General features: G+C 37.5%; 6 protein-coding genes and 2 pseudogenes across 9 annotated transcripts; 5 read left to right on the top strand and 3 right to left on the bottom strand.

Moving 5' to 3' along the window:
- The first annotated feature begins 7,279 nt into the window (after positions 1-7,279).
- On the top strand, positions 7,280-15,108 carry LOC137722415 (AMP deaminase). 2 transcript variants are annotated; one of them, XR_011066761.2, is made up of 20 exons: positions 7,280-7,933; positions 8,894-9,051; positions 9,259-9,466; positions 10,282-10,460; positions 10,550-10,601; positions 10,724-10,851; positions 10,985-11,164; positions 11,384-11,451; positions 11,580-11,722; positions 11,903-11,964; positions 12,332-12,445; positions 12,584-12,724; positions 12,889-13,041; positions 13,387-13,440; positions 13,517-13,627; positions 13,711-13,884; positions 13,964-14,044; positions 14,266-14,364; positions 14,510-14,634; positions 14,710-15,108. XR_011066761.2 is itself a non-coding variant. In XM_068461410.2 (20 exons), the coding sequence occupies exons 1-19, from the start codon at positions 7,567-7,569 to the stop codon at positions 14,576-14,578; spliced, it is 2,541 nt and encodes an 846-aa protein (XP_068317511.1). In that variant the 5' UTR covers positions 7,313-7,566; the 3' UTR covers positions 14,579-14,587; positions 14,710-15,108. The 2 variants fall into 2 exon arrangements, 1 of the variants encoding a protein (XP_068317511.1); XM_068461410.2 differs by having other exon boundaries at positions 7,313-7,933; positions 14,510-14,587.
- A 582-nt stretch (positions 15,109-15,690) lies between these two features.
- Positions 15,691-18,331, bottom strand: LOC137723620 (cytochrome c oxidase assembly factor HCC1). Its single transcript, XM_068462818.2, has 7 exons — positions 18,039-18,331; positions 17,656-17,850; positions 17,471-17,561; positions 16,563-16,775; positions 16,317-16,406; positions 16,086-16,218; positions 15,691-15,998 (listed from the first exon to the last, which is right to left on the bottom strand). The coding sequence occupies exons 1-7, from the start codon at positions 18,171-18,173 to the stop codon at positions 15,890-15,892; spliced, it is 966 nt and encodes a 321-aa protein (XP_068318919.1). The 5' UTR covers positions 18,174-18,331; the 3' UTR covers positions 15,691-15,889.
- A 603-nt stretch (positions 18,332-18,934) lies between these two features.
- On the bottom strand, positions 18,935-30,086 carry LOC137723671 (uncharacterized). Of its 2 annotated transcripts, XM_068462870.2 has the most exons (5): positions 29,961-30,086; positions 29,657-29,755; positions 19,556-19,617; positions 19,394-19,455; positions 18,935-19,294 (listed from the first exon to the last, which is right to left on the bottom strand). In XM_068462870.2, exons 2-5 carry the CDS (start codon positions 29,734-29,736, stop codon positions 19,277-19,279), a joined length of 222 nt encoding a protein of 73 aa, XP_068318971.1. In that variant the 5' UTR covers positions 29,737-29,755; positions 29,961-30,086; the 3' UTR covers positions 18,935-19,276. The 2 variants fall into 2 exon arrangements, with proteins under 2 accessions (XP_068318971.1, XP_088548873.1); XM_088692747.1 differs by lacking the exon at positions 29,961-30,086 and having other exon boundaries at positions 19,117-19,294; positions 29,657-29,878.
- Positions 30,087-32,674: 2,588 nt separating this feature from the next.
- LOC148697583 (uncharacterized) lies at positions 32,675-35,891 on the top strand. Its single transcript, XM_088691957.1, has 2 exons — positions 32,675-33,719; positions 35,863-35,891. Exons 1-2 carry the CDS (start codon positions 32,675-32,677, stop codon positions 35,889-35,891), a joined length of 1,074 nt encoding a protein of 357 aa, XP_088548083.1.
- Positions 35,892-39,190: 3,299 nt separating this feature from the next.
- LOC137721813 (protein trichome birefringence-like 3) lies at positions 39,191-41,687 on the bottom strand. The gene is made up of 6 exons (XM_068460822.2): positions 41,391-41,687; positions 41,016-41,289; positions 40,592-40,763; positions 40,307-40,506; positions 39,874-40,032; positions 39,191-39,771 (listed from the first exon to the last, which is right to left on the bottom strand). Exons 1-6 carry the CDS (start codon positions 41,578-41,580, stop codon positions 39,438-39,440), a joined length of 1,329 nt encoding a protein of 442 aa, XP_068316923.1. The 5' UTR covers positions 41,581-41,687; the 3' UTR covers positions 39,191-39,437.
- A 4,432-nt stretch (positions 41,688-46,119) lies between these two features.
- LOC137721795 (bifunctional monothiol glutaredoxin-S16, chloroplastic-like) lies at positions 46,120-51,216 on the top strand (annotated as a pseudogene). The gene is made up of 8 exons (XR_015961752.1): positions 46,120-46,478; positions 46,911-47,972; positions 48,326-48,367; positions 48,965-49,067; positions 49,155-49,328; positions 50,304-50,368; positions 50,924-51,046; positions 51,160-51,216. The product of XR_015961752.1 is annotated as a bifunctional monothiol glutaredoxin-S16, chloroplastic-like (transcript).
- Positions 51,217-57,995: 6,779 nt separating this feature from the next.
- Positions 57,996-61,769, top strand: LOC137723204 (receptor-like protein 6). Its single transcript, XM_068462376.2, has 2 exons — positions 57,996-61,082; positions 61,383-61,769. Exon 1 carries the CDS (start codon positions 58,116-58,118, stop codon positions 61,035-61,037), a length of 2,922 nt encoding a protein of 973 aa, XP_068318477.1. The 5' UTR covers positions 57,996-58,115; the 3' UTR covers positions 61,038-61,082; positions 61,383-61,769.
- On the top strand, positions 61,039-63,131 carry LOC148697582 (uncharacterized; annotated as a pseudogene).
- The last annotated feature ends 4,459 nt before the right edge of the window (positions 63,132-67,590 follow it).

The raw sequence follows: 67,590 nt of genomic DNA, 5'->3' as shown, positions 1-67,590 counted from the left end.
TAATTTTAATTTATGAGAAATATGTTATGTTAAAAGCTATTATTGATATTTCAAAAAAGTGATTACACAGTTCTCCTAGTACGAAGCAGCTTCCTTTATTTTGTGAAAAATATCAATAATCATTTAGCAATGTAAACTTAGTGAAATTATTATGCCTTTGAATTTGTGGTCTTAATTAATTAGTAAATGTTGGTGTCAAAACTCGGATAGAGTTTGACTTGGGTTCAACACGTGATTTGCTTCGGGGGTGGCTTTCTATCCCAATGCCACAAGATGGCTCGAGAGAAAGAGAGAGTATGTGCCTACTATTGGAGGCTACCAACGGACAATGTTTGTGTAAAGTTATATAATATAAGACAATAATGAAAGCAAGAAACTGGAATGTAATCATTTCATGATGAAATCAAGATTACTAACGTTGAAAAAAAAGATTCATGGGCTGATAAGCCGATTTACCTAACTGAAAAGTAAATTAATAGACCTCAAATATAAAGAAAGCAGTAAACTCTAGCAAGATTCAAGCCTTGGATGGCACGATAATGCTAGACGAGTCCATCGATATTGTTGGTATTGAGCTAGACTCGAGAGTAAACATTGCCGCAAGGAGGTGATCTAGGTTGGTTGGAATGTTTGTCAACCGAATCATACTACATGGTAGCAGAGTAGTAAGAGTTTCAGATCTCAAGGATCGTAGGTTGGATTTGCTTTGAAGAAAGTTTGAGATTGTAGTTGAAGAGTTGAGAGATTTTACTAAATAACAACTTGGGTTGTGCTGAAAAACAGATGAGTTATTGAGTCTTTAATCGCAGAGATTGAATTTGACGAAGGTCCTTAGCTTGAAGGCTTCTTGTTCTATTTATAGGCATATGAGATGAGCCTCCTTGATCGAATGGTTGAGTTTTCTGGTTCTATTTTAGCTTGAAGTCTTCTAGTTCTATTTACTGACAATAAGTGCAATTCGTGGTTGGTGGTCTTCTTCTTAAACTCACAGTACTCACATGCTACTGGGGTGACGTCAGCTTGTCTGGTGACACGTTCTTCGTCTTTTAAGTTGATGAGATATTCCCGAGCCTAGTCGTCTACGTGGCAGATGTGCTTCGAGGAAGGGCGTGCCTGAGACCTTGAGAAGTTGTGGAGTGCTGGGAAGTGGTTATCCCGAGCCCTAGGAGGTTTCCTCAAGTTGGACTTCAAAGTTGGTGAGCCAGCATCGCACGCCTTAGTGAGCACCTTAAAGAGATATTTGATTACAAGACATGTTTGTTACTAAATCCTAAGAAACTTGTAACGAGCAATCTTTGAGCCAATTTGCCTACGTGTGAGTAAGTAACTCGTAAACTCATGTGAAGCTTAGTGCATGATGTACCAAGTACCCAAAGTCATATATTTTCTACTTTACCCAGTGACATGTCAATCAGCTGGGTGATCGACCGACTCGGATTGTCATTCCTTCGAATGATCTTGGAACAAAAATGAAAAACAGGTATGTACTCAGTCATTTGTTTAGCACCAAATTCTACCGCGGTCCATGTTACCATGTACTGCATCGTGATCGGATGCATTAGTAGTTTTATAGTAGTAGTGTATGTCAATGGATGACTCAATAGAGTTCTCCGTTCCGTTATACATGTAATTGTATGTGTAATGCATTAACAATTGTGAAACGTCAACAATTGATGTTGTTATTTTTTGTAGTTAAACATACCCTTTAGCTATCCACGTGCATAAACAAGTTGGAAACTAATCATTGACGTTATCGTGATTTGTGCTACAACGGATCTTAGCAATCATTAATTGACATATTTAAAGTTAGATGTGAATCTATCAGGTTAATACATGGTCAGTTAACTCGACAAAATTGTTTACGAGTACAAATATCTTGTTGCTTAAGTAATTAAGAGTACAATATATGTACATAAGAGGTCAGGTTGCAAGAAAGCATGATCAACTTCAATCAACATATGATTTGCTTCCTTTATTCTGGTCGAATATGAATTTGCTTCCTGAATAATTCTTTTTTTCTTTTTGTTTGCCGATCGAATTTAATTAGATGTTAACAATATTTGAGAAAATGACTGGAAATAGCGGTAATCGCCTAATACGATCACATCAATGAATCGATTATCCAAGATGGGCTATTGTCTATGTGAGATTATGTCTAAGCTTAAGGGATACTACTGTATTAATAACACTTTTTTTTAGAGCAAGCAGGATATTCATTGATAGATCAAAATAATACGTACATATTGGATGACAGAGTACATTTAAATGAGTATCGATAAAAATCTTGTCAGGATTTCAACCCGATCAAAGAAAAAAATAACATTCCGCACCAACAAATTACAAAGTTGTATTATCCTCAAGATAAAATCTATATTGCATCAGAAGTTTCGTAAAAGCAAATCAATAGATGCTCCTCAAACTAAATCAGTTTATGAAAAACTTATAACTTCACAAAATCAGTTTATAGTACTATAATTTGATGGTATTTCTTTTTGCTTAGAAGTGAGAGGTTTTAGATTCGAATCTCGTGGATGACAAATTCGATACTAAATTGGGCTGCCTATTGTGTGGTTAGCTGAACTCTCCGTCTTCTAGTGTAAAAATATCGATGTACTAAAAAAACAAAAAAAACAAAAAAAAAAACATTATAGATCCAATCATCCAAATCATTACTTTAATTAAAAGAGCTTTATTTTGGGATACAAAATCTCTTATTTTTTTGGGTAAATTACACTTTCATACCTCAGGTTTGGTGTTTATTTTAATTCCTTACAACATCTTCAAAACATTTCACTTTCATACCTTAAGTACTATTTTATTTCAAAATAATGTGACATCCCACATCGCCCAGGGGAGTGATCCTTAAATGTATATTCTCATCTCTACCTAGCACAAGGCCTTTTGGGAGCTCACTGGCTTCGGGTTCTGTAGGAACTCCGAAGTTAAGTGAGAAGGGGGCTAGAGCAATCCCATGATGGGTGACCCACTTGGAAGTTGCTCGTGAGTTCCTAAAAACAAAACCGTGAGGGCGTAGTGGGCCCAAAGCGGACAATATCGTGCTACAGTGGTGGAGCGGGCCCGAGAAGTGATCCACCCCGGGTCGGGATGTGACAATTTGGTATCAGAGCCTAACCCTGGCCGCGGGTGTGCCGACGAGGACGTCGGGCCCCTAAGGGGGGTGGATTGTGACATCCCACATCCCCCAGGGAGTGATTCTTAAATGTATATTCCCATCCCTACCTAGCACCAGACCTTTTGGGAGCTCACTGGCTTCGGGTTCCGTAGGAACTCCGAAGTTAAGCGAGAAGGGGGTTAGAGCAATCCCATGATGGGTGACCCACTGGGAAGTTGCTCGTGAGTTCCCAAAAACAAAACCGTGAGGGCGTAGTGGGCCCAAAGCGGACAATATCGTGCTACGGTGGTGGAGCGGGGCCGGGAAGTGATCCACCCCGGGTCGGGATGTGACAAATAATGCCTCCGTTACATTTTTCATCTATTAATCCTTTAAATGCTGACGTGGCTGCCACATGACTGCCACATGACTGCCAAATGTATTACACGTGGCAAAAAAAAAATTAAAATTTTTTTTTTAAACCTTAATCTTCAAAAAAAAAAAAAAAAAAAAAAAAATCAAAAGCTGCAACACATCCCTGCAACCCACCCCGCCCATTATTCCTTCTGCCCCTGCCCCGGCACACAAACGACCCACTTAAACCCACCTTCCTCCATGACCCACCTTACCCAAAAACCCGCATTCTGCACCCACCCTCTTCTTCACATTCCACTTCTTAAATCCACACCTATTGGGAGGATCTGTGTTGCAGGGAAAGGAGATGGGTTTTTTTTTTCCTTTTCTTTTCTGGGTTGCAGGTACTGGGTGCGGAGGAGGAGGTGGAGGATGGGTGCACAATGGGTTTGGGGAAGACGGGAGGGAAAGAAAGGGGTGGTTTATTTTTTTATTTTTTATTTTTTTGTTCTTCTTTTGGGTTGCGGGTTGGGGGGGATGGGAATATGGGTGCGGATGAGGATGTGGAGGATGAGTGGGAATGGTTTTGGATTTGGGTTGCAGGGAGGGACAACGAATGGATCGATGAAGATGATGGTGTTTTGGCGGCGCCCGGGGGGGGGATTAATGGGTTTTGGTTTTGGGGGGGAATGAATAATGGGCGGGGTGGGTTGTAGGGATGTGTGTGCAGCTTTTGATTTTTTTTTTTTTTTTTTGCCACGTGGCAGCAACGTGGCAACCATGTTAGGCCATCTCTAACCGAAGAGTCTAAAGGGCCGAAAATAGCCCGAAAACCGTCTCCAACCGAGGGCTAGGCCAGAGGGTTGTGAAATCTGAGAAGGGCCCCACGGAATTGGAGAAGGCTACAGGGCTGGCCAGAAAAACTGGAAATCCTATCGGTTATTGTCACATCTCGGCTTGGCGCGGGACCACTTCCCGGGCCCGACTCCACCGTAGCACGATATTGTCCGCTTTGGGCCCCCATCACACCTTCACGGTTTTGTTTCTGGGAACTCACACAAGAACTTCCCAGTGGGCCACCCATCATGAGAGTGCTCTCGCGCGCTACTCGCTTAACTTCGGAGTTCCAACAAAACCCGAAGCCAGTGAGCTCCCAAAATGCCTCGTGCTAGGTAGAGATGTGAATATGCATATAAGGATCACTCCCCTGGACGATGTGGGATGTCACAGTTATAACCAACAGGAATACGTTCCTATTATGACAATAATACATTTATACTAAATAATAGCAATGTATTCCTATCGATTATAACCGACATGAATGCTTTGATTAATTTTTTTTTTTACCATTTTATTATTATTTTTTATTTACAAAATTTTTCCTATAACTTCTATTTTTCATATTTTTTTAAAATACTATTTTTTTCCTATAACTTTTATTTTACAAAATTTGTTTCATATGTTTTTTTTTAAATTCTATTTTTCCTATAACTTCTATTTCACAAAATTTGTTTCATTTTATTTTAAATTCTATTTTTTCCCTATAACTTCTATTTCACAAAATTTGTTTCATATTTTTTTTAATTCTATTTTTTTCCTATAACTTCCTAAGCCATTATACAACATTAAATTAAATTAAGTAACATGAAAACAAAATTAAACAATATGAAACAACATTAAATTACATTAACCAACATAAAAATTATACTACATAAAAAAACATTTAACAACATTTAAGTTGTAGTTTTTAAATAATAAATTATGTTTGGCCCTATGGCCCTCGATTGGAGACGGAAGCAAATATGACCTTGTACTATTCATTAAAATATTAATATCTTGGAGAATCTTGGAGGGCCAGATGGCTAAAACGAGCCCTCTGGCCAGCCATCGGTTAAAGATGACCTTAGCACTTAACGGATTAATGGATGGAAAATGTAACGGAGTTATTATTTTGAAATAAAACAATACTTAAGGTATGAAAGTGAAATGTTTTGAAGATGTTGTAAAGAATTGAAATAGATCCCAAAAATAAGGTATGAAAGTGTAATTTACCCTTTTTTTATATTTATTTTCCATTTTCCTTCTTCACAGTTCAAAGCTAGAAACCAAAAAAGGGGATCATGAGTCTCTACATTTAAGTTTCATGCATTTATCCGCAATTTGCTATATTCTCATAATCTAACGACCAAAGACATGGCACATTAAATTTAATAGCTAACTCCAATTTATTTTGTTAAATAACCATAGGCTTTACAACAAATTAAGTTCTGCCGTTTTCATCATATATTTGCCCTAAATGAGTTCCATCCTTTTCATCCCTGCTTAACTTGCCCTTTTTATTTTTATTTTTTATTTTTACAGAAAGGGCTAATAATCTAAACATCATAATGACATAAGTACCTAACAGTATCATCATCTGACGGTCAATACACTCCTTGAATGTTATTACAATATATTTGACCGTTAGATGATTATAATACTATGTATTTGTGTATTGTAGCCAAATCCTAAAAAAAAAAAAAGAATTGAAAATTATAATGATACTAACTCACGAGTTATAATATAAATAAATTAACAGAAATATATAACGATGTGACGTTACACTAAAAAATTAATAAACTAATAATGTGTAGCGACGTGACAATCACATTAAAACGTTACTCGAAAATACTAGGAAAAAAAAAGAATTTTAACAAAGCACTCAAAGTACTGTTTACTTTTAACGAAAGATTATGTTTTTACCTTTTACTACACATTTATTTATTAAAACAAAATTTTTTTTTTCAAACTTTTCATTAATTTTCTTAAAAAAAAAACAGGTGTTAAGCGGGTTTCTCAGAGCATAATTCACTTACTTAAAACGGAACACAAACGAATGAACTTTTGTTTCCTCTTTTAACATGTGGCCAGAAAATCCCCCAACGAGCGTATGTGGCATCTCATAATATTCATATGGATAATGAAAGTGACTCAACAATCCACTCTCCCTTGTACACGAAATGCTGCTCTGCTCTGTCTTCCTATCAAAACCCACATTGGTTGGACCCCGGCCCCACCCCACTCTCAATTAATAAATTCAAAATTACGCATACAAACAAAACAAATAATCAACACCAACCGCTTAACCCTATTTTTAATTTATCATTGTTTTTCTGTATTAAGGTTTATTGGTATTTTTATTTATTTGTAAGAGATAGATTTTATGTATGATTCTCGTCAAAGACGAATTCGAACCACATTATTCTTAACCTATTATAAGACTAAGCCTACCCTATCCCCACACTAATGATAATACATTTATCTAAATTACGAGAAAAGAAGGTATAGAAGATGGATCGCTCTGTTTTAATCAATTTTCCTACACTCAAGTCAAAGCAGAGATCTTAGATTTATGGCCACATTGCAATAATATTTTTCTTCGCATTGATCATTCTTAGTTTAACAAGCGATTTCAATATCAAATTATTCTAAGCAAACTATTTTATAATTAACCTAAATCGACATCATTTTCTGTAAATACATCGTTTAATTAAAAAAAAAAAACTTTAATGAAAAACTTCCGGTACTGTTCACTTTAACGAAAAATCACATTTTTACACTAAGAAGTCAATTCTGGTACTATTTAATTTACCCTTTATTTTGTTCTTATCGTTAAAACTTAAAAATTTCAAATTATTTTTATTAATTTTCCTTTAAAAAAACTCAGATCTGAACCTTTTGCAACAAGCAAATAGACAAAAACCAAATAATAACTATTTAAAATTATTCTGCAAAAGCGGCGATAAAAAGCAGCAAAGCACTCAACATTTTCCTAATTATTTAAATAAACTTTCTACTAACACTGTCACCGCCGATTAATTAAAAACAACTGAGGGAATATGTCCTCTTCTCCTCTCGCCTTCTCTCATAAATACTGACGCAAGTCTCGCTTGTCCCGAATACAAACGGAGTGCACTATCCCTGTTCTCTCTCTCTGCTCGCCTCAGCTCTTTCAGTAGGGTTTTGTTTTCTCTCTCTAGAACTCGCACAATCCAATCGGACCGACATTTTCTCTCTCCTGATTCCCTGTCCTCGGCAGGGCGGAACCGTGAGCGAGAGATATGGAGTCGTACGCGCTACATTTGGCCATGGCTGCTCTGGTTGGAGCTTCGGTGGTGGCTGTGTCGGCCTACTACATGCACCGCAAAACCCTAACTCAGCTTTTGGAGTTTGCCAAGACGGTGGAGAAGGAGAGGGAGGGCGACTCCGACGGCGGCTGTGGCGGTGGCGACTCGCCGCAGAATATGAAGAAGCGTAGGAGTCACGCGCGGCGCAAGGGCAACGGGTACTACCGGCGGAACGCGGCGTCTTTACCGGACGTGACGGCGATTTCTGGAGGGATTGACGGTGATGATCATAGGCGCAACGGATTTCTACCCGTCGACGGTATTCCGGCCGGGTTGCCGAGGCTGCACACTCTCCCGGAAGGTATGCTCAGCTGAACTTGACACCAGAGTGATCAATTTCGCTTTAATTTCTGACTTTCAATTTGATACGTATAGCAGTAACGGTACGACGTCGTGTTTGGACTGGCTTCATCACTTAGACTTGTGATATAGTTTTTCATTAGATTATCAATGCCTTAATTACTCCTTCTAAATTACTGTGTGTTGGTATTTGGTAATATAATTTTTGTACTAATTGAAATGCTAATAGGTTTTCCCATAAATGGTGTATCTTTGTGTGGAGAAGCATAGGAAGGACACTCATTTACTTTCTTTTCTTGAGCCTAAGCAATGAATAAAACAAAAAAAACTAAAACTTCGTGTCCCTTGGTCTGAGAACTTCGTTGTTGAAAGCCACTGCCAAATTACTTGAATAAGCCATGAAGAAAGAAACAAAGAAAAGGAATTGATGGTATGTTGTGATTGTGCAAATCTTTAACTGTCGAATGACGACAAGGAAAATACTACAATATGCACGACACAGATCGGTGCGACAAATTTACTATATACAACACAAATCCGATGAGACAAATTAGCTATACACAAAGCAAATGCGATGAGACAAATTTTTCAAGCATATGTTATCCATGTGCAGACCGGCAAATGGATTTTAAATTTCATCTTTGCACACCTTAAGGTGGCACTATTGGCTGGGACATGATGGCAAAGAACTTAGTATGAAATTCATGCAAGTAGTAAGGAGATATTTTCTTTTACGATGTAAATTTGTTTATGCTTGATATTGTTACCAGGACGGGGTATAATATGAAGTGTTTAAAGCCTAGTGTTTCATGAGTTTTCATTTAACCTCTGATTTGATTTCTTGCCTTCGAGTAAGATCTCAAGGTTACTTTCTGTCATCCTCAAATTGTTGTTATGAACAAACCAATGAGATAGGTGCCAGTTTTCTATTCTGTTTAAGTACATAGTTCTTCTTTTTCAGGGAAATCTACTGAGCTTGCGAATTCAGTTAAGAGAACCGGTAGTCTTATCCGACCAACTTCTCCCAAGTCTCCAGCTGCAAGTGCAAGTGCCTTTGAGAGTGTAGAAGGATCAGATGATGAAGACAACATGACTGACAATTCTAAACTTGGCACTGTGGTGAGTTTATTCAGCCTCTGTGCATTGTGTCTGTCAGATATGGTGCAAGCGTCCATAATCTTACTTGCTCTAAATTGACATGGGGCCACACATCATTATCACACAATCCAGCGAAAGTTTATTTTTCAGGCGAAATATTTATGTTGATTTCTGTTATTCTCTAAATTTTCTTACGAATCTTTTGGACTATTTTGACATCGCTTGCAGGGGCCCGATGGTAAGATAATATATGAAAATTTACCGAACCATGTTAATACCAATGGAGAGCAAATACCTATAGCTCCTACAAGTATGATTAGGTCCCATAGTGTATCTGGTGACCTGCATGGTGTCCAGCCTGATCCAATTGCAGCTGATATCCTAAGGAAAGAGCCAGAACAAGAGACTTTTGCACGACTTAACATTACTCCAACGGGTATGAACTCTCTCGTCCCTAGACGTACACATTTTTGGTTGATTTGTTTGTTTATTTATTTCGTGCATATATTTACAAAGATGTGTACCTGTGAAGTGTTTTGGATAGACCTGCTGTATATGATTGAACATGACTTTTTGCTGCTCATTAAATAGATACTAATGCAAATAATCATATATATATATATATATATATAGTGTTAGGATCCGGGGACACATGCTTTTGACACACGTTTTTGTGGGGCCCACTATATAATGTATTTCAACGATCCAACCTCCTACCTTTTATGTCTTACCTCAAAGATCATGTCTACTCAAAATCGCCAAATTCGAAACCATATGACTGTTGGATTAAATTAGTGTTTCTTTGTTGAACCATATTTGTCCATTTTCTTCACTACAAATGAATGTCTTAATGGTTTTTTATTTCTGTATATTTTGCAAGGATGATCTATGAATAATGTACTAAAGTATAGGCGGTTTGGATCATTGAAATATATTATGAAGTGTGCCCTACAAAATGGGTGTCAAAACATTCATATATTAATGCTAGTAATATATTAATTCTGTTAAATTTAATATCAGTTTGAAGAAGCACACATATTCTGGTTGTACAAATACTCGTGGTCAAAATCTGAACAATGTTCTTTCAACTTCCCATGTTCACCATATTTGTGCTTCCTATTTGTTGGTTTTAATGAGTTACTGATTGCGTTTTTTAACTAGTTTTAAAAAGCTGATTGCAAATTGTAATATTGAAACTGGGGAGTTAGGATCTCATCTTCATGGTTCTATCTTTGTCTATAATTTTTTCAGAAGTGCCATCTAGCGATGAAGCGGAGGTCTACGTGGTTCTTCAAGAATGCCTTGAATTGCGAACAAGATATTTATTCACCGAGACAGTTGCTCCGTGGGAGAAGGAAATTATATCAGACCCAAGTACCCCAAAACCTAACCCAGCTCCATTTTCTTATACTTCTGAGGGGAAGTCTGATGTGAGTTTTTACTTGTTAATTCTACAAGCTATAACTCAGGAAACCTGTGTTCTTCTGTTGTCCAATTAACATTCTTCTTTATTCGGCAGCATTATTTCGAAATGCAAGACGGGGTTGTTCATGTGTATCCAAATAAAGATTGTAAGTGGCTGTTTTTGTGTATTGTCTTTTGTTTGTCATAACTGAGGCATTTTTATTCATTTGCAGTGTTCTTTTTGATGAATTTCCGATGTAGAGATCTTGATACCCTCCCTCTTTTGCAGCAAAAGAAGAACTTTTTCCTGTTGCTGATGCAACAACGTTTTTCACTGACCTACATCACATACTCCGAGTTACAGCAGCAGGGAATATCAGAACTTTATGCCATCATCGGCTGAATCTTCTGGAACAAGTAAGCAGACTTGTGTTGATAAGACTTGTGTTGATAATTAATACTTATTAGTCATTAAGACTCCTTCCAATGATCTTTCTATGCTGGAGTAGTAATAGTTGTTCAACAATGTTCTTATTTGTCTGTCATTCAGAAATTCAATCTTCACTTAATGCTTAATGCGGATAGGGAGTTTCTGGCTCAGAAGAGTGCTCCTCATCGTGACTTTTATAATGTAAGAAAAGTAGATACACATGTTCATCACTCAGCATGCATGAACCAGAAACATCTTTTGAGGTTTATAAAATCAAAGTTGAGGAAGGAGCCTGATGAGGTAATTTGAAATCGTTATGCAGATATGTTGTCGAGTGATTTTCTATTTTTTTCTTCCATTTATTTCTGTCAACTGTGGATAATCATTCCAAACTATCAAGTTTGTAAGGTGCTATGCATATGGTCACTCAACTGTTGGTTTCAATGAGATTTATTATAATGTTGGTTATGGTTATTGCATGATTTTCACTAATACCTCAAGTTCTGTGCTTCTTGTCAGGTTGTAATATTTAGAGATGGAACCTATTTGACCTTGAAAGAGGTTTTTGAGAGTTTGGATTTGACTGGGTATCCTTTTGCCTATTTTAATTAATAAAAAGATGCATTTCGAGTCTTACTATCAATCCTTGTTCATGTATTTCTATTGTATATTTTAAGCTATGGGATGTAATATCTGTTCACATTTGTTTCAACAGGCACGACCTAAATGTTGACCTTTTGGATGTTCATGCTGACAAGAGTACATTTCATCGTTTTGATAAGTTTAATCTTAAGTACAACCCCTGTGGTCAAAGTAGGCTCCGGGAGATTTTCCTTAAGCAGGATAATCTTATTCAAGGTATAGTTTTTTGTTTTCTCAACTATTATAAGGTTACTGGGTGATAGTAAAGAATTAGATTCTTAAGCCATGGGCTTGAATAGTTGTTTCTATCCACTTCAGTCAATTTTGATGAAGCTTAGTTTTTTAGTCGTTGATCAATGTATGAAGTGTCAGATTTGATAATCTCTTCTTGAATAGGACGTTTCCTTGCTGAGCTGACAAAACAAGTGTTTTCTGATCTTGCTGCCAGTAAATATCAGGTGCTTCCTTGATCCAGTTTGCAGATAGTTTTTACTTGTTCTAGTTTCTATCTTCTCTTTGTAATTGTTTGTTTTGCAAGTATGCTTGTTAAGATGAGATTAATACTCTACATTCTAGTGGCGTTTTTAATTGTGTGATTTCTTGATTCCCCAATGAGTTATATATAAATTCATTTAACCATAGGCATATGTCAATAAGTTTTAGGTTTCTGAGTTATCATTCCGTTGCCATGCCTGAAGTTCAATGTCATTGATATGGAACCAATGCCACTTCCTCTACATTCTCTCTCATTATCGTGTGTCTATGTTATCTTTCTGCATGTTTGGATAGATCAACCTCGCCTGATGTTCCATATTTCTTGTGCAGATGGCTGAGTACAGGATATCGATATATGGTAGGAAGCAGAGTGAGTGGGACCAAATGGCTAGTTGGATAGTGAACAATGAATTGTACAGTGAGAATGTTGTTTGGTTGATTCAGGTAAACACAAAATTCGCAGTTCGCTGTGACATTTATAAGAATCTTGGGATTGTATGGTACTGTTCCACTTAAGCACTTTTTTAAAAGTCTTGAATGCTACTCATACTTATGGTTCTTGTATTTTCCTTATTCTTTCAGCTGCCCCGGCTGTACAATATATACAAGGAAATGGGAATAGTAACATCATTTCAGAACATTCTTGACAATATCTTTATTCCACTGTTTGAGGTTACTGTAGATCCAGATTCCCATCCACAGTTGCACGTTTTCCTGAAACAGGTTTGCATCTTGTCAAATTGTACAATTTTTCCCCTGAAACATCTCTCGCTCTCTCTCTCTCTCTCTCTCTCTCTCTCTGTGTATCGTGTGTGCGTTTCATGTTTTTGAAGCATTTATCTAATTCCAAAATAAATGCTTTGAGTTAAACATGTTTGATCTTCCAGGTTGTGGGGTTAGATTTGGTGGACGACGAAAGCAAACCTGAAAGACGCCCCACGAAACACATGCCAACACCAGCACAATGGACCAATGTATTCAATCCCGCATTTTCATACTACTTGTACTACTGTTATGCTAATCTCTACACATTAAACAAGGTACATGTTCTGCAGTCCAAAGATTTTTATGCCATACTATGTGTTCTATTACCTAAATTCTATTCCCCATACAAGTTTGAGCAGCTTTGTGACTAGAGTAGCATAGCTTCTTGGGAATCCTTCTTTGCTTTTCTTTTTCCAATGTTGTCAGTCTCGTTTGCTTTGGTTGCAACACCAGGGCTTATATTCCACGAACTTTGGTTGTTATTTACTCACATATTTTGAGGTATCTTTACAATGTTTAGCGGTTGCTTAACTTGTTTTTTTAGTCCTTGTAATTGTGACACCATGTAAGTTTGTCATGAATTGGCATTAAGTGCTGAGCCGTTGGATTTTTGTTTTCAGCTTCGTGAATCTAAGGGCATGAGGACAATCAATCTCCGTCCACATTCTGGGGAGGTATTTTTTAAAAGATATATTTTCTATTTGATCACAAGCATACATAATGCGAAGTCATTTATTCAATATTTTTCAGGCTGGTGACATTGACCACCTTGCTGCAACCTTTCTTACCGCAACTAATATTGCACATGGAATCAATTTGAGAAAATCTCCTGTACTTCAATATCTATATTATTTATCCCAGGTAAGGAAAATTTTCTTATTTTATATAAATGACTTATCTTTTGCAATTTTTTATTGGCTGCCATGTGTTGTTTGTCTCATCAGATTGGTCTGGCTATGTCACCCCTGAGCAACAATTCATTGTTTTTGGACTACCATCGGAACCCTTTTCCTGTGTTTTTCTTACGGGGTCTTAATGTTTCTCTTTCCACCGATGATCCTCTCCAAATCCACTTAACAAAAGAACCTTTGGTGGAAGAATATAGTATAGCTGCTTCTGTAAGCTCTCTCTCTCTCTCTCTCTCTCTCTCTAATGGTAATAAAGACCCAATTATTTATAAGTCCTTCCTTTACACAGGTATGGAAATTGAGCTCATGTGATTTATGTGAAATTGCCCGTAATTCAGTCTACCAATCAGGTTTTTCACATGCACTGAAGGTAAGTTACTGCGTTACTGAATTACATAACCTATAGTTCCCCCATCTAGCTAGATACTAGAATCAAGTGTGCAGTTGATTTCTTTAAAATATGAACCACGTTTATATTAGTTTCCCCAATCTGCACTCGGTTTTTGGTAAGGCTTTATTTCTATGATTTCTCTGATATGTCCGATTTGTTCCTCTAATGTCGAACTTAAGTCATCAAATTTTGTGGTGCAGTCGCACTGGATAGGCAGAGAGTACTACAAGAGAGGACCAGATGGAAATGATATCCACAGAACAAATGTGCCTCATATCCGGGTGGAATTTCGTGACACGGTGTGGAACTTTCTCTGAGATTTCCAGTCATGCTTGTTCTATGCTTCATCTCTCTCTCTCTCTCACACGCACACACATGCCCGCACACACAAGCCTTGGGGAAGACTGAAAGAACTAAGAGATATACCTATCACTGTGCTTGCAGATCTGGAGAGACGAGATGCAACAGGTCTATCTCGGCAAGGCCATTATCCCAAAAGAAGTCGACAGGTGAATCCCAAAGGCATGTGCAACTTTAACCCCTTCTTGAAGAGTAATCTGATACCGGAGGTAGGACTGGATAGCGATTCTTGTTCAAATAATAGGTATTTTGGTAGGAAATCTTACAGAAACACATTTTTTCAGGTGAGGAAGTTGCATCTATGCCCCGTAGCTGTGTGGAAGTATGGTAATCATGGAAACTGAGATGACAGGCACCGGAGAAGACGTGCAAACACAAGGCAAACTGGGTCGAGAAATGAGGTGGACATGTATATGCTCAATCAAAAAGTACAAACAGCGAGAAAACGCGACTATAATAGCCTTAGTTAAATAAGAAGTGGTTTTTGTACCCAAGTAATTAGGGTTAGTTTAATAATTAGCTTCAATGTTACCTAAATACTCTACTGTCGCAGTTAGTTTTATGTAAAACCATGTAAGATGTCGCCGTACAAAGGGTTATCCATGGCAAGAAGGAAAATCTCGCTTTGTTTCGAGTTATGACTCGGTTTTGCTAATATACCGCATCACATGCTTACAAACTCAGCCTTGCGCTCTTGTAACTTCACAGTACAGCGCAAGCTGTCGATATGCTTCATTGTTCTACAGCACTCATCGTATCATGGTCGGATTTGATTGACTGGTGATGGAATAGGGACATGACTCATGAGGGCATCATTCAGCACCATGAACAATCCGCCCTCAATGGCTTCATGATTGATCCGTTATTAAGTATTTAATTCGTTGTTAAGTATTTGATTACAAATTTCAACGGGAAAATTGCACTTTCTAATTCCATATATGTTACTAAACACATGAGTGTTAAAAAGTGAATTTTCATACTCATGTTATAGTGAAAGCGGGCTTAGCCTCACAATGAACTAGCAATAATGTGGTTTCAATTCGTCTTTGGCGAGAATCAAACCTAAGACCAGTCACTTAAAAATAAAGAAATACCACTAAACCGTAATACTAAGTGACAGTAACAACAACCATTAGTAACTGACCAATACTAGCTATACAAGTGAACAAATCAAATAATGCCACTGGCAAAATCCTACCACAGCAGCCAGAGCAATGCAAACATAACACAAGTAAAATCTGAAATTCGGATAACTTCAATGAAAATTGTCACTCCATGAAATGTCTTGGATTGAAAAATGAAAGTCAGTTTTTCAAATATAATCGCCCCGTTACATTCTCTCAATTTAGATAACGGCAACTATCAAAAAAAGGAAAACAAGGAACGAGCTTTCGCCTCATAAGGTAACTTTGAAAAGTAACCATACAAATGTTATTCACTTGCAATGAAAGGAAAACTAATTCACTACTTTTTGTGCTGCTTTATCTCTTTTGTTATACCTTCAGCAAGTGAATCGACATCATTGTTCTTCCCGAAAAATTTCACGAATTCCATCTCGGGGCTCATCAAGTACCTGCACAAAATAATCATTGATTTCAATATCGGAAGGACACAAACAACTAATTTTTCAACTTCCACTCGAGAAAATGTTGATACATACATGACTATGGAATGATCCACAAGATAATCTGAATCTTCTTCTGTTGTCTTCATATAGTACACACGATATGCACGAGCAACACTCCGTATCTCATCCGGTTTACCAGTTAAGCCAATCAGCTTTGGATGAAACTCTGAGACAGTTGAGAAAACATCAGGTAAGAACTTACATTATGTTATGTATGGTCATTCTTACTAGCTCTATGGTGCACACTAAAATCTTGAGATGTACCTTTCACATATTCACGGACTTGCTCAACGGTATCTCTTTCAGGATCAACGGATATGAACAGGGGTACTATCTCAATCCCTGCATCTTTCTCTGAACTCATGCAACAGACCATAAAAAATTTCAGGCATCACATGCTTGAGAATACAGAGAATAAAAGCTAGAGATCAAGCCTATTGAGATTTTATGATTTGCACTATCTGCGAGAAGAAAAAAAAGGGTAGACCCTTGTAAAAACGCAAGACTTACGTAATTTATCAACTGCAGCAGCTAGCTTTACTAACTCATCTGGGCAGATATCAGGGCAGTGAGTGAAACCAAAGTACATCAATGTCCATTTCCCCAAAAAATCCTTTTCAGTTACTCGCTTCCCATCATGGTTGATAAGATTGAATGGACCCCCAATGGCAGCTTTTCCCACAGATGGTCCCTGCTTTACTTCCTTTGACGCTTTAAATATTTCTGCAGAAAAACAAATGTCAATTAATAGAACAAAAGTCATTTTAAAAGAAGTAAAGAAGAGAAAAAACAAGCATTGAGCTTTGATACCTTATGAGAAAAAGAGAGAAGCAATGAGTTGATACAACATTAATTACATTTTACTCTACACTGAATTTAACCGGACATAAATATTTGAAATGAACAAGAATGCAAAGTGAAGTACTCAGTCAAAAAGACGTATTTAATAGGTGACATGGGTGTGCTTAGTCATGTATTGTGTGCCTAATATAGCCGTATGAGTATTTATCCCTGACTTAAATCAACATTAAGCACCTTAATCTACAAGTTAACTGACCAAGCTGGCGGGAATGTATTATACTTATTGAAGGCTGGAAGTGCATAAACATATTTAAAGCTTTTAACATACACAACCATCGTCTTCTGAGTCCAAGCTGAAAGCATTCTGAGAGAGAACAGAACAAAATGCTACTTTAACCTCATATCAGCATTGGCAGTAGATTGATAACACAACTACAAAGATTCTTTTGGAAAGGAAAATCCATTTGGCATAGCATAAAAACTTGATGACAGGTATTCGTTATGCATCAAAAACAACACGGGCAACATTAAAGTTCACCGTTGACAAAGTTGCAGACTCGTGAATACAAACCCAACATGCAAAACTCACATACATCCAACTCACCATAGTAGTCTACCTTCAATATGTTGTCTCTTTTCCTTGTCGTAATAGAGTATAATTCCGGCTCCAGTCGCCACCAGCAGCAGAAAACTCAACCACGAAACAGGCTGCAAAACCACGACAAAATCAAACGAAATGTCAATCACATCTTCACATTCAAATAACTAAGAAAAATCGTTCTATGGCCATTGTAAAGATTACCCCTCCGCGAATAGATTTCCCAGCATTACTACTTTCACTTGATTCCCCAGATTTGCTCCCTTCACCAGATTCACCAGATTTACCAGAATTACCAGAATTTTCATTTTCCGTGGTTTTGGGTTCTGGGTTTCTTTGATTTTCCGTCGTAGTATTGGGTGTCGTCGAAAAAAGACATCTTTGATAAATCGTCAACGACTGCGGTCCAATCGAACACCAAAAAAAAAAAAAAAATCAAAAACAAAATACAGAAAATGAAATAAGCTCGAGCTGTTTGGATGCAGAGAAACAAAAGGGAAATAAATAACGCGAAATCTTGAATCTTTACTTGCTTTTTCTCTAGAGTCAAACGGAGTATTAGCAGAAGAGAGTTGAAGTAGACGAACCTGTCCGAGGAGTGGAAGATGCCGATTTTGGAGACAGTCGGCGAGCGGTGGCCGTGGAATCCGCAATCCGGATCGGATCACTGAGCGGTTGACGTGGCGGAGATGGTTTACGGTTCTGCAAATGATGGACGCCATGGATCGTGGAGGAGAGGAGAGAATGCTAAACCCTTTTCGGTTTTCTGGGGAAGAAAGCTAAAACCCCTTCCAGATGTCGTTTATTCTCTTTTATCGGATTTGTAATTTGCCAAAAAATTTTTTATGGGCTTTACGTCTTTGATAGACAATTGAGTACCGGTTTGGAAATGCTTGCTTAGAATCGCTTTTGTTAGAAGTCCTTATCACAAACATGCTCAAATAATTGTGCATTTTGAATTAAAAAAAACTTGGATGGAGAAGCACCTAGAAGAAAAGTGTTAATGGGATCGAAAAGTAGTTTCAAAGTTTTTGTCAAACATTTGCCTGTTTAGAAACGCTTCTTTGAAAAGCACTTTTGCAAGCGTTTCCTATAAAAGCTCATCTATTAGCACGTCAATGTCAAAGTGCTTCTTGAAAAGGCACGTAATGTATTTCTTGAAGATGCAGTTAGCAGGCGCATTTTTCCAAATACTATTACAAGTGCTTTTAGTAATATTGTCAAAAGTTCTTTGAATGAGATATCGTCAAAAGTGCTTTTAGAGATATAAAAGTGCTTTTAATTATATTATAAACACGGCCGAACAAGGGTTGGCTAAAAGCATTGAAGCAATTACTAACACTTGATTGAGGTCGCATTTCTTCAAGATTAGAAGTTGTGCTCCATGAACCCAAATATTCTAAGAGCTTCTCTAATAAGAGATGCAAAAACCAATCCATTAGACAAGATGGAAAATGCTTATCTTTGCCAGAACAAATGTAAATAAAAAATAAATTTACACCTACCTAAAATTCAAAAATATTATGTGAGTCGTACATGCAGTTTTACATCTTAATTTTTCACGTCATGTCTTGCAAAACATCACCGATTAAGAATTGGAACGACATTATTTTTTTGTCAAGTGTGTAAGTTATGTAACTAACATGCTAATTACATTTGAAAGCAAATCTTAAACACTCAAAATTTATTTCCCCTCTTAAAGGAAGGAAATAGGATTCCATGTAACGATATACACATGTTTGTAACACGAGGCCTACGACCGCTCAAGCATCGCCCATCATTGACCGAGTATCACCGGACTTTGAAAGACTCATCGACCAAAGTATCACCGGTCTTTGAATGACTGCAGCCAGGAAGAACAAAAGCAGATGCCATCAGACGCAAAATATGTTATGTTTTCAAAGATTCTGAATGAACAAAATTTCAAAGAAAGGAAACTCACATCCTCCATGTTCTTTGAAAAATCCTTCATCTGCTCAGCAAGTTGTTCCTTCTTCTTTGCAGCTGTACAAGCAAAAACCATTTTATAACACCATCAGCATGATATATACTCAAAGGCGCAGTACAGCAAACAAAACAGCGTTAAGCACAAAGTAACCATTACCGATATTTTGAATATCTTCAATCCTCTTTGATGTCTTCACAGCAAACCTTTGGAATGCACGGCTGAAAAACCAGAAAAACTTTTATGTAAGGTATAAACAATGGTCATAGGGAAAAACTAGTCTGCGACTAGTCTAAACAGCATGCAGAAAATTTGTGTTATCTAAGGACATGGAAATTAGCAATGATCCCAATGATAGATAGTCGTCGCTCAGTAATGTAAATGCGAAGAAGCTCGTGTAAAAAAGTTAAGTCATGAATTAAGGACCAAATAACCACCACAGAGGACAACACCATCAAGATCACCCAAGTATATTATATAGCAAGAAGTGGAGAAAACTAAAAATCGAGAAAGAGATGAAAAAACAACGAAGCCTAAGACTTGACTTTCCTCATCCAAAGAATGCAGAACATAATTTCCAAGAAGATAGAAAAAGGTATCAGCTCTTTGGTTTTTTTTTTTTTTTTTTTAATTTTGCAGTCCTTTCTGACATCATTACAAGCCTACGCAGAGTCATCACTGGCACTGAAAGATAAAGAAATTTTTTCTCTAAAGGTGCAAATTATTCAGGAAGCAAATCATCCTAAAGGCCCCAAAAAGCAGCTGTATTTAACAACTAAAGAAATCGTTAAGAAAAATCTTCCGGGGTCCAATCAATTCAAACCATTATGCATCGCCAGTAGCGTAAATAGTTATCTCCACATCAATGTCCAGAATGCATCAAACCATAAAGTAAAACACCACGAAAAGAACATTAAAAGAATAGAATCCTTTCCTACAGTAACACCCAGAAATATGTTAAAATATTCTCAACCCTCCAAAGCGGCAGTGATTCAAATGTTACCGTAGATATCCAGATTTCGGTGAAATAAATGTTCATCAACGCATTAAAGTTTCGACGTGTTAGGACATACATGGCATGCGCCATGTGTCGCACAAATTGTACACATGGCGTGTGACTCAACAAAATCGGACGAATCACCTCATATTGAGAAGCGGTGCGGCGCACCTTGCATGAAGGGTATCAAAAGAAATACCCTTGGAGACAGCAAAATCTGAAGTCAAGGTGGAGATTGTTAGACAGATGGTTTCCAATAATGCCATTATTGATTAAACAAGTTTTTTCTCATTATGGGCAATGACGAGGTAAGCACACTTTTATTAAGTGGGAAAATTAGGCTATAAGTTAGGCCACAAAGATGGTGCTTGGTTGGGGAAGAAAAAAATTGTGATGGTGATTCATTCGCAAAGCCTATAAATAGACTTCTCCATCAAAATATCAGGCATCCCAAAATTATATATTCGAAGCAAAGCAACAAGAAAGAAGCAACGCATTTTGGCTTCTCTAGTTTCCTTGAGGCAATTGTTTGTTCAAGATCAAATCATCGTGACCCTTGGATTAACTACCCCTACATCACAAGAACCACCAAGCACCTCTACATGTGCCGGTTCCTCCATTCCCAAGAGCCAAAACCTTGTGGCCCTCGTTTATCCAAGATCAAGTCATCACGACCCTTGGATCAACAACACTATACATGTACACCTTCCGGAGATCGAATCAGATGATCAAGTTGTAAAGAGATTGTAACCTACAAATTCATTAACACAAAATTTACTTTGTACACGTGTTCTTGTTTCATTTGTTGCAAGATTCTCGTGTTTACAAATTTGGCATGCCCAATGGGACAATCTCTACCTCTCATCTCTCTCCGTTCAAGAAATCCAAGCACACTTCAAAGTCAATGGCATCAAAAAAGCTACATCGTACCTCAGAGACAGGGGGCAAGCAACTGTTGATGACTTGAAAGAACTCAATTTGGGCACAAGCGAAGAACCAAAGCCTATCTTTGTTAGTGCACTATTAAATCCGGACGAAGTAGAGGAATACCACAAACTGTTGCTGGAGTACAAAGACATATTCGCATGAACATACAAAACGATGCCAGGTCTGGACCCCGTCATCAGTGTACACCACCTCGCAGTCAACCCGGGGGTATGACTAGTGAAATAGGCTCAGAGGCGTTTCCGATTGGAGCTCATCCCCCAAATTGAAGCTAAGATTGATAAATTGATCGAGGCATGTTTCATTCAAGAAGTACAATACCCTAGGTGGATCTCAAACATTGTCATTGTTCTTAAGAAATCGAGACTGCGTGGAGTTCTGTGACTTGAACGATGCTTGCCCGAAATACGATTTTCCTCTCACAATCATCAAAATCATGGTGGACGCAACCACAGGCCACAAAGCCATATCTTTCATAGACGGTTATTCTGGTTACAACCAAATAAGAATGACACGAGTTAACAGCGTTTCTCACCCCAAAGGGTATCCACTGCTACAAAGTGATGCCCTTTGACCTAAAAAATACTGGAGCGACGTATCAACATGCCATGCAGAAAATTTTTGATGACATGCTTCACAAGAATGTTGAGTGATACATCGACGATATGGTGGTCAAAACCAAAAGGAGATCGGATCACTTGATGGATTTGTGAACAGTGTTCAACAGACTATGAAAATACAACCTTAAGAAGAACCCATTGAAGTGCATTTGGTGTTATGTCAGGTAAGTTCCTCGGCTTCATCGTCAAACATAACGACATCGAGGTTGATCAATCCAAAATCAAGGCCATCCAAAGTATGCTAGAGCCAAGGAACCTACATGAGTTAAAAAGCTTGCAAGGACGGCTTGCCTTCATCAAACGTTTTATCTCCAACCTGGCAGGACGTTGTCAACCGTTCAGTCAACTGATGAAGAAGGATGTTCCGTTCGTGTAGGACGAAGCCTGCCACAATGCCTTTGAAAGCATAAAAAGGTATTTATCAAGTCCACCTGTCTTGGGGGTGCTCGTGCCCGGAAAGCCGCTTATATTATACATCGCCGCTCAGGAAAGTTCAATTGGAGCACTATTAGCACAAGAGAATGAATCTCATAAAGAATGAGCGTTTTACTATCTTAATCGGACTCTCACTAGTGCCGAGTTGAACTACTCCCAGATAGAAAAAAATGTCCTTGCCCTTGTGTTTGCCATCCAGAAGCTCAAACATTACATGCACACATACACTATACACTTAATACGAGCCGACCCAGTTAAATATATCATGTCAAAGCCAGTCTACATCCTGGCAAAGGCCGTCAAAGGATAAGCTCTAGCAGACTTCTTGGCAAACCACCCGATCCCAGCCAATTGGGACATTTCAGATGACCTACCAGATGAAGAAGTGTTCTATGTCGATCTCTTTCCAGCATGGATGATGTTCTTTGATGGGTCAGCACGAGCGAATGGAGCAGGGATAGGCGTGGTGTTTGTATCACCACAGAGACAAGTTTTACCTTACTTTTTTTGCCTAAGTGAGCTATGTTCTAACAATGTCACAGAATACCAAGCCTTGATCATTGGACTCCAAATGGTAGTAGAGATGAAGATCCTGATGCTAGAGGTGTATGGGGATTCTAAACTAGTGATTAATCAACTCTTAACTGAATATGAAGTAAGAAGTGATGATCTTGTCCCATACTACCGGATGGCTACACAAGTGCTTCAAGGGTTCGATGCAGTCACACTAGAGCACGTTTCAATGAAGGAGAACCAAATGGCAGATGCTCTCACCAACTTGGCTTAAAGCATAATGCTGAGAGAAGGAGAAACTGTAAACATTCCGGTTTGCCAACAATGGGTGATCCCGTTCATCATCGAGTTACCATTGGAAGATGCAAATATCATCTCCGTGTTTCCTGTTAATATAGAAGAGTGGAGGCAACCATTGACTGACTACTTGGATCATGGAAAGCTACCGGACGATCCCAGGCACAGCACGGAAGTTAGACGACGAGCACCTCGCTTCCTTTACTACAAGGAGACACTTTATCAGCATTTTTTTTAGCGAGTGCTTCTCAGATGCTTGGAAGAAGAAGAGGCCAGCTAGGCGATAGAGGAAGCTCACTCAAGAATATGTGGAGCTTATTAGTTCGAACCTAAGCTGCATTTCCAACTGAAGAAAATGAGCTAATATTGGCCGACCATGGTGAAGGATTGCCTTAACTATGCAAAGAGGTGCAAAGTTTGCCAATTCCATGCCAACTTCATACATCAGTTACCAGAATCGTTACACCCGATTATTACCTCATGGCCTTTCGATGCATGGGGTTTGGATGTCGTTGGACCAATTTTGCCAAGTCGTCTGCAGAGGAAGCCTACATCTCGGTGGTGACGAACTATTTTTCCAACTGTGTGGAGGCTATCCTATTAAAGGAAGTAAAGAAGGAGACCGTGGTTCATTTCATAAAGGCTTATATCATTCACCGATATAGTGTGCCTCGTTACATAATTACGAACAATGGGAAGCAGTTCTCCAATTGCCTAATGGACGAGCTTTGCAAGAAGTCAAATTCAAACAGCACAAATCTTCGATGTATCACGCCCCAGCCAATGGTCTCACGGAAGCATTCAACAAGACTATATGCAACTTCTTGAAGAAGGTCGTTGGCCGGACCAAGAGAGACTGGCACGAGAAAGTAAGCGAAGCATTTTGGGCATACTGGACGATGCATCGAACGCCTACTCAAGCTACGCCGTATTTGCTCGTGTATGGTGTGGAGGCTATTTAGCCGTTGTAAAGCCAAATTCCCTCACTAAGGATGGCTATACAAGAAGGCTTGATTGATAAAAAGAATGCAAAGTTAATTCTTCAAGAGTTGGAAGCGTTGGATGAGAGAAGGCTCAAAGCTCAACAACACTTGGAGTGTTATCAAGCACAACTCTCCAAGGCCTTCAACAAGAAAGTTCGCCCTCGCTCTTTTCAAATGGGAGATCACGTCCTTGCATTGCGTAGGCCTATCATCACGACACACAAAATGAGAAGCAAATTCACCTCGAAGTGGGATGAACCTTACGTAGTACAAGAGGTCTACACAAACGGTGCTTACAAGATCGATGATGAAGATGGCTTGAGGATTGGCCCCATAAACGGCAAGTTCTTGAAGCGATACTATGCCTGGGAAAAAGACATGCTCCTCGCCCGCAAGAGCATAAACTGCGTACGACACCACACAAAAAAAAAATATATATATATATAAAACAAACATATTTGAACTCCGTGATGACTTGATCCCTTCCCAATCGAGGGTACGTAGACAGCTCGAACATTCAACTTCATGTTCAGTCACATAAAAAAAAAAGGGTTTGTTAAAGGTTTGACTAATGAAAGTCAATTTTATTACAAAGGCAATAAAAAAAGAAAATACATTGAAGACGCTACTTAAAAAACTATGTCATTGAAGCCATATCGCTGAATCATGAGCTCCAATGTCTTCAATGCATTGGTGTTTCCCATGAACAAGCAAGCGGCAAGAGCAATGTGAAGCAGAGAGTCTCAGAGGCGATGCAACCACAAGTGCAAATGATACATCATCTTGGAGGGAAAACTTCAGCTAAAGAAACTACCACTTCTGGTTGGGGGACAAATAAGGCAAGTGAAAATGAGTAAAATGGTAGCCAGCAGTTGCATCAAAAGCTTGTCATCACAATTACATCACAACTTGTCGTCACATTGGCTCGTCCTTATAGGCAACAGTGTGTCCTCATCTTCGCAGGCAAAGGCAATGCGTGCAATCCGGTGACTCCCTTGTGACATCAACATGCGTCGCAAAAACTTACAGGAAACCGCCACTAACTGTAGTAACTTGCAAGAAGCCTCTATTAATTGCAGAAAGCCTCCACTAATTGCAAATTCGTAGAAAGCCACCACTAACTGTGAGCACGGGTGAAAACACCTTTGTCAAAACAGCAAGGAAATTCCCTTGACAGCAGATTAAAAAAAAAAAAAAAAAAAAAAAAAAGTGATGGTGTCGTGGGTGGATATATATACATTGAATGAAATAAAACTTATCCTATTGATATCTCCAAGAAATTACAGATGTGCATACACATAAGCTAAAACAAACAAACAGGAGGAAACCTTCACAAAGGTTGCTCACGTGACGCCTTAATACTTGGCGGAACTCCAGAAAAAAAAGCACCAGAGGTTGATTATTTGGAGTCTCAATACTTGGTAAAACTCCAGATGACGAAAACAATAGATACATTTGGAATAAAGCCACAAACCTCTGATAATCACTTTGAACTCGACTTTTGGATTCTTGCAGTTGGTCAAGCTTTGTTTTCATGCTTGTTGAGTAATTGTTTGCAAGCATGTGCAACTCTCTATTTTCATGCTTGAGCTCTCTGATCTCTTGTCAAAGATTTCACACCTTAGCCATCAACGATTCAACTTAGCGAGTTCTAGCAAGTAGGCGTTGACCCATATTAGATACAATGTCCACATACTAAACACTAAAAGCTAGAAAGCCTTGAATAGCCAATTCATCAGACCGTTTTGAAAGTATCATGTTATCCTTAAGAATAAGAAGATTCTTAACTACCACTGTAGCGATTATGTTATTCTTCATCACAGAGTCTTTATTTTGTAAAATGACCATTAGCAGATAAGAATGATGGATGTCATATGTTGTCTTGAGGAGACATGTCTATATCTTCCACAACATTCAAGTCAAAACGACAATCAGATAGGCAAACCATTTTTAGAAATGATGAAGGAAAATGAGGTCAGATAAATCTCAAAAGTGCAAAGAAGAAAAATTTCTACAGATAGCAACTTTTTGAGCATGTTTTTTGAACACAATTGATGCCTTTAGGAAAAAAAAAAAGAAAAAAAAAGCAATAGAGCCACTTGTTCGAAAATCAAAGAGGCACCACTCTCTGAATTTCAAAAGTCAGATTTTCCTGAATAAAGTTCGTTGTCTTTTTTTAGACGCAATCTCAGCTTTTCGAATATCATGAGCAACTTTATCAAAGATCTCTGACAAAGTTGAAACGCATGAATTTTGCAATTCCAACTACGTCACTATTACCGACAAAAGTAAAAGAACAACACCACTACTTCATCCAAGATCAAGTCATCACGTAAAAAGATTATTAAAGAGTCACATGATCAGTTGTAAAGAGATTGTAACCCTACAAATTCATTAACACAAAATTTACTTTGTACACGTGTTCTTATTTCATTTGTCACTGGATTCTCGTGTTTACAAATTTAAAAAGGATGCATGAAGGGCATCGAAAGAAATACCCTTGGAGATGACATAATTTGAAGCCAAGGTGGAGATTGTTAGATAAATGGTTTCCAATAATGCCATTATTTATTAAACAATTTTTTTCTAATTATGGGCAATGACGAGACAAGTATACTTCAATTTTAATATTGTATTAAGTGGGAAAATTAAACCATAAGTTAGGCCACAAAAATGGTGCTCGACTGGGAAGAAAAATTGTGGTGGTGATTCATTCTCAAAGCCTATAAAGTGGTGCCTTTCCGATTTTTGAACAAGTAACGTTGTTGCCTCTTCTTTATAGAGGTATTGATTGTGTTCAAAAAGCACGCCCAAAAGGTTGCTGCTTGTAGAAATTTCCCATTTTTGTACTTCTGACATTTATCTGACCTGCCATGGAGGACATATGTCAACACATATAGGAATTTTCCAATAGCAAGTAGTGGTGTTGTTCTTTTACTCTAGTCGATAATAGTGATGTAATTGGAACTGTAAAATTTATGCGTTTCAACTTTGTCAGAGATCTTTGACAAAGTTGCACATGATATCCGAAAAGCTAAAATTTCGTTTGAAAAATGACAACGAACTTTATTTAGGAAAATCTGACTTTTGAAATTCAAAGAGTGGTGCATCTTCGATTTTTAAACAAGTGGCCTTGTTGCCTCTTCTTTTATAGAGGCATTGATTGTATTCAAAAAGCACGCTAACAAGTTGCTGCCTGTAGAAATTTTTCCCTTTTACACTTCTGAGATTTATCCGACATCATTTTCCTTCTTCATTTTTGAAAATGGTTTGCCCATTTGATCGTCGTTTTGACTTGAATGTTGTGGAAGATGCAGACATGTCTCCTCAAGAGGCACCCATCCTTCTTATCCGCTAATGGTCCTCTTACAGTTGGGGACACTGTGATGAATAACATAACAGCTACAGTGGTAACTAGGACTCTTCTCTCCCAAGGATAACATAATACTTTCAAAACGGTCAAACGAATTGATTATTCAAGATTCTCTGGCTTTCAATGTTCAATGTGCAAGCTATGTATCCAATATGGATCAATGCCTACTTGCTCGAACTCGCCAAGTTGAATCATTGATAGTTGAGGTGTGAAATCTTAGACAGGAGATCAGAGGGTTTAAGCATGAAAATAGAGAGTTGCACATACTTGCACGCAATTACTCAATGAGCATGAAAAGAAAGCTTGACCAACTGCAAGAATCCAAAAGTCGGATTTAAAGTGATTATTAGAGATTTGTGGCTTTATCCTAAAAGCACCTATTGCCTTCGCCATTTGAAGTTTTACCAAGTATTAAGGCTTCAAATAATCAACCTTTGGTATTTCTTCTTTATGAAGTTCCGCCAAGTACTGAGACATCACATGAGCAACCTTTATGAAGACTCCCTCATGTTTGTTTGTTTTAACTCGTGTATGCACATATCTATAATTTCTTAAAGATATCAATAAATAAGTTTTATTTCATTCAATGTATACATATCTACCCACGACACCATCATTTTTTTTGTTTTTTTTTTTTTGTTTGTATCTGTTGTCAGCACATTAGTGAATTTCCTTCTTAGTTTGACGAAAGTTCTTTCACCTATGCTTACAACTGGTGGTGGCTTTCTGCGAATTTGCAATTAGTGACGGCTTTCTGCAAGTTTCTGCATTTAGTTGTGGCTTCCTATAAGTTTCTGCAGTTAGTGGCGGTTTCCTGCAAGTTTCTGTAACAAATGAATCAAGAATACGTGTATAAAGTAAATTTTGTGTTAATGAATTTATAGGGTTATAATCTCTTTACAACTTGATCTTTTGATTCGTTCTCCGAAAGGTGCAGATGTATAGTTTTGTTGATCCAAGGGTCGCAATGACTTGATCTTTGATGAACGAGGGCCGCAAGGCTTTGGCTCTTGGCAATGGAGGAACCGGCACGTGTAGGGGTGCTTGGTGGTTCTTGTGAAGTAGAGGTTGTTAATCCAATGATCACAAGGACCTGATCTTGAACAAACGATTACCTTAAGGAAACTAGAGAAGCCAAAAATGGTTGGCTTCGAACATATAATTTTAGGATGCCTGATACTTTGATGGAGAAGTTTATTTATAGGCTTTGAGAATAAATCATCACCACAATTTTTCATTCCATTCGAGCATTATTTTTGTGGCCTAATTTTCCCACTTAATACAATATTAAAATTGAAGTGTGGTTACCTTGTCATTGCCATAATGAGAAAAACTTGCTTAATCAATAATGACATTATTGGAAGCCATCTGTTTAACAATCTCCACCTTAGCTTTAGATTTTGCCATGCACTCATTTTCATAGGTAGGGGTGCACCACACCGCTTCTCAATATGAGGTGATTCGTCCGATTTTATTGAGTCACACATTATGTGTACAATTTGTGCGACACGTAGCGCATGCCATGTATACCCTAGCACGTCGAAACTTTAATATATTGGTCAACATTTATTTCATCGAAATTTTGATGTTTACCGTTACACTGCAGATTTTCAAAAGCTTTGAACTTATTTTGCTTTTGGGAGCATCCAATCAGGAATCTAATCGTCCCGACGGCTTATTGAGAAGCTTAATTCACTAGCTCAATAGTCATCAGCACGCGAACACTCAAACAACATCAAAACCTTATCCTATCAGATGGGCTAAATGTCCGACTAGCTCAATATTCATCAGCGTGAACAATCAAACAAAAACAAAAAATTCCCACCACACAAAACACACTCCCTATCACAGAAAATTGAAATACAGCAATAAAGATCATTCTCTTGTGGCGAACGTTTCCTCAAAGCATGCAAAGCCGAAGCGCCATAAAATGTTGGCGCCCCAGATGAGAGCAAAATCAGAGCTTTGGCTTAATTTTGCTTCAAGGGAACGAGCCAGTCGGGAACGGAGAGTTCCGTGTGGCCAGAGAATGAAGCTTTCAACAAATCAAACCCAATCAAATAGGATCAATGATTCAAAAGTATCGAGACAAAGTACCTGTTGGCGAGGCTATCGACCAGAAGCTCATTGACGAGGTACGACACGACTCTGTTCATGAAATTCCCACCGCCCGCCATGGCTGCTTGCTTACGTCACCTGACCAAAAAGAGAGAAAATTCGCACTCGATTCATAGAGAAGAGGGGCGAGAGATTCGACTAAACCCGATAGCATAAGCCTCAGGTTTGATTTGTACGTAAAATTGAGAAACTTGAACGAATTTTGATTGGGATTGGGATTTGGATTTAAACCCTAATGTTATTGGGGATTGAGAGAACCCTAATTTTTTTGGGGGAATTTTACCTGAACAGTGTTGGCGATCAGACGTTCGCGTCGCTTCTCAAATCCCCCCGAGAGATGAATGGGGAGGTGGCTTTGAGCCGCAGTCAAATGGAGTTTGCAACAATCTTCTATTCTTTGGGCCCTAGGCCCACGGCCTAAATTCATACTAACCTTTTTGGGAAATAATCAGTATTAATTTGTAAAGATTGAAAACGAAAAATTGAGCAATTCATTACTTGCATTTTAAATAATTTATTAAACAACTTTAATTTAACTCCCTTCAATTCATTTCTTTCTCACTCGGTTAAGAATTAGTAAACCATGTCATAGTTGTATTAACCAAGCAATTTTTTCGAGTTGAAATACGGTTGTACTTCAATTTACTTTTAAGATTAATTTTGTGACAAAACGAGTGTTTTATGTGCGGGCAAAAAACTTACATGAAATATATAATAGAGTATTACAATGATGATAATACAAGTCAATCACACATTATTATGTGCTAATAAAACCCATCTCGTACACACAATGCCTAACATGGTAGTCATGTGACTTCATTTGATAAAATTTTAGAAATTGTACTTGTATGTAAGTTATTTGGACTTGTCAACTAATACATGAAAGATTGTGTGCAGAACAAATAACAAACAGGCAAGAAAGTACACCAAAGAAGATACGAACTTTTCTTCATGAACATCAGTGCTTTCCACACCCAAATATGCAGCCGCTCTCTCTCTCTCTCTCTCTCTCTCTCTCTCTCTCTCAAGCCATATGAATTGTATATTCCACACTTCTCCAGTAGCGTGTTGAAGAAGCCACAAAATACTAGGCCTGAAAACAGCCCACAAACTTTTGTTGGTATGCCAAGTTAGCGGTCAAGGTACCCTTTCTGTCGAATAAATGATCATTTGGCTGTGGTTGTGCTTTTGAAATAGCAAAAAGCGGTTGAAGAAGCCACAAAATACTAGGCCTGAAAACAGCCCACAAACTTTTGTTGGTATGCCAAGTTAACAGTCAAGGTACCCTTTCTGTCGAATAAAGGATCCTTTGGCTGTGGGTGTGCTTTTGTAATAGCAAAAAGCGATTCCTAATAAGTAAAAGCGCATTAGTTCAAAAAATGATCGTTTGGCAAACATTTTAAAAGTGCTTTTAGCTAGAAATAGAAGCACTAAAAAGCACATAAGAGGTAAACAAGGGAAGCACTTTGCTCCCTTTAATGATTTTTTTTCAATTCCAAAATTATCCCTATTTTTTAATTTGCAAAGTCTAAAATGCCATTCCACTTTATAAAATCATCAAAACTACCATCACCAATTTTTTCTAGGGTTGCACATTGAAACCCCAAAAGGTTTTTTTTATTTTCAGATTATTTTGGAGGCTAGAGCAGTCCACTTGGTCTCCATCTTCCCAAATCTCTCTACATCTTTATAACCTGAAATTTTTGTGAAGGTATGTATGTTATTTCTTATCATAAATTTGTATGTAGTGTGAGAATTTTATTGATTATATATTATTTTTGTCAAAATCGTCATGAATTGACTTGAAAGCAATAAAATATGGTCTCACAATTGAAACAAAAGGAGAAAACATACCAAACCTTCGGCCTCCTGTTGATGGAGAATAAGTGTCCCATGAATATATGGATCTTTAAAAGATCACCCTGTTTAAGAGAAAAGAAAGCCCTCTTATTATTATCTGTAGCATTATATGGATCTTTAAAATAGTAACGCAATACACAAAGTCATTCAAACAAGAAGGTTTCATATCCTTTGAGTCGAACATATCCTTTGAGTCGAACATACATATAGATTATTATTAGCCCACATGTCATAACTAATTATTAGTCGAACATGCATATAGATTATTACATGAGGATAGAGATAAAGAGATTGTTGATGAAAAAATTGCTAATCTTCTTATATCTAGTTAATACTTATTTCACATTTAATTGTCATGCAACTATAATGTGTTCTTTTTATTTTATTTTATTTTAAGAAACAAACATATGTTCTTAATAAGTATGTATACAGCCCGTACCTTCGGAGCACTTCATCATGTGTCAGCACGCGAGGAGGCGATGGTATTAGGATGGTCGATGGTACGAATTTGGACGGTTGGATTGTTTAGTTTACCTCTGTTTAATGTTGTGAAACATGACTTGCAGGGCAATTTACCATGGTAAATCAGCCAAAAATTAACCTGCTCCTGTTACTATTGAAGTATCTACTATAATTGATGGTAGGGTTTGTCTAGTTGTGCTTGTTTAGTTGGTGATGAATAACAACTCATTGTCATCTTACTTTCAGCTAGGGCTAGCTGTTTGTTTGTTTACTTTAGGCTTATTTAAGAGCAATATTCCCTCATCATGTAAAGCTAGGTATTAGTTTAAGTTAGAGATAGTGGAGGTCAGGTCTTCACACATGCTTGCTGAGCTGCCATCCCAGCTGCCATCCCAGTCCGCACCATTCCTCCACATGCTTGCTGAGCTGCCATCCCAGCTGCCATCCCAGTCCGCATCATTCCTCCACTTTCTTTCTTGTATTCCTATCCTATTTATGGTTGATCTTGTAAACTATTTTAGACATGAAATATACATAAAATTGTCCACATGGTATCAGAGCAGTGATTCCTCTTGGACCTGCTTCTGTGTTCTTCCGAAAAAAAAAACCCACCAAATCCAAACCAGTTGAGCCATTATGGCCATACCAGCAGAAAAAACTTCAAAAAACGAAACCATGGATACCAATCCAATTCAACGTTTAAGCTCAGTGCTTCTAAACGAATTCAACTACCTGCCCTGGTCACGAGCTATTTCTCTCGCTCTTGGAGGACGTGGAAAGCTCCCTTTCATTCAAAAGGATGACATCATCCCCGAAACAACTGCACCAGATTATGCAGCACGGGTATCCCAAGATCAACTTATCATGTCTTGGCTGTTAAACTCTATGGAACCAAAGATGGCTGAGATTTTCAGCTACTCAGTATCATCTCACCAACTTTGGAATTCCGTACGAGACATGTATGAAGATCTAAACAACGCTGCGCGAGTCTTTCAGCTGAAGAAAGATCTTACGGAATTACAACAGGGAAATCTCTCTTTTGTTCAACATCTTGGCAACTTAAAGGCAAAATGGAATGAATTGGATCTCTACAGACCTCATACCACGGACACAACCATTCTTTTAAAGCGTGCTGAAGAAGACAAAGTGTTCCAGTTGCTTGCCAGCATTGGACCAGATTATGAAGATCTTAGAAGCCATCTCTTAATGACACCTGAACTTCCCACTTTACAGATGGTCTGCAACGTTATTCAACGTGAAGAAGTAAGAAAGAAGGTTATGAACGCAGACATGGTCATTGGAGAATCAAATTTTAGGCCATCAGAAGCAAGAGCCTTCACCTTCTCCAAACCATACAAGGGAAAACGACCAGACTTAAAGTGTTCTCACTGTGTGAAGATAGGTCGTACAGGTATTGAACACATAAAAGAGAAGTGCTGGATTCTTTATCCAGAACTTAAACCTAAGTTCAATGACGATGGAAGAGCACCAAGAAACCAAATGAAGCCTGCCTACACTCCTAGAGGAAATCTTGTTTGCGACAATGTCTCCAATAATGTGATAAACTCTTCCTCTAGTCCCATTGCTCTCATAAATGAATTCGCTAACTTCTTGCAACAGAAACAAGGAGCAACAAATCATGAAACTCCTTCAGCCATGCTCGGCAAGTTTGCTGGCTTTCTCAAACAATCAAACTCAGTGTCACAAAATGACATGCCAGGTATTATTGCAACTATCTCCACTGCTTTGGATCTTAGTAATAGTTGTGATTTTTGGATAGTTGACTCAGGAGCTACATATCACATGACTAACGATGCATCTTTACTAAATGATTTTCAAAAATTTTCCACTCCTTCTTTTGTCTCCGTAGCTAATGGCACCAAAGTTCATATAGTAGGCAGAGGGAAACTCAAAATTTTTTCGAGTAAAAAAGAATCCCTTGTCATGCATGTCCTTTCTTGAAGGAAAATTTGTGAAAAACAAGTTCATTTGAGCAACATCAACAACATGCAATTAACAATTAAAAGGCGGAATCATGTTTATATGCACTCAAAAACAAAACTTAACCCATGAACTTCAAAGCCTAGTAGATAGGTGAACCAAGACTCAACTCAAAAACAAAGTGAGTTGAGAAATCAATACCTTTGTAGATTCCTCTTTGCATAAGCAAAGGCTAATCACCCAAAGAGAGGGCCTTCATTCCTTGCATCTTAGATCCATGGATTTGGATGAATGAAAAGGTTTCTCCAAGTTCCCAAAATTGAGAACCTCTAAGTCTCCACACCAAGGTAAGATTGGAGAAGAAAAATGAGTGACCTTGAGGAAGTAAGATTGCTAGATGTTTTTCCTCAAGGTGGCCGGCCATTTCTTGAGAGAAAGGAGAGTTTGTTCTCATCTTTACTCCTTAGAAAACCCTAAGGATGAAATGGCTATAAAGATGTCTTTATACCACCTCACAATGGAGTGGCAAACTTGCAATTAAGCCAAGTTCACTACCCTCCTCTAAATGGCCGAATTTAAGGGGATTTATTGGGCTATTTGGGCCTTTGTGAATCATTATTTATTAAGTTGTCATACAACTTAAGTCAATGGACTTGACGTTCGAAGCCCATTGGGCCTTAAGGTCCAAAACTATCCCGAGGTCTTTAACGAACTTATTCGTTTGATTAATTAACATATTAATTAATCCTTGCCATAAATAATTAAACCATTTAATTATTCTTACTCATCTCCGTTGAATCTTCAATCTTTACCTTACACGGTGTACGATCCATTAGGTTCCTTTTAGCGAGGTAGTGGGCGATTCAAACTCTTTCAAATCGATTGTGAATTGAAACTTACTTTCAATTCTCCCGTTAGTGATAATACACTTTTAGGGCTTCCACAAACCATGGTTGACGCCTAGCAGCATGTCATGGTTACCCAAGCTAATCAGAAGAGGTGGAGAACCTATTCAGTTTTAGGATTACAAATGCAATACGGTCTTTCTCTAATACAATACTCTTGACCACATTGTTTGGTTTGATAGTTTATTCATGTCTACTATCCAATGTGAGTCTTGTGCTTATATGATTACCTTGAATGTGATTTGGAACGCATTCCAACATCTCATTCATACTCTGGCCAGAGATTCTAAATCATATCATAGAGTATTCTCCCTCAAACAGTTTGAAGGTTAGAGATCCCTTGTTGCGCATTCACTTGCCTCCATGGCTAAGTGGCTTAACCCCAACGATGCCGTGGACACCCTCCTGATGGAGTGACTTTGACATAATCAAAGATTAAGGACCTAACCACAAGACAACTGTGATGCCTCAGGTCAAAAGACTAATTTGCATTATCCCAACCATGAGTTCTCATGTGACATGAATATGAGAACTCTTCGTTGATCGTGTTCAGTGAACTCATTCTCTATTGAGCACCTACATGCTTGTCTTGATGTCACACACACCAATGACTCGAGACTAGTCACTCTCCCTGAGAGAAGACATAGCACGTACTGATCTTAACGGACTGTCAATGCCCAATTGACAATCCTATGATCAGGAACGTTTAGGATGTGTCAACGAAAGAATGGTCTCATGAATCTAACTTCTTTAGATCGCATTCTTCCAATCACATATTCCTTGGACTTATCGTTTAAGCATATAACATTTATATGAGACGGCTCAAACAATAATCTTTGCCCTTAATATTAAACTAGATTAGTTTAACATGTGAAATGTCCATAAAGTATCATCATATGATTGGTTTTAGGGCACATTTCCAACACTTCTTTTCCTTTCAAACTATTGTCAGTAGGAAAAATAACACATTTGCTAAATTGTCTTGCAATTTTTTCAACTCACTATGTGATTTTCCAGGACCAAGTTTCGAAGGAAACGATTGGTAAAGGGTTCTTCCTCAATGGACTGTACTATGTCAAATTCTCTTCAAGTTTCCAAAAAGGTTTCTACGTAAACTCAAGCACTATAAACAAGGAGAAGCTGTGGCACATAAGATTAGCTCACCCTTCTTCACATGTTATGTCTTTCCTTTTTCCTAGTTTCTGTAAAGTGATTCCAGATTGTGAAGTTTGTCAAAAATCTAAGTTCACCAGGTTACCCTTTCCCCACTCTCTCTCTAGAGCTACCAAAGCATTTGAAATAGTCCATTCTGACATTTGGGGACCTGCCACATTAGAGTCCTTTGATGGTTACAGATTTTACATATCGTTCATTGATGATTTCTCTAGAACTACCTTTGTGTATTTACTTAAATTCAAGCATGAAGCTTTCCAGTGTTTCAAAAATTTTCATAAATTAATTCAAAATCATTTTAACTCTAAAATTGGCATCTTAAGGTCTGATAATGGGTCTGAGTACACGTCCAAAATCATGACAACTTACTTAAGTGAGCATGGAATTTTGCAACAAACAAGTTGTGTAGGAACGCCACAACAAAATGGCATTTCAGAAAGAAAGAACCGAGATTTGCTTGAAAAAGCACGATCACTAATGTTGCAAGCAAAAGTTCCAAAGAAGTTCTGGTCTCAAGCTATACAAACTGCTGCATACATCATCAATCGCCTTCCTAGTAGAATCTTGAAGTTCAAATCTCCTTACCAAATTCTCAAGGGGAGAGAAATTGACATAAGTCATCTCCGTGTGTTTGGATGTGTATGCTATGTGCACATTCAAACTATTCACCGAGATAAACTTGATCCAAGGGCTATCAAATGTGCATTCGTAGGTTACTCAACTTCCCAAAAGGGATACAAATGCTACGACTCTAAGACCAGAAAGGTATGTGTATCCAGGGATGTGCGTTTTGATGAAACTCACTCCTTCTTTCAAATGCATGATGATGAACCTCAGGGGAAGCTCTCATATGAAGTGTTTCCTACCCCTCTCTTCCTTGATGATACAAGGCTGTCAACACCACAAAATGAAGCTGTTGAGATAGAGTCAGCTCCTGAAAGTATGGAAGCAGATAATGAAGAAGTCATTCTCGAAAGGAGAGAGCCTCAACTTGAACAACCTCCTCCTCCACGAAGGAATCCTTCTCGAAATAGACAACCTCCAGCCAGGCTTGATGATTTTGAAATCTACACGCCTAGACATCCTATTGGACAAATGGTTTTTCATAGCAAGAGCTCTCCATCTCATGCTGTTTTTGTGACCAAGTTATCCCAAAATTCTGAGCCTCGATCCTTCGAAGAGGCACACCAATCTCCTGTATGGAGGCAAGCCATGCTTGAAGAACTGAAGGCACTTGATGAAAACCAAACTTGGAGCATTGTTTCTCTACCAAAAGGTCAACGTGTGGTTGGGGCAAGATGGATTTATAAGACCAAATTTCACTCAGATGGAAACATAGAGCGGCACAAGGCAAGGTTAGTTGCAAGGGGCTTCACACAAACCTTCGGAGTAGATTACAAAGAAACCTTTGCCCCTGTGGCAAAGATGAACACAGTTAGAGTGCTTCTTTCGGTGGCTATCAATTCAAACTGGTCTCTACATCAAATGGATGTAAAAAATGCCTTCCTACATGGAGAGTTAGAAGAAGAGGTATACATGCGACTACCACCTGGTCATGAACGAGAGAAGGAACAAGGAATAGCCTGCAAGCTTCACAAGGCTATTTACGGTCTCAAGCAATCTCCAAGGGCTTGGTACTCAAAACTTAGTTCTGTCCTTATGTCATCCGGCTTTAAACGAAGCAATGCAGATTCTTCAATGTTCACTAGGATTGGTACGCATGGAAGATTGGTGGTACTTGTTTATGTTGACGATCTTATTGTCACGGGAGATAATCCAGAAGAAATAAATGCTCTCAAAGCCACATTACATTCAACCTTCAAAATCAAAGATCTTGGCAGACTTCGATACTTTCTTGGAATCGAAATGGATCAATCTCCAACTGGTTTGTTTCTAAATCAACAAAAGTACGTTCTAGATCTTTTAGAAGAAGCAAATATGAGGCATTGCAAGCCTGCCAAAACACCACTACCAACAAATTTCAAGGATGAAACCTCAAGCATCCAGCTTGAAAATGCATCGGAGTATCAAAGGTTGGTAGGAAAACTTATCTATTTGACTATAACCAGACCTGACATTGCTTATGCTGTTAGCTTTGTCAGCCAGTTCATGCATTCTCCCTCATCTCATCATTTGCAACTAGTTAAAAGGATCCTTCGATACTTGAAAAGCTCAATATCTACTGGGATTTTCATGCAAAACAACGGACATTTCACCATTGAAGGATACACAGACTCTGATTGGGCAGGCAATGTCCTTGATCGCAAATCCACAACTGGTTACTGCACTCTTGTTGGTGGTAACCTCGTTACGTGGAAAAGCAAAAAGCAATCTGTTGTAGCTCGGTCAAGCGCAGAAGCTGAGTACCGTGCAATGGCATCGACTGCATGCGAACTAATTTGGCTAAAGAGGTTGCTACGTGATCTTGAAATCATCTCCTCCAAACCAATTCTTCTTCACTGTGACAATCAAGCAGCAATGCATATTGCTGCCAACCCCGTCTTCCATGAACGCACAAAGCACATCGAGGTTGACTGTCATTTCGTTCGCAACCAAGTTCAGTCCAAGCTATTACAAACTGTATTTGTTCGTTCCAGTGATCAACTTGCCGATGTGTTCACCAAGCTTCTGCCTTCTGCACAACTTGATCGTCTTCTCTTCAAGCTCGGATCCAGAAGAACTCTCGATCCAGCTTGAGGGGGAGTATTGAAGTATCTACTATAATTGATGGTAGGGTTTGTCTAGTTGTGCTTGTTTAGTTGGTGATGAATAACAACTCATTGTCATCTTACTTTCAGCTAGGGTTAGCTGTTTGTTTGTTTACTTTAGGCTTATTTAAGAGCAATATTCCCTCATCATGTAAAGCTAGGTATTAGTTTAAGTTAGAGATAGTGGAGGTCAGGTCTTCACACATGCTTGCTGAGCTGCCATCCCAGCTGCCATCCCAGTCCGCACCATTCCTCCACACATGCTTGCTGAGCTGCCATCCCAGCTGCCATCCCAGTTCGCATCATTCCTCCACTTTCTTTCTTGTATTCATATCCTATTTATGGTTGATCTTGTAAACTATTTTAGACATGAAATATACATAAAATTGTCCACAGTTACAACTTACAACAGTAAACATCCCCCGTCCTGTCAAGGGGGGTAACTGGTAAGTCCTCCAGACTAATTACCATGACCTAGTTTATTGGATAAATTAGAATTTGCTACATTGCAGCATTATGTTACCAAAACACAAGAACATTGAAGAAACTAACAAGTTGCTTCAGCAGCTTTTGCTGTACAAATTCAATTCATTACAATTGAAAAAAAAAAAATGAGACAAGAACTTGAACAGAAAGTACAAACGTGTTACTTTCGATTGTTCCGCCTCTTGTTGTTCGATAGCGCTGCAGATTTACATGTGGTTCGTAGCGCTACAAATGTGCCATAAAAATTTGATTCCATGCGTCTGGAACTCCAGGAAGGCACCAATGTATACAATCTGAATTGTGCAGCACATCAGCCTTTTGTTCATCAGTTAGTAGGTTGCCTCCGGTTTCGGTGTAAACTTTTGTGTGAGCATCAACTCTGTGATTTGACATCTGCGTTACATTAAGTACTGAAACCGGAACTTTCATTTTGCGGATTACTTCGGACACCACGCGCATGACCCTCTTGTCCGAACCAGTTCCCCAGAATCCCTTTTTCATGTACGGCTTTGTTTCGTTGAAGCATTTGATCCCATCTGGATTTTCCCAGTCTGCACTTCTGTAGAATTAGAGATTTAACTTGTTACTCAAGTAATTAGTAAAAACATTCAATTTTTATCTTGTGCTTAATCATAACAAGTTGTGTATGAGAGAGAGATACCTCATGTGTGTAGGGGACATAGTAGTGAAAAAAACACGAGTCTTGTTCGGATTGATATTTAAGTCGACCCAGTTTGCCCAGGTCTTCAACGCCATTCTGTAGGCAACCGGTGCATCCAATTCTTCATACCCTTCTTCACCATTTGGAAACGATCCCCAGCTGTGTTCAGTTACACATTGTTGCTCAATTGATCAATCTTAAACCGAAAAGAAAATGACAATAATCCATTGGCATAGTTAATTTCTCTTCAAAAATATGCACAAATAGAACAGGTCATGACTTTTAATCATAACAGAACAGGTTAACTAAATAGACAATAAGCCGTATATAAAGCACTGTTTAGTGCCCTTCATTGTTTTAATGTCACTCTTTTTCTGTTATTTGTTAGAAGTTAGTAACCAGCTCTATTTATGCATATTCTTGTGAAACTTACTATGATTTGATCGTGTAGCCGCTCATCCACCAAACGTAAGTGTTGAACGCAAGGATATCTACTCCTGTCCAGTATTTCGCATGCTTGGCAACTGAATCCACTTTTAGTATTCTTTCCCTTGGATTTCCTATTATATGTTCATCAGAATTGGACTCAACCAGAAATGGCGCCCAATAGAATTCAATAGTAGCATTATACTCCTGAAGAAGGAAAACTTTCGATTAGCTTCATCTCTTTTGTTTAGTCGTTGGTTCAACTGAGCAAAGACTAAGAATTATAGGATACCTTGGCTCTGAAGACTGTATGAGACCGCCCTCGTTGAATGGATTTTTGGTTCTTGGGTATGATGGATTCGACCATGCAGACTAAAGATTGCCATTGACCTCTTTGCAAAGAATCCCCAACAAAAAGTAGTCTCTTTCCTCTGAGTTTCTTAAGTGTAACTTCTGGATCAAACCTACATATAAACTTGGAAACAAATACCTGTTAGAAAAACAATAGTTCATGCAGTATATAAATCCATAAACTTGCATACTATCACCACTCCGAAACAGTCATTATGCACTCGACCTCCCTTTAATTTTAGAAATCGGGAAGATGTAAGATGATTTTTTTGGAGTGTAAATAATATCTCCCAATAAATATATCAACATTTTAGTCTGGACAAACTTGCATAGATGTGTTTTGACATGCATTGTAAGTTGTCAACCTTGGCAATGTACAATCTTCAATCTGCCATTGCCAGTAGCGATAGCCAGAATCCGGACGTCCATTCTTGACACACGAAACTTGTCTATCAAGATACGGGCAACTTCTATCCGAGTAAAGAGGCTTGATCGAACGGTTGAACACCCACTCTCCATTCTCAACGCTGCACTCCTCGGGGTCGAAAGCAAACCTATCATCTAATATGGGATCCCTTAACTTATCCCTATCATCTAATATGGAATCCCTTAACTTATCCTCGGTAGCATTTCTGTTTTCTGTTTGGTAGGGATTGGTGACCACAAAAATCAATTAGGAAATCTTTGTTGGAAAAAAATCTCAACAAGAAAAAGAAAAATCAATAGTTATTTGGACTTACTATTTTTCGTAATGGCTTCGGGTTTGGAACATGACTTAATTTTGAAAAAAGGGTTGGAGGAAAGCCTGATGCTAGATCGTTCGGCGTAGAGGAGACTGATAAAGGCGATAGCGCAGACCATGACAACAGGAAAATGTAGCTTTCCTCGAACCGCTTTCATCGCGCCGGATGCAGAAGGAGGGAAGCTCATGGTTGGGAGAGAGTAGAGTACTGCAGAAAGCTTTTTGATTGTGGGAGAAGAAAGAAAAGGGAGGATTATATGAAATGATGTGTACAAACAGAATGATGAGGACTTAGTGAGAGAGGTGTTTTATTTTTGGGGGAACATTTTATTTGGGTTTTGAGTAGGAGTAAAGCTAAAGGAATGTATTGGTTGGGTGGGAATTTTTTAATTTATTTTTTTAAAATTATTTAATGTTTAGGGGTAAGTTGCAAGGCTGACATCTTGCATTCCTTTTGTGTCCTGTGCAAATGGATATAGTGGGGAGCTAGCATAGCTTATATGATGATCATCCAACAACTATGTTTTTGCTTTCATATGCAAAAGTAGTTCAGAATCTACCCCTCTCTCTATCTCTCTCACTTTTGAATTGTTTGGCTATCTAGTAGGATTCATCTATCATATTTATTTATGTCTGTATATCTATATGTATGTATGTATGTAACTCTAATTGCCAATGAATGTTGGTTGAGTTGGTAAGGTTCGTTCTATTCGCTAAATTAAGGCTTAGATTTAAGTCCCGATGCCAGTAATCGCTCTTGGTGGGTGATTTGTACAAACAAAAAAAGGAGCTAACCCCATTTATAAGTCTTCAAAGAGGGTTGTGGCATGCCCTAACCCTAGAATGGGGTAGCCTTCACTCCTCCTTAACTTTTTATGTACCAAAAAATAATCCGATTAGAGAATCTCCAAATGAGATGTCAAAAGATAAATGTCTAATGTTAAATTTGATGGTTGACGTGGTAATGTCAGATTTTCTCTTTTTCCAACCGATATGTTTTTTTTTTTTGTTATGTATGATATTTGTAGGATTCATTTTAAAATGAAATCAATTAAAATAAATTTTCAAGATCTATAATTGGTGCATTAATAAGATCCACACAATAAAATAATTAAAAATTATTTGACATCACCTTTTCTCATATGTCAATCCACATAGGATTGACATATCGATTAGAGCTTGTTTCTACCTTCAAAATTGATTACATAACATTTCGCTTAGGATTTAATATCTGCTTTGAAGATGGTCTTAAAGTAACAAATCCTTCACACTCGTAGATAACTATTATATAAGGAGAGATTCCCGGATTCACCTAGTGGTCGAGGTCACCTAAAGAATCTGGGAGGGCCAAAAACACATTTGTTGACCATTTTCTATTATAATTACATGAAGCCACAAGAAAATTGAGGCAGCCATGACAACATCTAGTCTACATACAGCGTCGCCACTAATTCAACCGAGTGTATATCATCTTACTAGCATTCGTCACGTGAAACATAATGAAAATATACAAATTTGATGATCTACATTCGGTTGCATGTTAGAATCTCAATATCAGCTATTGAAGCCTTGCTATTAGACTAACTACGTAGCTTGAATTGTATGAAGTGCATGTCTCTTGGTTGGTTGTGGTAATCAGCAGCCAAATCAACAAATGCCTTTCTTTTGGTTTACTTTTAGAAATATTTCATTTTCAGGTTGTTAAAAGGTTTATTGATTGAATGATGAGAGAGCATGTTGAGGTACTTGTACTGAATTTTCGATATGTAGCAGCAGTATAAAAGTAACCACATATATGCTTGGTGCACATCGTCATAATCGTCATCTCGAGAAGTTTACCTATATTTAGGATGTTACTTCATTAGTATTTTAAGTCCATTATGTATTGTGAGTGTGCGTCGAGGACGAAGTTGGTGTTATTTTAGATGCGGGAGAGTTAAAAGAAAGAAGGACCATTTAATTAAGAAAATTGATTGGAGAATTGGTAATTCAGGAGTTAAAAAGATTTTTTTATCACATCCTGGCCCGGGCCTACACCATATCCCAGACTCGACTCCACTGTAACACGATATTGTCCGCTTTGGACCCCGACCACACCCTCACGGTTTTGTTTCTGGGAACTCACACGAGAACTTCCCAATGGGTCACCCATCATGGGATTGACCTCACGCGCTACTCGCTTAACTTCGGAGTTCCAATGGAACCCGAAGTCAGTGAGCTCCTAAAAAGCCTCGTGCTAGGTAGAGATGAGAATATAAATATAAGACTTACAAAATCCACTCCCCTGGGCGATGTGGGATGTCACATTTTTTGCTGCTGCTATATCCCCAAAAAGTGGATGTTTTGGACTTTTCAAGTTGTAGTGGGAGAAAGGAACACCTCCTCTTCTACGACCGTGTTGCCAAATGAAAGTAGCTCATGCGAACAACTTGAAAAATCCAAAACATTACTTTCAAGATATGGTAGCAATGAATAATCTTTTAACCTCTGAATTACCAACTCTCCAATCACCTTTTGTTTTTTAAAAAAATATTTTTTTATTTTTTATTTTAATTATGACGCTTTCTCTTTTTAACTCTTCCCCATCTAAAATAATACAACTCAAAAAGTTCACTTATATTTAAGATGTCTCAATATCATCATTTTAAGTCAATCACATATTGTGAGTGCGATTTAACTTTCTCCATCGAATAGACGTGCTTGTAATACTGTCATAGACATCGGGAGGAGACGCTTTATGCAGTTGATATAGACATGATAACCTCCACATGATATAGTCCTGAACCAAATGAACAAAAACAGAACTGTATGATTCTGGAGAACTGATAGGCCAACCTAAAGATCCTGACTGAACCCACAAAAAACAAACTGTAAATTCTAAAATATGAAGAGAAACCACCGAGATTTTGACCGAAATATGGAAAAGTCTGAATGAGCAAATCTGGCATGAACAAACAAGTACATGAAATTTGGGGTGGTAGCAACTTGTAAATGGTATGATGCTGTTGGCGTGGAAAATTAATCCAACCTAACATTGACATCATGTTCAAGTACGACAATAGTCCTTCCATTTCTATGATTGCGTAGCATTAATTTAGGGTTTGAAGTTAGCTGCAATTTTACTCCAAATCTGTCATACGATTAAGCATTTAATATAAAACATGATCAACTCGTAAGGTCCAACTGCATCATAGAAAATATACTCTGGTGGGTAGGGCGAAAGTATACTCTGGTGGGTAGGGCAGGTTTTGATATTTTGAGGAACGGGAGATCTAAAAAAATGTGCCTTAACAATAATTATTTGCTTTTGAATGTATGATTTCGATAAACGTATTTATTTTTTTATTGGTGACACGTCATATAATTTGCAAATTTAGTTTACACATTAATCTTTGTTAAGGGTTAGACTTAAATTGGAATGAATGCTTAAAAACTACAACTTACATAGCTACTAGCTAGTAATTTAAAAAAAAAAAAAATTAACAACCAAACATAAATTCATAAAAATTGGAAAGAATAAAAAGGCACATAGCATTTCGAACCCAAAACTCAAGACCTTTCATTAATTTTAAACAGCAAAAACCATTGCTTCTCATTAAATTTCTTAATCATTTAACCAAATTTTATAAAGTTATAATCTTACGAAAAAAAAAATGTAAAAACATAAAGTAAAAAAGCACACATATCGTTTCAAACCAAAAACCTTCTCGTTAATTTTAAACAACATAAACCACCATTTCTTGTTAAATCTCTTGATTATTTCACCAAATTTTATAAATTTATACTCTTGAAAGAAATTTGTAAAAATTTGAAAGTAAATAAATGAATTTCAAACCTAAGACCTCCTGTTAACTTCAAACAAAAGAAACCACTATTTATGATTAAACTTGGTGGTCATTTAGCCAACTTTTATAAATTTATACTTATGAAAATATATATGAATGTACCACTCTAATAATTTTGGTCCCCCATTTTTTCTTGGATCCCGGACGGTCCGTCATCCTGCACTGGCTTGGTCGGCCCTGGGTGGTGGTGACAGAATGGTGTGTGGAAGTGAAAATAGTGGTCCTTATTGCATCATGGTGAGTGGTGGAGTATCAAAGTCTATGAAAGTCCATCAAAATTTTAAGGGGAGAGGTTGAAATTGCAATAACAAAAAACATACCATAGAAAGGTATATGAAAGTCTATTAATTTTTTAAAAAATCCTTTAAAATCAATGAAATTTTGAATACACTAAGTCATATTTGAATACCACGAGATTTTTATAGACTTTTTAGAAATCATAAAAAGTTTTTAGAGAAATGCAACTGGATTATCTCAAAGTGAGACTCTCTGCCATCTCATGTTTTTGGCATTATGTTTTACAAGGTTGACATGAAAATTGACGTTAAACTGCGAGATAACAGAGAGTTCCACTTTTGAGAGAATCCCCTTTGCATTTCTCTCAAGTTTTTATTCAATACAAGGTGACTTTACTCCATAAAAGTCTATCTTAAATATATTTGATTTTGAAAGTCAAGCAGATTCCATCAAACTCCATATACAATATAACCCTACAAATCAATCACATATTCATATGCATTTTAACTTTCGCACATAATAATTATCAATTCTTTGACTAACACGGCCTCAATGTTATCTATTTCTTTGGGTCCTTGACTCCAAGGCCCAACTCCACTAGCTACTCGCAAACATCTGGGTCGGGTCAAAACCCGAATCCCTTGCCCCAACAATATCTGTTGATGATCAATCCCGTCGCCTCCCTCCATCCGCTTATTCTCTTCTCACTCTTCCCAAAATACCCTAATCCTTCATTCAATTTACCACCAAAAGCCCTCTCCTTTCCCTCCATTTCTCTCAAACCCTACACCGCAACCAAGGCTCGAGCTTTGGTCATCACTTCGCCGGTTAAGACTCTGTCGGGGGCCGATCTAATCCCCGCGCCGGAGGCGGCGGAGACGGGGATCTACGCCCTTTTTTTTTATCAGAACGGCGAGCTGCAGTTCGTCGGGTTATCGAGGAACATAGCGGCGAGTGTTCTCTGACACCGGAAGTCATTGCAAGAGCTTTGCTACTCCGTCAAGGTACGTACTTTTTCTGGGACCTTTATTTGTTACTAAAGTTTAGTTTTTGTGAATTTAATTTAATTTAAATATTTTTTTTTTGAAATTGAACATCTATATATTGATTCAAGAGTTAAATTCAATTTATTCAATAAATAATATAAAATCAATTCAATTTTCGTTTTGTAATACAAGCGATGGGGAAGGGGAATTCTAACTCGGGAACTCGGCCTAGTTAACCAACTGAGCTACAAACCCCTAATCCACATTGTTATTGATTTGTGTGGGAAATGCATACTCTGGTGAAAGAAGTGTTTTTTTCCCGTACAGGATAGAAGTTTATTGGATCGAATCGAAATGTTTAATCGGTGTTGATTTTACTGCAAAACTAGTATAAATGTAGAAGGAACTATGTAATATTGCTCTTCTAACAGTGATGGTATTGTACTGTAGGTTGGGGTAGTAGATGAACCAGATAGGGCGGTTCTAACGAAGCATAGGAATCATGGATGGAAGAACACATAAAAGCTACCGGGAAGGTTCCTCCGGGAAATGAATCAGGCAAACGCCACATGGGTCCGAAAGCCACCACCAAGGAAGAAGAAGCCCGATCTCCGGCTAACACCTGGTCCTAATGTGCAGCTGACAGTGCCATTGGAGGAACTCATTGACCGGTTGGTGAAAGAGAACAAAGTCGTGGCCTTTATTAAGGGCTCGAGAAGTGCCCCATTGTGCGGATTTTCGCAGAGGATTATGAGAGCGTTGATGTGCTTGACGAAGAGTATAGTAGTGGATTGAGGGAGAGACGGAAGAAGTATAGTAACCGGCCGACTTTCCTGCAGATATTTGTGAATGGAGAACTGCTTGGGGGCTGTGATATTCTAAGTTCCATGCAGGAGAAGGATGAGCTTTCCAGCTTGTTTAAAAAGTGATTGTTCAAATTTTGGTCCGTCTATGTAGATTGGCAGAGTTGAGCAGGGATATGTGATATTGAAACTGCACCAGGCAATCGAGTTCGTATTCATATAAATTATCGTTTGGGCAGTCGTGTGTATGTCTTCGATCTCCTCCCTCCTGGTATCGCTTGTATCAAAACCACAAATGAACAGTGAATTGGGGTGAATTTTGAGTTATTTACAAAATTACCACCGCTTCTTCTCTTCTGATTGGAAATTTCGATTTATTTACGAAGTTGCCACCGCTTCTCCCGTCGCAGAGAGGGTGTTCCGTCGGTCTCAATCAGAGTGGGTTGAGGACGGAGACAGAGGCGAGGGAGCTGGGCGGAATTGCAGAGAGAGAAAGAGAACTCAGAAGATATTTATTTTGTTGAGCTAACAAGAAAAGGGGAGAAACAACGAGAAAGTGCGAATCTGAGAATCTGAAGTAAAAAAAAGATTAGTGGGGTTTTAGCTTCTGGCACTTTCTTCCCTGCTTTCTAAACCCAGAAGCAGCAGCTTTTTCTCTGCACCCCTTCAAAGCTCTGGAATTGTTCGCACAGATTTGAAGCTCAAAAGCGTCGGATTTTATGGAAATTATTGAAACTCTGTAATCTGTATATAGAGTGTTAAATGAGTATATGATTAATGGGGGGAATTTTGTTTTCGAAAGGACAGTGACATGTTTTGTGTCAATTTGGCTGCGATAGTAAGATTACTTCATGGAACTCTGTAATTTTTGTGGCATGTGAATGTCAAATTTTTTCTTAATTTAATTAGGGAAAGAAGTGTGTTTAACTGTAGTGCTATATGATGAAGTTAGCATCCTTATAGGTTGGGAACTCAATTAGTGCACCATTGGTTGTGCAAATGTATGAATATTGGTGCTTTTCCAGGAAAAAGGTGCTTTTTATTTTGTGGAACCGTTTGGAGAGCACGACTTGAGGATCTCAGACCCAAGGTAAAAGGTAAAAGGTAAAAATCTCTGGCTTCCTTTACTGATGTAAGCTTGCATGAAAAAGAGAAAAAATAACCAAAAATTTATCTGAAGAGAAGAACCAAGAATTTTGAAGCCAATTACATTGGCTTAAGAATTGCTTGGGGGACAACTTGCTCTCGATCGGCAGTTTTATTTATTTACCTCTGTTTTCTTGCTCAGAAAATATTATTCCAGCCCTCAAAGCTTAACCAATTGAAATTTCTATTCGGGCAACAACCAACACATAATTCCAATAAAAAAAAAGTAGCGAGAAGAAGAATGTAACACAGAGACACATGCATGTGAAACATCATAGCTAGATTGTATTATTTATCATAACTCAGTACAGAAAAATCACAGACGTTGCCTTGATAGGTTTAGGGTTTTACCTGAGATAAATTGCAGTGCAATCTCTGTGCTAAAAGTTTTTGGATCCAAGGCAGTCTGGATGTTAAGTTATAAAGATTTTTCCTTTAAATTTTTGGGTTCTTTTGTGATTTCATTTTATCTGAATTATTCATTTAGTGTTTGAGATGCACTACCTTGCAGACTATTATTCTCTTTTGGCTATAACAAGAAACTTGATTGTGCAGACTGTATTTGTTTTGGGATCTATAAAAGGATATTACATGGAACATATCTTGGCTGTTGATACCATACTTGGATTCTAAACTCTGTAAAGCTGCCTTCATCTGGGTTATTTTCTCAACATTCTCTTTTTCGTTTACAGTTGGTCTCGTATACCATTGTAAGTGTTAAATTTGTGATTTGTTGTTTATGTAGTGAAAAAATAGGATGGTTTTATTTTGTTTGTGAGACTTAAGAAATTACCTTCTGCAAACGCATAAATGGACTTTTGAAGAAAGCTGTTGACCTCTCTATCCTCTACGATGCTGAAGTTGCCCTCATGATCATCTTCTCTCCCTCTGGCATGGCCTGCCAATCTGCAAGCCACAAGTACGTTTAATTAACAAATAATTTAACTAGCTAGCTAGGTTTGATGATTATCTTTTCAATTAATGTATGGTTTTGCTAACATGTGATGCATCATAAATAGGACCATTTCCATGTATAGAGGTGAAGTCGGGTTGCCTGAAATCAAACAAGTTAATTTTGTGTTCCAATATCACAAAGAATGGTGCGGGAATTTTGATATTTGGGTAGATTTTTATGAATTGTTCTAGAGCTAAAGGTTGAAATGATCTTATTCACTTTGACTTTTCTAGAAGCTATTTGTTAATGGTTGTTAATTTGGCAAAATGAGTTTTTCATGCCACCATTTTGTTTAAATGTAGAAACAAAAACTAATATCCATGAAAAGATAGATGAGTTACAAGGAAAGATGGGATATCAGTTTAAGCTTGACTGAAAGTTAGTGTGTAATGCTTGGTGATCGTCTATTGCTACAAGAGGAAATTAAAATAACTTTGTTATTTGATTCTCCGCATTTTCATTGCTGATTCGTCAATGAACACTTAAATTTTGGTTTGCCTTTATTAATCTTGAGTGCACTCTTTTCTATTTTTATTGTATATTGTTTTCAATTATATAATTGCAGCTTTCAAAAGAGGAAGATGTACCCTTTTATTTGGCGAGAGAGAGAGAAGAGAAGAGAAGAGAGAGGGGGGGGGGGGGAAGATTGTCAGAGAGTTGAAATATGTTGACAAATGGGATGGTGGATTACAATGTTGTATGAATTAGTGTGTTAGGATTTTGTATCATGTTGTGTGAGTCAATGTTTTCTGTTCTGTTTTGTGAATGATTTTGCATTCGTTGCTGCCAGGTTTTTGTCCCAGTGCTTATACAATACTTTGTAATATTTAAACGTAATTGATTTCAAATTCTTACAGAAATGGGTGTAATGTAGACATAATTATGTGAATTACTGAGTTTTCGAAAGAAAGTAATTTCGATTTTTTGATATTCGGGCAGGCAAGAGAAGTGGAATTGAAAAGCAGAAAGGTTTAGAGAAAGCAGCCAAGCTCCAGGTAATAATGGTGAATGTATTTTTGTGTAGATTTTGGATACATTTTTTTGTTTTGTCAAATACGTTTTGTTGTGCTGCGTGGTGTTATTTGATGGTTTTATCTGTTTTTAATTGTTGGTGCAGAGCTTGACAAAATTGTAACTGCACTGATGTTCTCCTCCAATGAAACCGTCAATTGCCTCCTCGCTCAAGGTTCTCCCCTCCCCCCTCTCTCTCTCTCTCTCTCTCTCTCTCTCTCTCTCTCTCTCTAAAATCTTAACCCTTTTTAAATTTATTTGTCTAGTTTTTGAATTTGAAGTTTTGGGTTTTTTGTTTTAGGCCAAATAAAAAAAATTAGTGTTGGACCGACGCATAGCTGTAGTATGTGACAATACAGTGGATTCTATGAATTATTGAAGAAAAAGTATTTATTGGGTTGAAGTAAAATTTCCATTTAATTTATCAAGTTTTGTGCTTTCCTGCTAATATCAATTTTCGAAAAATAATGTCATGCTTTGTTGGGCTGTTTCCCAGAAAACCCTCTCTGTGTTCCCAGAATCAGCATCTGGGGTATCCTTATTTGCAGTTTCTCCTTTTTCCCAAATTCAGTATTTGGGACATTCTTCCTCTTTGTATCTTTCGGAGAACACTAACATGTTCTATGCTGCACAGAAAAGGATGTTGCCCAATGCTTACCGGTTGTTCACATGTACATGTCTTTTATACTTTTTGTTGACTAATTTTTGCTTAATTTCAGTCCTGTATTTCACTTATGAGAGAGGAAAGTGTAATGTAGAAAGTTTGAGCTACAATTGCATACAGTGTGTGTTGTTTAGGAACTGAATAAATATCAATAGTCTATAGGTTAGCCTTGCAAAATGTTAACTGAGTTTATTACACCTCTGCCTTGCCTCTCGCCTCTTCTCTCGCTGTTGATCACCCCTTCTCACAACTTCATCTAAAATGTTGTGCATGTATAAGATTTGTGTTCATGGAGGTCATTTCAAAGGGATCTCAGGCTGGGGTGCAGAGATTTGATTCAAATTTATGGATTTCAGTAAGAAACTAAGAACCCCTAATCTTTTCTTTCGGTTGTAAGAGCTGAAATTGACATGCATGTGGTTCTCTTTGTGAGATATAAGAGATTGAGAAAATTTTTGTTTACTGTTCTGGGGTGGGACTGTCAGATACAACAGATTGAGGAATTTTATTCAATTTGATAAATTAAAAATTGAGAGTTGGCAATCTACACCAAAAATTGGTAACTAAATTGGCTAATAGGTTTTCAATTCCATGTTATTATTTTCTCTGATGATATTTTTTTTGCCTGTTCTGAGCTTTTTTGTTTTTGTTTTTGTTTCTGTGTATGGTCTAAGAAAATTGTGGTTTGACATAATTTTGTTTTTATTTTTATTTTTAGTTTTTCCTGTGAAGAAAGGATTGTATTGTTGCAAAGAGCAACAATGTGCTCCAATCCGTTTAGGGCTTGGAGCTAGATATTTCAAAGATACAATGGTAACATATTTAAGGGTAGCATACCCGGTTTCCTAACAAGCTTAAAATCATAGGGTAACATGTATAGATACTTTAAATGAATTTGCTCAAAATCATAGGGAGAGATGTGAGATTTGTGATGCTTAAACTACACTATGAATTATATGTCCAATTCCCTTGAATTAGAGAGATTTCATACTGCATTTTAAGCATTTACAAATCTCGCATTTTCCATTGGGATTTTGAAGAATTTCACTCATCAAAATCCATAACTTCAGACAAACCAATCAAGACTTGAAAAATCATCGTCAATCCATAAAAGCAATCTCACAATTCCTCAATGTTATGAATAAATCCAATCATATCAATTAGTATTTCTCATGTTACAAATTTCCACTTGCTTTGTATTAACTTGGAGGCTATTTGTAAATTTGTGATTAGGATTTGGTCAAGGGACTTACCTACACTCACGATGCAATAATTTATCGCTATTGATTGATTGCTGGTTGCAAATATAGTTGGAGTTTGATGGTCTCATGATATTCTTATGTAATCTTCATTTTCTTTCGGTCTAATGTCCCGTTGTCAATATAAAAAATGGTTTGTGAGATTTTCATTTTCACATACGCTAATCAATGCAAAAATGAAAAAAAAGGCTTAGACTTCAAAGTCTATAATCAAAAAATCAACTCAACAATATCACAATTCCACAGCATGCCATATCATCTACGTTCATCTTCCACTTGGCTATGCTGGTATTTGTGTGTAGGGGCGAAATTTTTCGCCCTGTTCCCCACTTTCTTTCTTTGAGTACCTTTATTGGTCAATCAATAGCCCTAGCTCCACTAGATAAAGACTTCAAAATCAACAACGCACAAGTCAATGCAAAAAGAAAAAATGAAAAAAAAGAAAAGAAAAGAAAAAACCAAAGACTTCAGAGTCTACAAGTCAACAAGTCAATCAAACAATATCCCAATTTCACTCATCTCATCTACCTCCTTGCCTGACGCTACATTTATTATGGCCCGAAGAACTTAATGGCAACCCCAGAGAGCACGTCCTGATGCCTTTTTCCCAATTCGCTGACCAATGGCCCTACTATACAGATGTGGAAAGACTTCAAAGTAAACAAAGCGGACCTGACTTCTCTCCTCTCTCGGTTTTTATACATTCTCTTTCTCTTTTATTTGTACGATTACGGATACATCACGTCAATATTTTATATCACTATTACTTTTTGTCTTATTATTTTTATAAAAAATTCAATATAAAATGTTGACGTGACTTAATCGTGATTACACAAAATAGAAGGAGATGAGAGTGTATCGGAACTAGAAGGGCAGAGAAACCGGGTCCAAACAAAGCACAAGTCTTTTGGACTGTAGCTATTTGCAGTTTTCAGTCTCAATCAAAATTAAACTCAGATAAATGAAGAAACTGAAGAGAAATAGAGACAATGATGATTGTAATCAACAGCTTTCTTCCTGACGCAGCATGAAACGATCAAAGGGTTACCAACGTAATCTCTTGGAATCCACCAACAAATTGAGAGAAATCCAAAAGTTGGTATTTGATTAATTCTTGAATGATCAAATGATTACCTTCAGATAATTTAAACAAAGTTTACAAACGTTTTGACCAACTCAAAAGACTTACAAAAATTAAAATAACATTAACTAAACATTAATTTGATGGAAAACCAAAAGTAATTTAGAGGCCTAAATGACCCCGGATGACCAAAATTCATCATATCTCATGGCAAAGCCATGAGTTTGACTCGTGGTGTTGTTTCCTTTCCGAAAAAGTATCGTGGGTCCAATTCGTAACGGAGACGCCAAATAGACAAATTCTCACTGCGTCCTTCCGTTTTCTGACGGTCATCTCCTCCTCGATCTATTCTGCAATTTGTTCTACATCACTTCGTCAAATCCTTGCGTACACGCAGTGCAGTGCTGGCCCTACCCCCACCCTCCTTTCCCAGGTCCTTCCTTTTTTACCCTCTTTTCTGGCGAATGCAGAGAGGAGAAGATAACAAAGACTTGATAAGTCAAGCCAACCACACATTTCATGCATGGAAGCCTTTTCTAGTTCCATAACATCATTAATATTTAAGCCAATCAACACATAATAAAAAAATAATAATTTAGAGTCTGTTTGATATTCTACTTGAATCCAACTTTTTAAACTCAAAAATAATTTTCAAGTTTTAGGCTTTAAAAACTTGTTTGGTAGAACTATTTTAAAAAACTGAACTCAAGACTAACTCAAAAATTTAGTCTATTCTTTGAAAACATAAAAAGTAAGGGTCTATTTGGTATCCTACCAAAAAACTTTGGTTGTTCCTAAAAATAATTTTCAAATAACATCACTTAAAAACAATTTTCTTTTAAGTCTCAAATTTTCAAAAATATGTTTGGTTGAATTTTTAAAAATAACTTTTTTTTAGTTTGAATTCAAACTTCCTTGAACAAAAATCGGAGGAGAGAAAGAATTGGGAAAGAGAAAAGAGAGGAAATAGTTGGCGAGAAGAGAGAAAGATAGGGGGAGGACGAGGAGGATAGGGAGAGAGCAAAAAATATAGTGAGAAGGTGAGGAGTGAGAAGAAAGAGATAGTGATGAAAGAGAGAGACAAGACAAAGGCTGAGGAGAGAGAGAGAAGACAAGGTGTGACGTGGGGAGAGAAGAAAGAGAGGGTTGGGAGAGAAAAAAGAGAGGGTTCGGAAGGAGCAAAAGAAGATGTTGAGAAAAGAGTAGGAAAACTCTAAAAACTCATTTTTAGTGTTTTTAAGAAATAGCCTATGTTTTTAAGTTAATTTTGAATTCAATTTTTAAAAAGTGTCTTACCAAACAAGAATTTAAAGCCTAAAACTCAAAAAATATTTTTGAGTTAAAAAAGTTGAACTCAAGTAGAATACCAAACAAACCCTAAGTTTTTAGAGTTTTTAAACTTAAACTCTCTCATTTCTTTTCTCTCCTTCCTCCCTTTCAATCCAAATATGTCTCTCTTCTCTATTTTTTTTTTTTTTTACCTTTTTCGTCTCTCCTCTAATCTGCTTTCTTCATTCTCTCGGTTCTTTCTCTCACTCATCTTCCTCTTTATCTCGTCCGATCATCTCTCTTCTTTCTCTTTACTTCAGTCATCTCTTACTTTATTTCCTCTTTCTCCCTCTCTTGTGACCCCCTATTTTTAGATCTCTTTGTCTAGTTTAAGTTGTAAGATTTAAAATTTTTAAATTGCAAACCAATCAAGTTTTTGAGTCTTAAAGAAAATTGTTTTCAAGAAATGTTTTGAGAAATGATAAAAATTTTCAAATAGAATACCAAACAATCTCTTAACATTTCAAGAATTTTAATTTTCTAAACATCCACACATCTCAATCATTCTAATTCAATTGAAAGATTAAGTTTTTTGGAACATAAAAAGTTCGTCAAGTGGAATAGAAATAAGTTTCAATTAAATAAATTTTTATACTAGCAAACGATTTTTTAATTGTAACCTCACATAAATATAAAATACATATAAATCTCCTCAACATTGGTAGTCATTACAGTTTATAATATGTTGAGACTTATAATATGTATATAGTAAGGCCTCTAAATAACCTATATAATAAGTTGACATGTCTAAAGTAAATAAATTAATAACTAAAAAATACATGTTCGGTTTGGTTAGTCATAAATAAATTAATAACCTCCATTATTAGTTGACATGTGTAAAATAAATAAATTAATAATTAAAAGATACATGGTGGATTTGGTCGGTCATAAATAAATTAAGAACCAAGACTTCAATGGGATAAAAAGTGGGATTAAAGTAAAAAGAAGAAATAGCCCAAGACTTCAAGACAGATGCGGAAAGATTACAAAATCAACAACGCAAAAGTCAATGCAAAAAGAAACAAATGAAAAAAAAGGAAAATGGCGAAGACTTCAAAGCTATAAGTCAACAAGTCAACAAGTCAATCAAACAATATCCTATCTCATCTACCCCCTGCCTGACGCTACATTTATAATGGCCCGAAGAACTTAATGGCAACCCCAGAGAGCACGTCCTGATGCCTTTTATCCAATTCGCTGGCCAATGGCCCTATTATACAGATGTGGAAAGACTTCAAAGTAAACAAAGCGGATCTGGCCTTTCTGCTCTTACAGTTTCTATACACTTTCATTTTCTTCTATTTGTACGATTACAGTTAAACCACGTCAATATTTTATATCATTATTTTTTTTGTCTTATTATCTCTATAAAAAATTCAATGTAAAATGTTGACGTGACTTAACAATGATCACACAAAATAGCAGGAGATGAGAATGTATCGGAACTATGAGGGCAAAGAAGCCGGGTCCAAACAAAGCACAAGTCTTTTGGACTGTAGCTATTTGCAGTTTCCAGTCTCAATCAAAATTAAACTCAGATAAATGAAGAAACTGAAGAGAAATAGAGACAATGAAGATTGTAATCAACAACCTTACGCAGCACGAAATGATCAAAGGGTTACCAACCTAATCTCTTGGAATCCACCAACAAATTGAGAGAAATCCTAAACGTTGGTATTTGATTAATTCTTGAATGATCAAATGGTTACATCCAGATAATTTAAATAAAGACCAACTCAAAAGACTCACAGAAATTAAAACAACATTAACTAAACATTAATTTGATGGAAAACCAAAAGTAATTTAGAGGCCTAAATGACCCTGGATGACCAAAATTCATCATATCTTATGGCAAAGCCATGAGTTTGACTCGTGGTGTCGTTTTTTTTTTCTGAAAAAGTATCGTGGGTCCAATTCGTAATACAGACGCCAAATAGACAAATTCTCACTTCGTCCTTTCATCTTCTGACGGTCATCTCCTCCTCGATCTATTCTGCAATTTATTCTACATCACTTCGTCAAATCCTTGCGTACACACAGTGCAGTGCTGGCCCTACCCCAACTCTCCTTTCCCATGTCCTTCCTTTTTCACCCTCTTTTCTGGCGAATGCAGAGAGGAGAAGATAACAAAGACTTGATAAGTCAAGCCAACCACACATTTCATGCATGGAAGCCTTTTCTAGTTCCATAACATCATTAATATTTAAGCCAATCAACACATAATTAAAAAAAAAAATAATTTAGGATCTGTTTGGTAGTCTACTTGAATCCCACTTTTTAAACTCAAAAACAATTTTCAAGTTTTAGGCTTTAAAAAACTTGTTTGGTATGACTATTTTAAAAAACTGAAGACTAACTCTAAAATGTAATCTATTATTTAAAAACATAAAAAGTAAGTTTTGAGAGTTTTTAAACTTAAATTCTCTCATTTCTTTTCTCTCCCTCCTCCCTCTCACTCCAAATCTATTCTCTTCTCTGTTTTTTTTTTTTTACTTTTTTCGTCTCTCCTCTAATTTGCTTTCTTCATTCTCTCGGTTCATTCTCTCACTCATCTTCCTCTCTATCTCATCCGATCCTCTATCTTCTTTCTTTTTACTTCAATCATCTCTTACTTTATTTCCTCATCTCTCCTCTTTCTCCCTCTCTTGTGATCCCCTATTTTTATATCTCTTTGTCTAGTTTAAGTTGTAAGATTTAAAAATTTTAAATCGCAAACCAATCAAGTTTTTGTGTCTTAAAGAAAATTGTTTTCAAGAAATGTTTTGAGAAATGATAAAAATTTTCAAATAGAATACCCAATAATCTCTTAACATTTCAAGATTTTTAATTTTCTAAACATCCACACATCTCAATTATTCTAATTCAATTGAAAGATTAAAATTTTTAGAACATAAAAAGTTCGTCAAGTGGAATAGAAATAAGTTTCAATTAAATAAAATTTTATACTAGCAAACGATTTTTTAATTGTAACCTCACATAAATATAAAATACATATAAATCTCCTCAACATTGGCAGTCATTACAGTTTATAATATGTTGAGACTTACAATATGTATACAGTAAGGCCTCTAAATAACCTATATAATAAGTTGACATGTCTAAAGTAAATAAATTAATAATTAAAAAATACATGTTCGGTTTGGTTTGTCATAAATAAATTAATAACCTACATAATAAGTTGACAGTGTAAAATAAATAAATTAATAATTAAAAGATACATGGTGGGTTTGGTCGGTCATATATAAATTAATAACCAAGACTTCAATGGGATAAAAAGTGGGATTAAAGTAAAAAGAAGAAATAGACCAAGACTTCAAGACAAATCTGCAGCGACGAAAAATAATTTAAAGCCACCACACCAATCCTTCAGTTCTTCATCAAACACTTTCCTTACTCAGCTAGCAAAAATGAAATCTTTACAATCCTTTGTCCTCCTATTCTTCTTCACTATCTGTCATAATGTCACAACTGGAGTCTACAGCCAGTGTCTCAAAGACCAGCAACTGTCATTGCTCCATTTCAAGAAAAACCTCACGTTTGATGATGATGGTTCTCCGGTTTCTTCCAAGTTTGTGTCGTGGGATTCAAGTACAGACTGTTGTTCTTGGGTCGGTGTTACTTGCAGTAGCAACGGGCATGTTGTTGGTCTTGACATTAGCAGCCAACACATCTCGGGTGGCATTGACAGCTCCAGCAGTCTCTCCGATCTTCAGCATCTTCAAAGCCTCAACTTGGCCGATAACTCTTTTGTCAAAGGCTTTGGCATTCCATCTGCAATTGGAAAGCTGACAAACTTGAGGTATCTGAATTTATCAAATAATTATTATTTCGGGAAAATTCCCTTTGAGATTTCACGCTTGACAAGGTTGGAGGTCCTTGATATTTCTCAACGTGACTATAATGCGGGCCGCATGCCACTTGAAAGCTCGAAGTTCAGCATGTTCTTTCAGAACCTCTCAAGCCTGACGGTGTTGAACTTGGGCGGAAACAACATCTCTGCTCCGGTTCCAGGATTCTTTGCCAATTTTTCAAAGTTGACTACCTTGAGTCTATATAGTTGTGGGTTACGTGGAACATTTCCGAAGCAGATCTTTCAGGTACCTACTCTACAGACTATTGATCTTTCCCTTAATACAGAACTTCATGTTTCCTTGCCAGAATTTCCCAAGAATGGATCTCTTCGATCCTTGATTTTGAGCGGGACAAGCTTTTCAGGGTTGTTGCACGACTCTATTGGCAACCTCAACATGTTGTCCACACTAGACCTTTCTGGATGCAATTTCACTGGATCAATCCCAAAGTCAATCGGAAACCTAACGAAATTGGTTGATTTGGACCTGTCATCAAACATGTTTAATGGCCCAATTAGTTCTATTCATTGGGAAAACCTCATTAATCTGGTAGATCTCAGTTTGTACGACAATCAACTGGTGGGGAGCATTCCGTCGTCTCTGTTTTCTCTTCCCTTGTTGCCAGACTTGGACCTTTCCCATAATAATTTCTCTGGGCAACTCCCTGAAAATTTTAACGTCTCTTCTAGTTTAGTTACTTACATTGATTTGAGTTTCAATAATTTGGAAGGACCAATACCCGTGTCTATCTTTAATTTTCGAGGGCTTGAAACCCTCGCTCTTTCTTCAAATAATTTCAGTGCCTTTCCTTTTAATGGTCCTCATCAGCTGCCAAATCTGACGTGGATTGATCTTTCGTACAATAGCTTGCTGGTTTTATACAATGGCAGCAATTCCTCATACTCTTCATTTCCTCAAATTGGTTATTTCAGTTTAGTCTCTAACAAGTTGAGAACATTCCCGGTTTTCTTGAGAAATCAAACGTATTTAACATATTTGGACCTTTCAGAAAACCAAATTCAAGGCCAGCTACCCAATTGGATATGGAAGCTCGATTCTCTTAGTTACCTAAATGTTTCTTCTAATGCCTTGGAAAGTCTCGAAGGTCCTTTCATCAACTCCACATCTCATGTGTTTAAGCTTGACCTTCATTCAAACCAGCTGAAGGGGCCAATTTCAATTGTCACACCATATGCCGAATATCTGGATTACTCAAACAATCATTTCAATTCTAGTATTCCAGTATCAATATGCAATGCAAGTGGTCTTCTTGCTCTTGATTTGTCCAGTAATTCTCTGAGGGGTGAGATTCCTCAATGCTTGGCTGCAATGAGCACCCTCAGGGTACTTAATGTCAAGAAAAACAACATTACTGGAATGATTTCTAATCTTGAATTTCCTGAAAATTGTGAGTCATTAGAAGCTCTAGACCTCAGCCAAAATCAGATTGAAGGTCAATTTCCAAAGTCTCTAGCCAGGTGCAGAAGCTTAATTAGTTTAAACCTTGAAGAGAATCAGATAACAGACACCTTTCCATGCTTGTTGAAGAACATCTCCACCTTGATGGTTCTTGCTTTGAGGTCCAACAATTTCTATGGAGGCATTGGATGTCCAGCAGTGAAGCCCAATGCCACCTGGCCGATTCTTCAAATCGTAGACTTAGCTTACAACAATTTCAATGGTGAAGTACCAGGATTCTCTCTGACAACATGGCAAGCAATGAAGAATAACACTAATATTGGTTTCCGGTCAACAGTCAGTGTTTTTAAATTTGCATCCCCATCATCCGGTTTTGACTTTTATGAGCCTGCTATAACGATTACAAGCAAAGGTTTAAAGAGGGATTGGGCAAAGATTCTAACTATCTTGACCTTGATTGACTTCTCATGCAACAATTTCAGTGGGCCAATACCCAAGGAAATGGGAGATTTGAAATATTTATATTTTCTCAACTTGTCGAGTAACGCCTTCACAGGTGAAATCCCATCGTCATTTGGTAACATGAGACAACTCGAGTCCTTGGATCTATCACAGAACAAGCTGAGCGGGCAAATCCCACAACAACTGGCAAACCTTAATTTCCTTTCATTCTTGAATCTCTCGAATAATCAACTTGTTGGCAAGATCCCAGCTGGTACTCAAATTTCAACATTTCCAAATGACTCATTTACAGGGAACAAAGGATTATGGGGGCCTCCGCTGACGGTGGATAATAAAGCAAGACTGTCACCACCACCAACATTAAATGGAAGCCATCCAAATTCTACAGATGAGATTGATTGGGATCTTATTAGCGTCGAAATTGGATTTGTATTTGGCTTTGCAGTTGCTGTTGGGTCACTTGTGTTCTTCAAGAGATGGAGTAAATGGTATTACAGGTCTATGTATAAAATCCTTGTGAGGATATTCCCTCAGCTTGAAGAAAGAATTGGTCCTCATCGAAGACATGTTCACATAAATCAGAGGTGGGGACGTTGAAATGTTTATGAGGAGCAAGCAGCTGGACTCCATGTTGTGCCTAGGGTAAGATCCAACAAATAAAATATGGTTTCACATTTTGATTTATAGCTTGTGTTGTAATTAGGTTTGGAAGTTATTTTGTATCTTTCTACATTATGGTTAATAAATTTTCATTGTAGTGTCGAGGTTTCTTAAAAAACGAAAAGAACAAGCCTACTAACCAATGCCTTGGGCACGCGTTTTGAATTCCATTTTAACACTTTTCTAGGATGGACACTCAAACACATGGGCAAGGAAAAGGGGTTATGTTGTTTGAATTTATGATGCATTATATCTTATATCTGTTGGTTTTGTTTTGTACAGGTTTTGCACCCTCGTTTCTACCCTGTCTAGTTTGCTTTCTTTGGATATCGAAATCAGTCGAGATCAAGAGGCAACAAGGAAATGGATACACATACGAAATCAGTATTGAATCAAACAATTTTAATTATTTATGCTTCTTTTGTTTGTTCTCCCTTGTTTTGGCTTTGGTTTGTGAGAAAATTAGCTCTTTTCTTTTGTGTGTTTGTACACAATCTTTGATTTTAAATGTTTGCTCTGTTTTTCGTGCACTGGTCAAGTTCTGTTTATATATTATCGCTCAATTTGCTTTGATTGAGAAAGATATGGAAAGACAGCTCCTCCACAGTTTCCTTCAGCTTCTGTAAAAACTATAAACTTATGCCAAATGATGACTGTTAAATTAGTACACCTTGGTGATTGTTCATCACACTTGAATTAATTAGAATTTGCTTTTGCTTCCTCTAAATTGATGACCGTTTCTGGTTTCTGGCCACAAATTAACCGGATCGCACCCGTGCCAACATTGAAATGAATGCGTGTACATATACAAATGTCTACAAATTACATGCTACTGTATTAGAGGATGTTGAGTTTCGGAGATAAAACGGTCTACGCTCAATCCTAAACAATCTGTAATATACTGGAATGAATAAGATGCCATTCTTCGCTTCATGATTGCCATTTTCACAAGTGATGATGTTCCTTTCATGTCTAAGCAATGAATCAAAGGGGTTAGAATTGCCCATGGTAGAAAAGAAAAAGCAGCATTCTTCTCCTTTTTTCTTATATCTTCAAGTTGAAGCTTGAATGTTTGTGGTTCATGATTTCCCCAACATCTTCGCAAAGTGAGTTGAAGCGCCTGAAATGTATGTTTAAAATTTTTGACCCCAAAACTACATTGAATATTTCTATCACTTCAAAATTAAAAGAATTTGAGGGGTCTGCTGTCCAGGTCGGCCCTGCAATAACACTTCAAATTCAAGCCGGTTTAAACCTTGGAAACAATCAGACAAAAGATTCCTTTCCTTGTTTGTTGAAGAACATATCCATTTTGAGTGTCCTGGTTTTGCGATCCAACAAATTTTATGGACGCATTGCATTTCCCAAAACCAATGGCACCTAGCCAATGCTTCACATCATAGACCTAGCTCACAACAACTTGACAAGGCCAACATTTAAAAACAAACTCATAGAATTTTCAGATGATGACGACGCATTTGGTTTTCTGTTGAGGATGGTATAACAATTACCAGAAAAGGTTCAAGGACGGATATGGTTAAGATTCTAACTATCTTTGCCTTGGTTGATTTCTCATGCAACAATTTTAGTGGACCAATACCCAAGGAAATGGGAGAGTTTAAGTCTCGATATTTCCTTAACTTGTTTAGTATTTCTTGCACAGGCAAAATCCCATCGTCATTTGCCAACATGCATCAACTCAAGTCGTTAGACCTTTCACAGAACAAGCTGAGCAGGCAAATTCCACCGCAGTTAGCAAAGCTTACTTTCCTAGACTTCTTGAATCTCTCAAACAATCAACTTATCAAGTACTCAGATTTCAACATTTCCAGAAGCCTCGTTTACAGGTAACAAAGGACTATGGGGCCTCCTTTGTCTGCCGATAATAAAGTAGGATTGTAACTACCACCACAACCACACGGAAGCCATTCGAATTCTGATCGTGAGATTGGTTGGGATCCTATCAGTGTTGAAATTGGAATTACGTTTGGCTTAGGAGTTGCGATTATTTATATTTCCGGAAATGAGTGATGAGTTGAAGCTACGTGCAAAACTAATCTAAATTCTAGCTTAGTTTGGCTTAAAGTTGTGTTTTGCTTTAAAATTCTGGTTTTGGGACCAAGCAAGTGCATGATGCAATTCAAATATCTATAAAATGAATATCCATCAATTTCCACAGAAGCTTCATAACAATATGATCCGAAACTATATGGACAGCTTCAGATTATTTATTGGGAACCCGAAGAGCACGGGGGTAATGTGAATGTGACTCGTCATATACGTTCATTATCCACTTGGCTATGCTGGTGTTTGTAGAGGCTAAATTTCTCGCTCTTTTTTGAGTACCTTAATTTGTCAATCAATAGCCCTACTTCCGCTAGACAGACGTGGAAAGACTACAACGTAATGATAATAATTCCACTGCTTCCTTTTTTTGTATAGAAAAGCTAATGCTTTGTTCTAACGGAGTAACTAGTTAAACGAAATCATCATAACTAAACTTATCTAAACAGCAATAGATTTCGTGCGACTATAGGCTCAGACTTGGCAATAGAGCACGTTGGAATTACGCTTCACACATGAGATAATTTGCTCTGACATCAGGTCCATGAATAAAGTTGACATTCTAATTATAAAACCAATTGGCAATAAGGAGAACTGCCCAATTACTTATAAGCTAATGTTTCCTTTTTTTTCCCCTTCTCTTCTGGTTAATGCAAAGAGGAGAAGAGATGAAAAGACTTGATAAGTCAAGCCAACCACCATGCATGGAAGCCTTTTTCCAATTCCATAAGATCATTAATATTTAAAGCCACCATACCCAATACATTTCTCTTCACTTTCCCTGAGCTTCTCACAAAAATTATAATATCCAAAATGAATTCCTCTTTTTCTTGATCGCTGAGTTAGCCCGGCCGCCACGATGTTAATGCCAATACCAACTGGACAGCGTCACCAAGACTTGAGGAAAAATAAACGGTTCAAAATCATCGAAATTCAACACGGACAGACCCCACAATTGATCCCAATGAAATAACAATTGTGATTTTTAGTGTAGCGTTTTTAATTAAATTATGTCCTTCTAGTTGGTTTTGGAATATTTTATTTTGTATTTCTCAGCTTGATTTGCAATAACTCTTCACGTATTGTTGAAGTTTTGTTGTGTGGAAGCATCAAATATGAAACTAATGAACTAATACGGAAAATATGGCAAAATAAAAAATCTAAAATGACGCAGAAATTTATACTGGTTCGGCGTAAGCCTACGTCTAGTTCAGAGACGTCGAGGAATTTTCACATATAATGGTAGCCCCATCAACTTTAGGGATAAGCACCACAAAGTTGCAATTAGCATTGGGATAAAGCCATCCACGCTTAAAAAAGTCTTGCACAAAAGCAATAACATCCAAACCAACAATGTCCCAGCATGACTGATAAAAGGAACCAGGAAAACTATTAGGCCCCAGTGCTGGAGGGGTCCATAGAAAGAATAGCACTTCAAATGTCTTCAGCTGAAGGTAAACAAGAAAGAGAAGGGCTTTCCTCTTCACTAACCATAGGTGTAATTACACTACAAACATCCTCAATTCCAGTTGGTGCGAACGGAGAATTATATAAGGACCGATAAAAGTTTACCAATGATCAACAATAGCAGTATGAGAAGAAATGGCTTCTTATTTGGTCAGGGGATTTGGCTTCCTGGAAGTTGGTAACTGTTGATTGGAGTATGGTGTGTGGGCCTAAAATTAAGGTGGGCTTGGTCTTCGTGATTTAGCTTTCTTGAACTTGACGGCTTCGCTTAGTTTTGGTTGGGATGCTTTACAATCCTATTCTCTGTAGGGTTCCTTTGCTCGTCAGCGTTTTTCTCTTTCGGCTTCCAAAAAACAAGATATCTATTTATGATCTTTTGTGTGGCATGGTCTAAAGCGTGCTTTGCCTATTCTGAATAATAATAGTCACTGGATTATTGGTGATGGGATGTCTGTTTCCCTTTGGTTTGACAAATGGTTGGATGCACCTATTATTAGCCCTGGCTTATCTTCGGTCATTTCACCTAAAGTTCTTCCTCGGGTTTTAGATGTTATTGAAGCACAAAGTTGGTCTTTCCCAGATTATTTTATAAATCTATTCCCTTCTGTGGTGCAACAAATTTTACATCTACCTTTACCCTTAAATGTTGAGGAGGATAAATTGATTTGGGAGCCCTCACCTACTCGGAAGTTTTCCTTTTCTTCTGGTTACCAGCTTCTTCAAAAGAAACAGAGTTAGTGTGCTTGGGCCAAGGTTATTTGGTGACATTTTATTCCGCCACGACTATCTATTTTGGCTTGGTGGCTTTTTCATAATAAACTTCCTACCGAAGGTGCGCTACAAAGGTGTGGTGTCTCTTGCGCATCCATTTGTTGTTTATGTTGTAATTTTGAAGAGTCTACTACTCATCTTTTCTTTGGTTGTCGAATAGCTAGGCAGCTTTGGAGGTGATTAGCTTGCCACTTAGGTACATCTTTGCCTCTTTCAGATTCTTTCGATGCCTTTTGGGATACCTATGTGCGTAAGCCCTTTTCCTAACAGTAGCACAATCTCTGGATTTTTGCCGGTCTTTCTACTATTGCGGCTATTTGGAAGGCTCGAAATAAGTTTATTTTTTATCACCGACCAATCTGCTTTCATCGTCTCTACATGTCTATCAATTCTGCAATTGTTCATGGTGGAAAGTTTATTCTTGGTTACTCTTAGGGTTTTGACACTTGAATCATCTCGTCGATGGGGATCCGACCTATCTCTTGCAAGGCACCTATTATTTTTCCTGTTCTTTGGTCTCCTCCCTAGTTTCCTTGGATTAAGCTTAATACATATGGTTTATTTAAAGGAAATCCTGGTCTTGCTGCTTGTGGAGGAGTTTTCAGGAATTGCCATGGTCATTTCCTTGGTGGTTTCTGCCAATGGATTGGTCATCGCAACCCATTTTTTGCAGAACTAGTTGCAATTATTATTGGTGTAGAGTTTGCATATTAGCTGGGCTGACATTATCTTTGGTTGGAAAGTGACAACTCTAGTGCTATTGCTGACCTTCAATCCTCTAATTTTGGTCCTCTATGGTCTCTTCGTATGCAATGGTCTATCTGTTCAGATCGCATTCGGAAAATGACTCTCTACTCATCTCACATATATCGGGAGGGAAATTTTGTCGCATACAGTTTTGCTAACATGGGATTGTCTTCTCCAACTTTAACTTGGCATGATTCTCCTTCGCCAACGGCTCGTGTTGCATTGTTTTTGGACTATGCTGGGTTGCCTGACTACCGCTTCTCAAATTAATATGCATCTTGGAATCTAGGTTTGTCTCATTCTCTTTTTTTTCATATGGTGTTGATCAACTTGTTTTGCAGGTTTAGACCTTTAGGTTTGGTTTTAGAGGGGTTAAGTTCCATGCACCCCCCCCTCTTTTCTATGTATCTCTCTTGTTAATCGATTCTAGAAGGGTATGGTTTTACGCCCCCCCTTCTTTTTCGTGTATTGTTTTTGTTATCCCTGTTTTATAAGGGGTAAGGTTTTTGTCCCCTCTTGACTAGGTGTAACTTTTTTTTTCGTTATTAATAAAATTTCCCTCGTATCGTCCAGGTTTCCCAAAAAAAAAAAAAAATATTGAATGATGACTTATTTGTTCTTTTGCACTAAACAGAGAAATCTACTACTTTGGATGATGACTAATTGAGATTTTATCGGTGTCTAAATTGGACTTCTTTTGGTACTGCAATCAACATTCATTTTTGGAGTAAAATAAGGAAAACTAATGAAAGGGCTTGAAAACTTTGAGTTTTAACGATAAAGACAAAATAAAGGGTAAAGTGAATAATATCAGGTTTGACTTTTCCGTGTAAAAATGTGGTTTTTCGTTAAAGTGAACAGTACAACAGACTTTTCGTTAAAACTCTCTAGATTTTATCAATGTCGAAATTTTATGCCTTTTTCTCTGTCCTATGGAGTTGCTTTCAGCATCGTAATCTGTCGAGATTAAGAGTCAACAAGGAAACGAAATCAAATGGGAAATCAACATTGAATCAAACAGTTTTATTCATTGTTTCTGTTTCTTCTCCTTTGTTTTGGCTTTGTTTGTCCTCCCTCATTTTGGCGCACAAAAATAAACTAACCCTAAAGTCTTATTTATAGTGCATAGGACTTAGGTTACAATGAGTTAGAATCCTAATTCTATTGGAAGTAAATCTTAATCCTAATCAAATAGGTAATTAACAAAATCTCTCCACAAGCATGGAATCCAACTAAGAAATCAAATCATAAGCTGCACAAATATGGACACAGATAAGGTCACAAGAGACATGATAAATCTAAAAGACTAAAGACACAGACATGGCTAAAACACGACGGTTAAAATATAATAGATATTACATGTCTTCAAATCAAGAGAAATACTAACAACTTTCTCAATCCCCACTCATCTTCAGCTTTTAACATGTAGAATACACTTACA

The sequence above is a fragment of the Pyrus communis genome, chromosome 4, assembly GCF_041283825.1.
Source record: "Pyrus communis isolate YQ-2024b chromosome 4, ASM4128382v1, whole genome shotgun sequence".
Taxonomy (NCBI): Eukaryota; Viridiplantae; Streptophyta; class Magnoliopsida; order Rosales; family Rosaceae; genus Pyrus; species Pyrus communis.
This window is presented reverse-complemented; position numbering and strand designations above follow the sequence as displayed.

Coding starts and splice junctions, on each gene's coding strand:
- LOC137722415 (XM_068461410.2), top strand. CDS start 7,567: ATGGAGTCGTACGCGCTACATTTGGCCATGGCTGCTCTGGTTGGAGCT. Junction 10,602..10,723: donor TGTGTATCCAAATAAAGATT/GTAAGTGGCTGT, acceptor CCTCTTTTGCAG/CAAAAGAAGAACTTTTTCCT. Junction 13,885..13,963: donor AATATAGTATAGCTGCTTCT/GTAAGCTCTCTC, acceptor TCCTTTACACAG/GTATGGAAATTGAGCTCATG.
- LOC137723620 (XM_068462818.2), bottom strand. CDS start 18,173: ATGGCGTCCATCATTTGCAGAACCGTAAACCATCTCCGCCACGTCAAC. Junction 17,851..18,038: donor ATCTTCCACTCCTCGGACAG/GTTCGTCTACTT, acceptor ATTGGACCGCAG/TCGTTGACGATTTATCAAAG. Junction 16,407..16,562: donor TGCTGCAGTTGATAAATTAC/GTAAGTCTTGCG, acceptor GCATGAGTTCAG/AGAAAGATGCAGGGATTGAG.
- LOC137723671 (XM_068462870.2), bottom strand. CDS start 29,736: ATGGCGGGCGGTGGGAATTTCATGAACAGAGTCGTGTCGTACCTCGTC. Junction 19,618..29,656: donor GTCGATAGCCTCGCCAACAG/GTACTTTGTCTC, acceptor CTGGTTTTTCAG/CCGTGCATTCCAAAGGTTTG. Junction 19,456..19,555: donor TGAAGATATTCAAAATATCG/GTAATGGTTACT, acceptor TTGCTTGTACAG/CTGCAAAGAAGAAGGAACAA.
- LOC148697583 (XM_088691957.1), top strand. CDS start 32,675: ATGGATACCAATCCAATTCAACGTTTAAGCTCAGTGCTTCTAAACGAA. Junction 33,720..35,862: donor GTCACAAAATGACATGCCAG/GTATTATTGCAA, acceptor GTGATTTTCCAG/GACCAAGTTTCGAAGGAAAC.
- LOC137721813 (XM_068460822.2), bottom strand. CDS start 41,580: ATGAGCTTCCCTCCTTCTGCATCCGGCGCGATGAAAGCGGTTCGAGGA. Junction 41,290..41,390: donor CGAAGCCATTACGAAAAATA/GTAAGTCCAAAT, acceptor CCTACCAAACAG/AAAACAGAAATGCTACCGAG. Junction 40,507..40,591: donor ATACAGTCTTCAGAGCCAAG/GTATCCTATAAT, acceptor TTCCTTCTTCAG/GAGTATAATGCTACTATTGA.
- LOC137723204 (XM_068462376.2), top strand. CDS start 58,116: ATGAAATCTTTACAATCCTTTGTCCTCCTATTCTTCTTCACTATCTGT.